The sequence below is a fragment of the Mchenga conophoros genome, linkage group LG18 (assembly GCF_057382185.1).
Source record: "Mchenga conophoros isolate Kocher_MC1m ecotype Shallow Benthic linkage group LG18, M_conophoros_male_GT1.1, whole genome shotgun sequence".
In the NCBI taxonomy this organism is placed as follows: Eukaryota; Metazoa; Chordata; class Actinopteri; order Cichliformes; family Cichlidae; genus Mchenga; species Mchenga conophoros.
Window position 1 is genome coordinate 31,000,884 of NC_140543.1, and position 72,089 is coordinate 31,072,972.

A 72,089-nucleotide genomic window follows, 5' to 3' on the forward strand; every position below is an offset into this window, starting at 1 on the left:
ACATGTTTGTCTGAGTCTTCTATCAAAGGTTACAGCGATTTATATGAAGTTGTACAAAAACGCTTTATTTCGCCAAGACAGTGTGTTTCTCACTGTTACATGCATTTGAATGGGAAACTCGCCTGAAACAAAGTATAGGTTTTCATTATGTGAATAATTTTAAAATCTTAGCTCAAACGGCTGCAGAACCTGTTTGCCCAGCACGGGGATATTGAGTTCTATAAGATAAAGCCATAAACATGTTTGTCTGAGTCTTCTATCAAAAGTTACAGCGATTTATATGAAGTTGTTCAAAAACGCTTTATTTCGCCAAGACAATGCGTTTCTCACTGTTACACGCATTTGAATGGGAAACTCGCCTGAAACAAAGTATAGGTTTTCATTATGTGAATAATTTTAAAATCTTAGCTCAAACGGCTGCAAAACCTGTTTGCCCAGCACGGGGATATTGAGTTCTATAAGATACAGCCATAAACATGTTTGTCTGAGTCTTCTATCAAAAGTTACAGCGATTTATATGAAGTTGTTCAAAAACGCTTTATTTCGCCAAGACAATGCGTTTCTCACTGTTACATGCATTTGAATGGGAAACTCGCCTGAAACAAAGTATAGGTTTTCATTATGTGAATAATTTTAAAATCTTAGCTCAAACGGCTGCAGAACCTGTTTGCCCAGCACGGGGATATTGAGTTCTATAAGATAAAGCCATAAACATGTTTGTCTGAGTCTTCTATCAAAAGTTACAGCGATTTATATGAAGTTGTTCAAAAACGCTTTATTTCGCCAAGACAATGTGTTTCTCACTGTTACATGCATTTGAATGGGAAACTCGCCTGAAACAAAGTATAGGTTTTCATTATGTGAATAATTTTAAAATCTTAGCTCAAACGGCTGCAAAACCTGTTCTGTTTGCCCAGCACGGGGATATTGAGTTCTATAAGATAAAGCCATAAACATGTTTGTCTGAGTCTTCTATCAAAAGTTACAGCGATTTATATGAAGTTGTTCAAAAACGCTTTATTTCGCCAAGACAATACGTTTCTCACTGTTACATGCATTTGAATGGGAAACTCGCCTGAAACAAAGTATAGGTTTTCATTATGTGAATAATTTTAAAATCTTAGCTCAAACGGCTGCAGAACCTGTTTGCCCAGCACGGGGATATTGAGTTCTATAAGATAAAGCCATAAACATGTTTGTCTGAGTCTTCTATCAAAAGTTACAGCGATTTATATGAAGTTGTTCAAAAACGCTTTATTTCGCCAAGACAGTGTGTTTCTCACTGTTACATGCATTTGAATGGGAAACTCGCCTGAAACAAAGTATAGGTTTTCATTATGTGAATAATTTTAAAATCTTAGCTCAAACGGCTGCAAAACCTGTTTTCCTAGCACGGGGATATTGAGTTCTATAAGATAAAGCCATAAACATGTTTGTCTGAGTCTTCTATCAAAGGTTACAGCGATTTATATGAAGTTGTACAAAAACGCTTTATTTCGCCAAGACAGTGTGTTTCTCACTGTTACATGCATTTGAATGGGAAACTCGCCTGAAACAAAGTATAGGTTTTCATTATGTGAATAATTTTAAAATCTTAGCTCAAACGGCTGCAAAACCTGTTTGCCCAGCACGGGGATATTGAGTTCTATAAGATAAAGCCATAAATATGTTTGTCTGAGTCTTCTATCAAAAGTTACAGCGATTTATATGAAGTTGTTCAAAAACGCTTTATTTTGCCAAGACAATGCGTTTCTCACTGTTACATGCATTTGAATGGGAAACTCGCCTGAAACAAAGTATAGGTTTTCATTATGTGAATAATTTTAAAATCTTAGCTCAAACGGCTGCAAAACCTGTTCTGTTTGCCCAGCACGGGGATATTGAGTTCTATAAGATAAAGCCATAAACATGTTTGTCTGAGTCTTCTATCAAAAGTTACAGCGATTTATATGAAGTTGTTCAAAAACGCTTTATTTCGCCAAGACAATGCGTTTCTCACTGTTACACGCATTTGAATGGGAAACTCGCCTGAAACAAAGTATAGGTTTTCATTATGTGAATAATTTTAAAATCTTAGCTCAAACGGCTGCAAAACCTGTTTTCCTAGCACGGGGATATTGAGTTCTATAAGATAAAGCCATAAACATGTTTGTCTGAGTCTTCTATCAAAGGTTACAGCGATTTATATGAAGTTGTACAAAAACGCTTTATTTCGCCAAGACAGTGTGTTTCTCACTGTTACATGCATTTGAATGGGAAACTCGCCTGAAACAAAGTATAGGTTTTCATTATGTGAATAATTTTAAAATCTTAGCTCAAACGGCTGCAAAACCTGTTCTGTTTGCCCAGCACGGGGATATTGAGTTCTATAAGATAAAGCCATAAACATGTTTGTCTGAGTCTTCTATCAAAAGTTACAGCGATTTATATGAAGTTGTTCAAAAACGCTTTATTTCGCCAAGACAATGCGTTTCTCACTGTTACACGCATTTGAATGGGAAACTCGCCTGAAACAAAGTATAGGTTTTCATTATGTGAATAATTTTAAAATCTTAGCTCAAACGGCTGCAAAACCTGTTTTCCTAGCACGGGGATATTGAGTTCTATAAGATAAAGCCATAAACATGTTTGTCTGAGTCTTCTATCAAAGGTTACAGCGATTTATATGAAGTTGTACAAAAACGCTTTATTTCGCCAAGACAGTGTGTTTCTCACTGTTACATGCATTTGAATGGGAAACTCGCCTGAAACAAAGTATAGGTTTTCATTATGTGAATAATTTTAAAATCTTAGCTCAAACGGCTGCAAAACCTGTTTGCCCAGCACGGGGATATTGAGTTCTATAAGATAAAGCCATAAATATGTTTGTCTGAGTCTTCTATCAAAAGTTACAGCGATTTATATGAAGTTGTTCAAAAACGCTTTATTTTGCCAAGACAATGCGTTTCTCACTGTTACATGCATTTGAATGGGAAACTCGCCTGAAACAAAGTATAGGTTTTCATTATGTGAATAATTTTAAAATCTTAGCTCAAACGGCTGCAAAACCTGTTCTGTTTGCCCAGCACGGGGATATTGAGTTCTATAAGATAAAGCCATAAACATGTTTGTCTGAGTCTTCTATCAAAAGTTACAGCGATTTATATGAAGTTGTTCAAAAACGCTTTATTTCGCCAAGACAATGCGTTTCTCACTGTTACACGCATTTGAATGGGAAACTCGCCTGAAACAAAGTATAGGTTTTCATTATGTGAATAATTTTAAAATCTTAGCTCAAACGGCTGCAAAACCTATTCTGTTCCCCCAGCACGGGGATATTGAGTTCTATAAGATAAAGCCATAAACATGTTTGTCTGAGTCTTCTATCAAAAGTTACAGCGATTTATATGAAGTTGTTCAAAAACGCTTTATTTCGCCAAGACAATGCGTTTCTCACTGTTACACGCATTTGAATGGGAAACTCGCCTGAAACAAAGTATAGGTTTTCATTATGTGAATAATTTTAAAATCTTAGCTCAAACGGCTGCAGAACCTGTTTGCCCAGCACGGGGATATTGAGTTCTATAAGATAAAGCCATAAACATGTTTGTCTGAGTCTTCTATCAAAAGTTACAGCGATTTATATGAAGTTGTTCAAAAACGCTTTATTTCGCCAAGACAATGCGTTTCTCACTGTTACATGCATTTGAATGGGAAACTCGCCTGAAACAAAGTATAGGTTTTCATTATGTGAATAATTTTAAAATCTTAGCTCAAACGGCTGCAGAACCTGTTTGCCCAGCACGGGGATATTGAGTTCTATAAGATAAAGCCATAAACATGTTTGTCTGAGTCTTCTATCAAAAGTTACAGCGATTTATATGAAGTTGTACAAAAACGCTTTATTTCGCCAAGACAGTGCGTTTCTCACTGTTACATGCATTTGAATGGGAAACTCGCCTGAGACACAAAGTATAGGTTTTCATTATGTGAATAATTTTAAAATCTTAGCTCAAACGGCTGCAAAACCTGTTCTGTTTGCCCAGCACGGGGATATTGAGTTCTATAAGATAAAGCCATAAACATGTTTGTCTGAGTCTTCTATCAAAAGTTACAGCGATTTATATGAAGTTGTTCAAAAACGCTTTATTTCGCCAAGACAATGCGTTTCTCACTGTTACATGCATTTGAATGGGAAACTCGCCTGAAACAAAGTATAGGTTTTCATTATGTGAATAATTTTAAAATCTTAGCTCAAACGGCTGCAGAACCTGTTTGCCCAGCACGGGGATATTGAGTTCTATAAGATAAAGCCATAAACATGTTTGTCTGAGTCTTCTATCAAAAGTTACAGCGATTTATATGAAGTTGTTCAAAAACGCTTTATTTCGCCAAGACAGTGTGTTTCTCACTGTTACATGCATTTGAATGGGAAACTCGCCTGAAACAAAGTATAGGTTTTCATTATGTGAATAATTTTAAAATCTTAGCTCAAACGGCTGCAAAACCTGTTTGCCCAGCACGGGGATATTGAGTTCTATAAGATAAAGCCATAAACATGTTTGTCTGAGTCTTCTATCAAAAGTTACAGCGATTTATATGAAGTTGTTCAAAAACGCTTTATTTCGCCAAGACAATGCGTTTCTCACTGTTACATGCATTTGAATGGGAAACTCGCCTGAAACAAAGTATAGGTTTTCATTATGTGAATAATTTTAAAATCTTAGCTCAAACGGCTGCAAAACCTGTTCTGTTTGCCCAGCACGGGGATATTGAGTTCTATAAGATAAAGCCATAAACATGTTTGTCTGAGTCTTCTATCAAAAGTTACAGCGATTTATATGAAGTTGTTCAAAAACGCTTTATTTCGCCAAGACAATGCGTTTCTCACTGTTACACGCATTTGAATGGGAAACTCGCCTGAAACAAAGTATAGGTTTTCATTATGTGAATAATTTTAAAATCTTAGCTCAAACGGCTGCAAAACCTGTTTTCCTAGCACGGGGATATTGAGTTCTATAAGATAAAGCCATAAACATGTTTGTCTGAGTCTTCTATCAAAGGTTACAGCGATTTATATGAAGTTGTACAAAAACGCTTTATTTCGCCAAGACAGTGTGTTTCTCACTGTTACATGCATTTGAATGGGAAACTCGCCTGAAACAAAGTATAGGTTTTCATTATGTGAATAATTTTAAAATCTTAGCTCAAACGGCTGCAGAACCTGTTTGCCCAGCACGGGGATATTGAGTTCTATAAGATAAAGCCATAAACATGTTTGTCTGAGTCTTCTATCAAAAGTTACAGCGATTTATATGAAGTTGTACAAAAACGCTTTATTTCGCCAAGACAGTGCGTTTCTCACTGTTACATGCATTTGAATGGGAAACTCGCCTGAGACACAAAGTATAGGTTTTCATTATGTGAATAATTTTAAAATCTTAGCTCAAACGGCTGCAAAACCTGTTCTGTTTGCCCAGCACGGGGATATTGAGTTCTATAAGATAAAGCCATAAACATGTTTGTCTGAGTCTTCTATCAAAAGTTACAGCGATTTATATGAAGTTGTTCAAAAACGCTTTATTTCGCCAAGACAATGCGTTTCTCACTGTTACATGCATTTGAATGGGAAACTCGCCTGAAACAAAGTATAGGTTTTCATTATGTGAATAATTTTAAAATCTTAGCTCAAACGGCTGCAGAACCTGTTTGCCCAGCACGGGGATATTGAGTTCTATAAGATAAAGCCATAAACATGTTTGTCTGAGTCTTCTATCAAAAGTTACAGCGATTTATATGAAGTTGTTCAAAAACGCTTTATTTCACCAAGACAATGTGTTTCTCACTGTTACATGCATTTGAATGGGAAACTCGCCTGAAACAAAGTATAGGTTTTCATTATGTGAATAATTTTAAAATCTTAGCTCAAACGGCTGCAAAACCTGTTCTGTTTGCCCAGCACGGGGATATTGAGTTCTATAAGATAAAGCCATAAACATGTTTGTCTGAGTCTTCTATCAAAAGTTACAGCGATTTATATGAAGTTGTTCAAAAACGCTTTATTTCGCCAAGACAATACGTTTCTCACTGTTACATGCATTTGAATGGGAAACTCGCCTGAAACAAAGTATAGGTTTTCATTATGTGAATAATTTTAAAATCTTAGCTCAAACGGCTGCAAAACCTGTTTGCCCAGCACGGGGATATTGAGTTCTATAAGATAAAGCCATAAACATGTTTGTCTGAGTCTTCTATCAAAAGTTACAGCGATTTATATGAAGTTGTTCAAAAACGCTTTATTTCGCCAAGACAATGCGTTTCTCACTGTTACACGCATTTGAATGGGAAACTCGCCTGAAACAAAGTATAGGTTTTCATTATGTGAATAATTTTAAAATCTTAGCTCAAACGGCTGCAGAACCTGTTCTGTTTGCCCAGCACGGGGATATTGAGTTCTATAAGATAAAGCCATAAACATGTTTGTCTGAGTCTTCTATCAAAAGTTACAGCGATTTATATGAAGTTGTTCAAAAACGCTTTATTTCGCCAAGACAATGCGTTTCTCACTGTTACACGCATTTGAATGGGAAACTCGCCTGAAACAAAGTATAGGTTTTCATTATGTGTATAACTTGAAAATCTTAGCTCAAACGGCTGCAGAACCTGTTTGCCCAGCACGGGGATATTGAGTTCTATAAGATAAAGCCATAAACATGTTTGTCTGAGTCTTCTATCAAAAGTTACAGCGATTTATATGAAGTTGTACAAAAACGCTTTATTTCGCCAAGACAGTGCGTTTCTCACTGTTACATGCATTTGAATGGGAAACTCGCCTGAGACACAAAGTATAGGTTTTCATTATGTGAATAATTTTAAAATCTTAGCTCAAACGGCTGCAAAACCTGTTCTGTTTGCCCAGCACGGGGATATTGAGTTCTATAAGATAAAGCCATAAACATGTTTGTCTGAGTCTTCTATCAAAAGTTACAGCGATTTATATGAAGTTGTTCAAAAACGCTTTATTTCGCCAAGACAATGCGTTTCTCACTGTTACATGCATTTGAATGGGAAACTCGCCTGAAACAAAGTATAGGTTTTCATTATGTGAATAATTTTAAAATCTTAGCTCAAACGGCTGCAGAACCTGTTTGCCCAGCACGGGGATATTGAGTTCTATAAGATAAAGCCATAAACATGTTTGTCTGAGTCTTCTATCAAAAGTTACAGCGATTTATATGAAGTTGTTCAAAAACGCTTTATTTCGCCAAGACAATGTGTTTCTCACTGTTACATGCATTTGAATGGGAAACTCGCCTGAAACAAAGTATAGGTTTTCATTATGTGAATAATTTTAAAATCTTAGCTCAAACGGCTGCAAAACCTGTTCTGTTTGCCCAGCACGGGGATATTGAGTTCTATAAGATAAAGCCATAAACATGTTTGTCTGAGTCTTCTATCAAAAGTTACAGCGATTTATATGAAGTTGTTCAAAAACGCTTTATTTCGCCAAGACAATACGTTTCTCACTGTTACATGCATTTGAATGGGAAACTCGCCTGAAACAAAGTATAGGTTTTCATTATGTGAATAATTTTAAAATCTTAGCTCAAACGGCTGCAGAACCTGTTTGCCCAGCACGGGGATATTGAGTTCTATAAGATAAAGCCATAAACATGTTTGTCTGAGTCTTCTATCAAAGGTTACAGCGATTTATATGAAGTTGTACAAAAACGCTTTATTTCGCCAAGACAGTGTGTTTCTCACTGTTACATGCATTTGAATGGGAAACTCGCCTGAAACAAAGTATAGGTTTTCATTATGTGAATAATTTTAAAATCTTAGCTCAAACGGCTGCAAAACCTGTTTGCCCAGCACGGGGATATTGAGTTCTATAAGATAAAGCCATAAATATGTTTGTCTGAGTCTTCTATCAAAAGTTACAGCGATTTATATGAAGTTGTTCAAAAACGCTTTATTTTGCCAAGACAATGCGTTTCTCACTGTTACATGCATTTGAATGGGAAACTCGCCTGAAACAAAGTATAGGTTTTCATTATGTGAATAATTTTAAAATCTTAGCTCAAACGGCTGCAAAACCTATTCTGTTCCCCCAGCACGGGGATATTGAGTTCTATAAGATAAAGCCATAAACATGTTTGTCTGAGTCTTCTATCAAAAGTTACAGCGATTTATATGAAGTTGTTCAAAAACGCTTTATTTTGCCAAGACAATGCGTTTCTCACTGTTACATGCATTTGAATGGGAAACTCGCCTGAAACAAAGTATAGGTTTTCATTATGTGAATAATTTTAAAATCTTAGCTCAAACGGCTGCAAAACCTGTTCTGTTTGCCCAGCACGGGGATATTGAGTTCTATAAGATAAAGCCATAAACATGTTTGTCTGAGTCTTCTATCAAAAGTTACAGCGATTTATATGAAGTTGTTCAAAAACGCTTTATTTCGCCAAGACAATGCGTTTCTCACTGTTACACGCATTTGAATGGGAAACTCGCCTGAAACAAAGTATAGGTTTTCATTATGTGAATAATTTTAAAATCTTAGCTCAAACGGCTGCAGAACCTGTTTGCCCAGCACCGGGATATTGAGTTCTATAAGATAAAGCCATAAACATGTTTGTCTGAGTCTTCCATCAAAAGTTACAGCGATTTATATGAAGTTGTTCAAAAACGCTTTATTTCGCCAAGACAGTGCGTTTCTCACTGTTACATGCATTTGAATGGGAAACTCGCCTGAGACACAAAGTATAGGTTTTCATTATGTGAATAATTTTAAAATCTTAGCTCAAACGGCTGCAAAACCTGTTCTGTTTGCCCAGCACGGGGATATTGAGTTCTATAAGATAAAGCCATAAACATGTTTGTCTGAGTCTTCTATCAAAAGTTACAGCGATTTATATGAAGTTGTTCAAAAACGCTTTATTTCGCCAAGACAATGCGTTTCTCACTGTTACATGCATTTGAATGGGAAACTCGCCTGAAACAAAGTATAGGTTTTCATTATGTGAATAATTTTAAAATCTTAGCTCAAACGGCTGCAGAACCTGTTTGCCCAGCACGGGGATATTGAGTTCTATAAGATAAAGCCATAAACATGTTTGTCTGAGTCTTCTATCAAAAGTTACAGCGATTTATATGAAGTTGTACAAAAACGCTTTATTTCGCCAAGACAGTGCGTTTCTCACTGTTACATGCATTTGAATGGGAAACTCGCCTGAGACACAAAGTATAGGTTTTCATTATGTGAATAATTTTAAAATCTTAGCTCAAACGGCTGCAAAACCTGTTCTGTTTGCCCAGCACGGGGATATTGAGTTCTATAAGATAAAGCCATAAACATGTTTGTCTGAGTCTTCTATCAAAAGTTACAGCGATTTATATGAAGTTGTTCAAAAACGCTTTATTTCGCCAAGACAATGCGTTTCTCACTGTTACATGCATTTGAATGGGAAACTCGCCTGAAACAAAGTATAGGTTTTCATTATGTGAATAATTTTAAAATCTTAGCTCAAACGGCTGCAGAACCTGTTTGCCCAGCACGGGGATATTGAGTTCTATAAGATAAAGCCATAAACATGTTTGTCTGAGTCTTCTATCAAAAGTTACAGCGATTTATATGAAGTTGTTCAAAAACGCTTTATTTCGCCAAGACAATGTGTTTCTCACTGTTACATGCATTTGAATGGGAAACTCGCCTGAAACAAAGTATAGGTTTTCATTATGTGAATAATTTTAAAATCTTAGCTCAAACGGCTGCAAAACCTGTTCTGTTTGCCCAGCACGGGGATATTGAGTTCTATAAGATAAAGCCATAAACATGTTTGTCTGAGTCTTCTATCAAAAGTTACAGCGATTTATATGAAGTTGTTCAAAAACGCTTTATTTTGCCAAGACAATGCGTTTCTCACTGTTACATGCATTTGAATGGGAAACTCGCCTGAAACAAAGTATAGGTTTTCATTATGTGAATAATTTTAAAATCTTAGCTCAAACGGCTGCAAAACCTGTTCTGTTTGCCCAGCACGGGGATATTGAGTTCTATAAGATAAAGCCATAAACATGTTTGTCTGAGTCTTCTATCAAAAGTTACAGCGATTTATATGAAGTTGTTCAAAAACGCTTTATTTCGCCAAGACAATGCGTTTCTCACTGTTACACGCATTTGAATGGGAAACTCGCCTGAAACAAAGTATAGGTTTTCATTATGTGAATAATTTTAAAATCTTAGCTCAAACGGCTGCAGAACCTGTTTGCCCAGCACGGGGATATTGAGTTCTATAAGATAAAGCCATAAACATGTTTGTCTGAGTCTTCTATCAAAAGTTACAGCGATTTATATGAAGTTGTTCAAAAACGCTTTATTTCGCCAAGACAATGCGTTTCTCACTGTTACACGCATTTGAATGGGAAACTCGCCTGAAACAAAGTATAGGTTTTCATTATGTGAATAATTTTAAAATCTTAGCTCAAACGGCTGCAGAACCTGTTCTGTTTGCCCAGCACGGGGATATTGAGTTCTATAAGATAAAGCCATAAACATGTTTGTCTGAGTCTTCTATCAAAAGTTACAGCGATTTATATGAAGTTGTTCAAAAACGCTTTATTTCGCCAAGACAGTGCGTTTCTCACTGTTACATGCATTTGAATGGGAAACTCGCCTGAGACACAAAGTATAGGTTTTCATTATGTGAATAATTTTAAAATCTTAGCTCAAACGGCTGCAAAACCTGTTCTGTTTGCCCAGCACGGGGATATTGAGTTCTATAAGATAAAGCCATAAACATGTTTGTCTGAGTCTTCTATCAAAAGTTACAGCGATTTATATGAAGTTGTTCAAAAACGCTTTATTTCGCCAAGACAATGCGTTTCTCACTGTTACATGCATTTGAATGGGAAACTCGCCTGAAACAAAGTATAGGTTTTCATTATGTGAATAATTTTAAAATCTTAGCTCAAACGGCTGCAGAACCTGTTTGCCCAGCACGGGGATATTGAGTTCTATAAGATAAAGCCATAAACATGTTTGTCTGAGTCTTCTATCAAAAGTTACAGCGATTTATATGAAGTTGTTCAAAAACGCTTTATTTCGCCAAGACAATGTGTTTCTCACTGTTACATGCATTTGAATGGGAAACTCGCCTGAAACAAAGTATAGGTTTTCATTATGTGAATAATTTTAAAATCTTAGCTCAAACGGCTGCAAAACCTGTTCTGTTTGCCCAGCACGGGGATATTGAGTTCTATAAGATAAAGCCATAAACATGTTTGTCTGAGTCTTCTATCAAAAGTTACAGCGATTTATATGAAGTTGTTCAAAAACGCTTTATTTCGCCAAGACAATACGTTTCTCACTGTTACATGCATTTGAATGGGAAACTCGCCTCAAACAAAGTATAGGTTTTCATTATGTGAATAATTTTAAAATCTTAGCTCAAACGGCTGCAGAACCTGTTTGCCCAGCACGGGGATATTGAGTTCTATAAGATAAAGCCATAAACATGTTTGTCTGAGTCTTCTATCAAAGGTTACAGCGATTTATATGAAGTTGTACAAAAACGCTTTATTTCGCCAAGACAGTGTGTTTCTCACTGTTACATGCATTTGAATGGGAAACTCGCCTGAAACAAAGTATAGGTTTTCATTATGTGAATAATTTTAAAATCTTAGCTCAAACGGCTGCAAAACCTGTTTGCCCAGCACGGGGATATTGAGTTCTATAAGATAAAGCCATAAATATGTTTGTCTGAGTCTTCTATCAAAAGTTACAGCGATTTATATGAAGTTGTTCAAAAACGCTTTATTTTGCCAAGACAATGCGTTTCTCACTGTTACATGCATTTGAATGGGAAACTCGCCTGAAACAAAGTATAGGTTTTCATTATGTGAATAATTTTAAAATCTTAGCTCAAACGGCTGCAAAACCTATTCTGTTCCCCCAGCACGGGGATATTGAGTTCTATAAGATAAAGCCATAAACATGTTTGTCTGAGTCTTCTATCAAAAGTTACAGCGATTTATATGAAGTTGTTCAAAAACGCTTTATTTCGCCAAGACAATGCGTTTCTCACTGTTACACGCATTTGAATGGGAAACTCGCCTGAAACAAAGTATAGGTTTTCATTATGTGAATAATTTTAAAATCTTAGCTCAAACGGCTGCAGAACCTGTTCTGTTTGCCCAGCACGGGGATATTGAGTTCTATAAGATAAAGCCATAAACATGTTTGTCTGAGTCTTCTATCAAAAGTTACAGCGATTTATATGAAGTTGTTCAAAAACGCTTTATTTCGCCAAGACAATGCGTTTCTCACTGTTACACGCATTTGAATGGGAAACTCGCCTGAAACAAAGTATAGGTTTTCATTATGTGAATAATTTTAAAATCTTAGCTCAAACGGCTGCAGAACCTGTTTGCCCAGCACGGGGATATTGAGTTCTATAAGATAAAGCCATAAACATGTTTGTCTGAGTCTTCTATCAAAAGTTACAGCGATTTATATGAAGTTGTACAAAAACGCTTTATTTCGCCAAGACAGTGCGTTTCTCACTGTTACATGCATTTGAATGGGAAACTCGCCTGAGACACAAAGTATAGGTTTTCATTATGTGAATAATTTTAAAATCTTAGCTCAAACGGCTGCAAAACCTGTTCTGTTTGCCCAGCACGGGGATATTGAGTTCTATAAGATAAAGCCATAAACATGTTTGTCTGAGTCTTCTATCAAAAGTTACAGCGATTTATATGAAGTTGTTCAAAAACGCTTTATTTCGCCAAGACAATGCGTTTCTCACTGTTACATGCATTTGAATGGGAAACTCGCCTGAAACAAAGTATAGGTTTTCATTATGTGAATAATTTTAAAATCTTAGCTCAAACGGCTGCAGAACCTGTTTGCCCAGCACGGGGATATTGAGTTCTATAAGATAAAGCCATAAACATGTTTGTCTGAGTCTTCTATCAAAAGTTACAGCGATTTATATGAAGTTGTTCAAAAACGCTTTATTTCGCCAAGACAATGCGTTTCTCACTGTTACATGCATTTGAATGGGGAACTCGCCTGAAACAAAGTATAGGTTTTCATTATGTGAATAATTTTAAAATCTTAGCTCAAACGGCTGCAAAACCTGTTTTCCTAGCACGGGGATATTGAGTTCTATAAGATAAAGCCATAAACATGTTTGTCTGAGTCTTCTATCAAAGGTTACAGCGATTTATATGAAGTTGTACAAAAACGCTTTATTTCGCCAAGACAGTGTGTTTCTCACTGTTACATGCATTTGAATGGGAAACTCGCCTGAAACAAAGTATAGGTTTTCATTATGTGAATAATTTTAAAATCTTAGCTCAAACGGCTGCAAAACCTGTTTGCCCAGCACGGGGATATTGAGTTCTATAAGATAAAGCCATAAACATGTTTGTCTGAGTCTTCTATCAAAAGTTACAGCGATTTATATGAAGTTGTTCAAAAACGCTTTATTTCGCCAAGACAATGCGTTTCTCACTGTTACATGCATTTGAATGGGAAACTCGCCTGAAACAAAGTATAGGTTTTCATTATGTGAATAATTTTAAAATCTTAGCTCAAACGGCTGCAAAACCTGTTCTGTTTGCCCAGCACGGGGATATTGAGTTCTATAAGATAAAGCCATAAACATGTTTGTCTGAGTCTTCTATCAAAAGTTACAGCGATTTATATGAAGTTGTTCAAAAACGCTTTATTTCGCCAAGACAATGCGTTTCTCACTGTTACACGCATTTGAATGGGAAACTCGCCTGAAACAAAGTATAGGTTTTCATTATGTGAATAATTTTAAAATCTTAGCTCAAACGGCTGCAAAACCTGTTTTCCTAGCACGGGGATATTGAGTTCTATAAGATAAAGCCATAAACATGTTTGTCTGAGTCTTCTATCAAAGGTTACAGCGATTTATATGAAGTTGTACAAAAACGCTTTATTTTGCCAAGACAGTGTGTTTCTCACTGTTACATGCATTTGAATGGGAAACTCGCCTGAAACAAAGTATAGGTTTTCATTATGTGAATAATTTTAAAATCTTAGCTCAAACGGCTGCAAAACCTGTTTGCCCAGCACGGGGATATTGAGTTCTATAAGATAAAGCCATAAATATGTTTGTCCGAGTCTTCTATCAAAAGTTACAGCGATTTATATGAAGTTGTTCAAAAACGCTTTATTTTGCCAAGACAATGCGTTTCTCACTGTTACATGCATTTGAATGGGAAACTCGCCTGAAACAAAGTATAGGTTTTCATTATGTGAATAATTTTAAAATCTTAGCTCAAACGGCTGCAAAACCTGTTCTGTTTGCCCAGCACGGGGATATTGAGTTCTATAAGATAAAGCCATAAACATGTTTGTCTGAGTCTTCTATCAAAAGTTACAGCGATTTATATGAAGTTGTTCAAAAACGCTTTATTTCGCCAAGACAATGCGTTTCTCACTGTTACACGCATTTGAATGGGAAACTCGCCTGAAACAAAGTATAGGTTTTCATTATGTGAATAATTTTAAAATCTTAGCTCAAACGGCTGCAGAACCTGTTTGCCCAGCACGGGGATATTGAGTTCTATAAGATAAAGCCATAAACATGTTTGTCTGAGTCTTCTATCAAAAGTTACAGCGATTTATATGAAGTTGTACAAAAACGCTTTATTTCGCCAAGACAATGCGTTTCTCACTGTTACATGCATTTGAATGGGGAACTCGACCGAAACAAAGTATAGGTTTTCATTATGTGAATAACTTGGAAATCTTAGTTCAAACAGCTGCAGAACCTGTTTGCCCAGCACGGGGATATTGAGTTCTATAAGATAAAGCCATAAACATGTTTGTCTGAGTCTTCTATCAAAAGTTACAGCGATTTATATGAAGTTGTACAAAAACGCTTTATTTCGCCAAGACTGTGTGTTTCTCACTGTTACATGCATTTGAATGGGAAACTCGCCTGAGACACAAAGTATAGGTTTTCATTATGTGAATAATTTTAAAATCTTAGCTCAAACGGCTGCAAAACCTGTTCTGTTTGCCCAGCACGGGGATATTGAGTTCTATAAGATAAAGCCATAAACATGTTTGTCTGAGTCTTCTATCAAAAGTTACAGCGATTTATATGAAGTTGTTCAAAAACGCTTTATTTCGCCAAGACAATGCGTTTCTCACTGTTACACGCATTTGAATGGGAAACTCGCCTCAAACAAAGTATAGGTTTTCATTATGTGAATAATTTTAAAATCTTAGCTCAAACGGCTGCAGAACCTGTTTGCCCAGCACGGGGATATTGAGTTCTATAAGATAAAGCCATAAACATGTTTGTCTGAGTCTTCTATCAAAAGTTACAGCGATTTATATGAAGTTGTTCAAAAACGCTTTATTTTGCCAAGACAATGCGTTTCTCACTGTTACATGCATTTGAATGGGAAACTCGCCTGAAACAAAGTATAGGTTTTCATTATGTGAATAATTTTAAAATCTTAGCTCAAACGGCTGCAAAACCTGTTCTGTTTGCCCAGCACGAGGATATTGAGTTCTATAAGATAAAGCCATAAACATGTTTGTCTGAGTCTTCTATCAAAAGTTACAGCGATTTATATGAAGTTGTTCAAAAACGCTTTATTTCGCCAAGACAATGCGTTTCTCACTGTTACATGCATTTGAATGGGAAACTCGCCTGAAACAAAGTATAGGTTTTCATTATGTGAATAATTTTAAAATCTTAGCTCAAACGGCTGCAGAACCTGTTTGCCCAGCATGGGGATATTGAGTTCTATAAGATAAAGCCATAAACATGTTTGTCTGAGTCTTCTATCAAAAGTTACAGCGATTTATATGAAGTTGTACAAAAACGCTTTATTTCGCCAAGACAATGCGTTTCTCACTGTTACATGCATTTGAATGGGGAACTCGACCGAAACAAAGTATAGGTTTTCATTATGTGAATAACTTGGAAATCTTAGTTCAAACAGCTGCAGAACCTGTTTGCCCAGCACGGGGATATTGAGTTCTATAAGATAAAGCCATAAACATGTTTGTCTGAGTCTTCTATCAAAAGTTACAGCGATTTATATGAAGTTGTACAAAAACGCTTTATTTCGCCAAGACAGTGCGTTTCTCACTGTTACATGCATTTGAATGGGAAACTCGCCTGAGACACAAAGTATAGGTTTTCATTATGTGAATAATTTTAAAATCTTAGCTCAAACGGCTGCAAAACCTGTTCTGTTTGCCCAGCACGGGGATATTGAGTTCTATAAGATAAAGCCATAAACATGTTTGTCTGAGTCTTCTATCAAAAGTTACAGCGATTTATATGAAGTTGTTCAAAAACGCTTTATTTCGCCAAGACAATGCGTTTCTCACTGTTACACGCATTTGAATGGGAAACTCGCCTGAAACAAAGTATAGGTTTTCATTATGTGAATAATTTTAAAATCTTAGCTCAAACGGCTGCAAAACCTGTTTTCCTAGCACGGGGATATTGAGTTCTATAAGATAAAGCCATAAACATGTTTGTCTGAGTCTTCTATCAAAGGTTACAGCGATTTATATGAAGTTGTTCAAAAACGCTTTTCAAGACAGTGGGTTTTAGAGTCTTCATCATTAAATCTCTGGTTGCTTCATTTTTCTATCCTATATCAGATATTTTAAAGGTTAGCTTAGGTAAAGTTCCATTCTCATGGTGAGGCAAAGTGCTTTATTTGTGTGTGCGCGCCTGTCATGAACGGCTATAAAAGGCCTATAATTAAAGAACAAAGCGGGGTTTGAGTTCGAGTTGCGGCAGACTGTCACTACTTGTAAATGGAACGCAGCCTTCCTACGGCGGACAGCTAATAACAGGAATCGGACGCGGTCCAGCCAAGTCCACAGCAACCACCATAGCAACCGCCTAGCATGACCTTAAAAACATATTCTGTCTTCATAACTATCAAAATCGTGAAATGATTTGCAAAGTGTGAAAGTGTTACAGCTGCAGAGAGCTATGGCGGTATCTATGGAAGCTGTTTACATAGCTAATAATATACGATGTAACCATGGAGACAGTCAGTCACTTGAGCTAGCGGTGCATGTTTACTACAGTGAATAAGGTGATTGAGTGCACAGCGTCCACACTCTGCAGGGGGTAAAGACATTACTTCAATATTATTTTATATTGATATATATTAGCCTTCTGTTGACCATCACCTCAGGTTCACCATTACAGTTTCAGATTACAGATGCACACTGTCTAAACACATTCAAAAACTCATGTCTCAGAAATAAGCACAGCTGTTCATGTTTGTCATTAGAGTTTTATTTGTAAGAAAATTATGAACTTCATATTGTGCATTAAATAAAAGAACATTTCACAACTCTGAGTCAACAGAAACAGGTAACAGAAATGTCTCTAATGTGTACAGTGTAGTGTAAGCATTAAAAGATCATAAAGGAAAAACTAACATTTATGTGAAACTAATTGTAATAAAAAATGAGCAGGTGCTTTATAGATTTAAAAGAAAGAATCTGAAAACAACACTTTTTTGGTCTAAGTGATCAAAGTAGAAAACAGAACTGATGTTCAAGAACAAACCGTAGCTGCACTAATATTACACATCTCGATCGTTGTACTGAACAGACATGTTGCTTTTAAAACCACATGCAGTGTGTGACCATGACTGTTCACTGAGACCATGAACGCCACTTCGCTGAAGCATTCTTCTTCTTCTTCTTGCCATTAAATTGGAAGCAGAAGCAGCACGAGCTGATTTGATCTACTGAAAGGAAAAAGCAGAACATCTGAGTTGAAACCAGTCAGCTGAAATCATTAAGACAGGAACAAATTCAATGCAGTGTCTCAAGTGGCTTAGCCTGTTACAACTGTTGATACAAGCTAAATACGGTTAACACACAGTGTCAGGGAGCTCCAGTGTGGGAACTAGTGGCTTTAGGTTTGTAGTCATTTAACTTTCATCCATTCATTTAATTCAGGAGGAAGAAATGCCAGGTTGGTGCAGGCTGGTTACATGCATTTGGTCCCATGCTGTCTTTAATTAAATGACTTGGTTCATTTTATGGCTGGGCTGTATGTGGGGTTATATCATGTTATTTGGGCAGGAGTACCTGTCCCCTGTTAGACTTAGAAAGTTTCTCCATAAGTAGAGTTTCTAACTCTTCTAGCACATCTGTGGCTGACAGCTTTTTGGTGGCTCTTTTTACCCCACACTGGTTGTGAGTGTGTAAATAGCCCCACTAGTTATTTTGGGTTGCAGTTAACTAGGGAGGAAGGGGTGGGTATGCCATGATTAGGTGAATAACAATTATATGTGATACATAAATTTCACAATGCATGCATATATCTCTATCAATTAAACCTGGCCTGAGGGCTGCCATTTTTTACATTCAGTTATTTCTCTTAGAAATGTTGGAACTAAATAATGAATGTGTTACAGTTAAAGGGAAACACTGGTCAGTGTAAATGGCTCATTGGGACACAGAAACCTTTAAATTAAACCTGATATCTAGTGTCAAACAATATCAAAGCTGTAAAAGATGTTTACATTCAGAATTTATAAAACTATGATTGTAAATAAATTCAAACAAGTGAGCTTTTCTCTTTGTGCTGAATATCAACACTGTGGTTTCTTAGACTGTAAGCTTTACTTTAGTGCAACCAGTTGCAGAAGCTGCCACTCCAAATGTCTTTTGATAACAAGAAAAAAATACCTTTTCAGTACACGGCCTGAAGTTCTTCTCCGACATCTTCTGCAATCGGCTTTGTCTGCTGGTTTGAAGACAATAAACCACAAAAAAGATGATTTAGTCACTTTGTCTGCGTCATGCAGCTCGAATGTGTCGTGTAACGATGTTGAATAGCCGTCGTTATCCCTCTGCTGCATCAGTAGGATTGTACTGTACAGCATCTCATTGATATGTGAGGAATGCTAATGTAACACGATAACAGACTTACATCATTAAAATATAAAGTGCAGGAGATATTTAGATATTTTTTATATTTATATTACATTTTATAGCTGACGGATTTTACTAAATAGATAGAATTTACTAAATAGCTGGATGAACATGAAAAATATGTCTATAATAACAAATGACTATGAGAGCCAGTAGAATTAATTCAGCTGGACACTCAAAAGACGTCCTTAAATGCTCTTTAAGTGGCAGAACAGATGAACAAACAGTTAATCGCTTACTTGAGATGAAATCTGCTCAGCTACTTTGAAAACAGCTTCTAACTGGTTCCTCCTTTAACAGGATGACTGCTCAGGGGTAAGGCCATCATGCAATCCAGCAACCTTTATGGTTCTGCTTTGATTCACCAGGAACTATTAGGGAAACCTTCCAGCGCCTCCTGTGAAAGACACAGGCATAAACACACAAACATTTATTAACATGTTCCACAGTGTTCCAGTTTGATTTTCTTATCCTGTGGACAACAACGTACATGGATGCAGGTTTATTGTTAACTTTTGTAAGGTTTATTTAATGAACATATCCAGCTGCAGCTCCACTGTGATCCTGAACTGGATAAGCACTTAAGAAAATGTGTCAATAAATGGACAAACATCAACTTACTATATTTATCCAAACAGACGGGACCAATAATGCTTCGCTGAGTTAGAGACTTTAACAGACTCTTCTATGTAAGAATGTCTCGTGCTGATATACCTGCAAACTTGACAACAAAGGTTTTTCAGACTACATGTAGCTGTCCTCTATGTCAGCTAACACATTTACATTTATGTCACACTTATTTCTGCTTTCCCATTTTATAATTATTACTTACATTTTGATTAGATACCTTGAGTTTGTAAATGATCAGATTACATAATTGGAATACAATGTATCCAATTCAGGGTTGCGGGAGGATGAAGCCTATCCCAGCTGATACAGGACAAAGACAGGCTGCCAGTTTATTGCAGGGCTAATACAATATGTGTAACAGAAAATCCACTTAAATGTTTGATATTTCTTATAATAATCATAATTATGACTATTATTTAAAGGTTTCTTCATAAATACATTTTGATTTTTTATAACCCCTAAAATATAAACCTGAGCTGTTTCAGATTCTGACCTCTGACCTCAGTGACCTGGCTGTGTCCTCACTGCAGCTCCCTCTTGGAAGTACGTCTGCTTCTTGTCTTCCCCCAGTGTTGACCGCCTGATATCAAGATATCACGTACTGTAACTGAGGAACAAAAAAGGACAAACACTTGCCTTCATTTAAAAGTACATTCATACAGAGATAATCTATGGAAACACACTAGTTCACAGTTTGGGAGGAACCAGTTCCTGTGAAACATTTCTGTATATGAACATCATGTGGAGAATGAATGAAATGAGTTCTTCAGGTGACTCAGCAGTCCCACACTGACAAATGAAATCTAGTTAAACTATTAAGCATATTTGCTCTTCTGAAATCTGTGTTAAACAACAACAAACATAAATTAGTAACAAAAACTACAGCTGAGTATAGGCTTTACAAACCACCAGCAGCCATAATGCTAAATTTTAATCTTCAAATGTTTCTGAGCTGTCTTCAACCTGCTTTTAGCACATTAAAGTCTCAATAAATAAAGTCAATGCAGACTCAATCCTAAATGTTCAGCACACAGAGACACAGAGGTACTGTTTAAAGTTTAGTGTTAACTTGAGTCACTGATCATTCACAGTATTACAGAGTCTGGCAGTCTTTGCATGATGTCCACGTCACTGTAAGTTTCTAGCTGACTCTCAGGTGTGCCAGCAGGAAAGAGTAATAATAACCTGCATCCTGAGGTTTGTCATGCAGGATTAAAGGAGCCAAGCTTTGTTCACACAGCTAGGATTGTATTTTACACTGACCGTGGGTCAGTATCAACTTCAAGAAGACAGCTGTAACTGTTGATAGAAGAATCACACACACATATTTATGGCTTTGCCTTATAGAATTCAGCATCTCAGTGCTCAGGAAATAGGTTTTGCAGCTGTTTGAGCTAAGATTTTCAAGTTATTCACAAATTAAAACCTATACTTTGTGTCGGGCAAGAACTAAATTCAAATGCATGTAACAGTGAGAAACGCACTGTCTTGGCAAAGTAAAGCGTTTCTCATCAACTTCATAGAGCTTGCTGTAACTTTTGATAGAAGACTCAGACAAACATATTCATGGCTTTATCTTATAGACTTCAATATCCCCCCAATGTGTGTGTGAGTCTTCTCTCAAAATTTACAGCTGTCTTTATGAAGTTTATGGAAAAACGCTTTATTTCACCACGTTAGTGCGTTTCTCGCTATTACATGCATTTGAATGGAGTTCTCGCCCGACACAAAGTATAGGTTTTCAATTTGTGAATAACTTGAAAATCTTAGCTCAAACAGCTGCAAAACCTATTTCCTCAGCACGGAGATGCTGAATTCTATAAGGCAAAGCCATAAATATGTGTGTGTGTGAGTCCTCTATCAAAAGTTACAGCTGTCTTCATGAAGTTGATACTGACCCAGGGTCAGTGTAAAATACAAGTTATTCACATAATGAAAACTTATACTTTGTTTCGTGCAAGAACTCCATTCAAATGCATGTAATAGTCAGAAATGCACTGTCTCGGCGAAATGAAGCCTTTTTGTCCAACTTCATGAAGTTAGCTGTAACTTTTGATAAAAGGCTCAAAGCAGAGGGATAACGACGGCTATTCAACATCGTTACACGACACATTCGAGCTGCATGACGCAGACAAAGTGACTAAATCATCTTTTTTGTGGTTTATTGTCTTCAAACCAGCAGACAAAGCCGATTGCAGAAGATGTCGGAGAAGAACTTCAGGCCGTGTACTGAAAAGGTATTTTTTTCTTGTTATCAAAAGACATTTGGAGTGGCAGCTTCTGCAACTGGTTGCACTAAAGTAAAGCTTACAGTCTAAGAAACCACAGTGTTGATATTCAGCACAAAGAGAAAAGCTCACTTGTTTGAATTTATTTACAATCATAGTTTTATAAATTCTGAATGTAAACATCTTTTACAGCTTTGATATTGTTTGACACTAGATATCAGGTTTAATTTAAAGGTTTCTGTGTCCCAATGAGCCATTTACACTGACCAGTGTTTCACTTTAACTGTAACACATTCATTATTTAGTTCCAACATTTCTAAGAGAAATAACTGAATGTAAAAAATGGCAGCCCTCAGGCCAGGTTTAATTGATAGAGATATATGCATGCATTGTGAAATTTATGTATCACATATAATTGTTATTCACCTAATCATGGCATACCCACCCCTTCCTCCCTAGTTAACTGCAACCCAAAATAACTAGTGGGGCTATTTACACACTCACAACCAGTGTGGGGTAAAAAGAGCCACCAAAAAGCTGTCAGCCACAGATGTGCTAGAAGAGTTAGAAACTCTACTTATGGAGAAACTTTCTAAGTCTAACAGGGGACAGGTACTCCTGCCCAAATAACATGATATAACCCCACATACAGCCCAGCCATAAAATGAACCAAGTCATTTAATTAAAGACAGCATGGGACCAAATGCATGTAACCAGCCTGCACCAACCTGGCATTTCTTCCTCCTGAATTAAATGAATGGATGAAAGTTAAATGACTACAAACCTAAAGCCACTAGTTCCCACACTGGAGCTCCCTGACACTGTGTGTTAACCGTATTTAGCTTGTATCAACAGTTGTAACAGGCTAAGCCACTTGAGACACTGCATTGAATTTGTTCCTGTCTTAATGATTTCAGCTGACTGGTTTCAACTCAGATGTTCTGCTTTTTCCTTTCAGTAGATCAAATCAGCTCGTGCTGCTTCTGCTTCCAATTTAATGGCAAGAAGAAGAAGAAGAATGCTTCAGCGAAGTGGCGTTCATGGTCTCAGTGAACAGTCATGGTCACACACTGCATGTGGTTTTAAAAGCAACATGTCTGTTCAGTACAACGATCGAGATGTGTAATATTAGTGCAGCTACGGTTTGTTCTTGAACATCAGTTCTGTTTTCTACTTTGATCACTTAGACCAAAAAAGTGTTGTTTTCAGATTCTTTCTTTTAAATCTATAAAGCACCTGCTCATTTTTTATTACAATTAGTTTCACATAAATGTTAGTTTTTCCTTTATGATCTTTTAATGCTTACACTACACTGTACACATTAGAGACATTTCTGTTACCTGATTCTGTTGACTCAGAGTTGTGAAATGTTCTTTTATTTAATGCACAATATGAAGTTCATAATTTTCTTACAAATAAAACTCTAATGACAAACATGAACAGCTGTGCTTATTTCTGAGACATGAGTTTTTGAATGTGTTTAGACAGTGTGCATCTGTAATCTGAAACTGTAATGGTGAACCTGAGGTGATGGTCAACAGAAGGCTAATATATATCAATATAAAATAATATTGAAGTAATGTCTTTACCCCCTGCAGAGTGTGGACGCTGTGCACTCAATCACCTTATTCACTGTAGTAAACATGCACCGCTAGCTCAAGTGACTGACTGTCTCCATGGTTACATCGTATATTATTAGCTATGTAAACAGCTTCCATAGATACCGCCATAGCTCTCTGCAGCTGTAACACTTTCACACTTTGCAAATCATTTCACGATTTTGATAGTTATGAAGACAGAATATGTTTTTAAGGTCATGCTAGGCGGTTGCTATGGTGGTTGCTGTGGACTTGGCTGGACCGCGTCCGATTCCTGTTATTAGCTGTCCGCCGTAGGAAGGCTGCGTTCCATTTACAAGTAGTGACAGTCTGCCGCAACTCGAACTCAAACCCCGCTTTGTTCTTTAATTATAGGCCTTTTATAGCCGTTCATGACAGGCGCACACACACACATAAAGCACTTTGCCTCACCATGAGAATGGAACTTTACCTAAGCTAACCTTTAAAATATCTGATATAGGATAGAAAAAATGAAGCAACCAGAGATTTAATGATGAAGACTCTGGGTTCTGTAGTGACCTGAATGACTCTTTGCATACAATTTATTGAAGAGGACTTTAGAATGCACTTTACATTTAGACTGTTGCTGTTTAATTTTTTACATTGTTGCGGTGTTATGTCATGAATAAAGTTCACCTGCTGGGGGTTTGATGGATCAGATCATCATAATCAATGGGTCCTGAGGTGGGCGGGACTGCCTCTGGTGATGTCACCATGAAGGAACAGCATCTGGCACGTGTTGCTGAAACATCCCAGTACACTGGTGTAGTTTCCTCTCCAGCTGTTTGACATTTGACACTTCAACATTAAGGGGAAGAAGAAGAAACAGTGTTAGGTCAGGTGACCACATGGTTTCTAAAGTAACTGACAGGAAGTAACCAGGCCGTTAGAAATGGATGGCATGTGTTTAGAGTTACTGGAGTTGGGTAACTCTACTTACCAAAAGCAGAAGCACACAGATGAAGGATCAGATGCTGAATGTTGCAGGAACATGCTCGTGCGGTGGTCATTCAGTGCTGCTCCGGCAGGTTAGACAGTCCAAGACTGATATACTGCCCATCTGAGAGTTTGAAAACACACATGCAAAGATTTATTTTGTATTACAGTCAAAGTTGGATGTTCATTTTTGTCCTTTAAAAATGTTTGTGTATTTGAAAGCGCTAACATTTAAGGATGACTTGGATCGTCTCCTTTAAAGGGGAGACAAGTGTATCCACTGATCCACGTCACTTTACCTGGATGATGACTCCTCTCCCCCTCACTCAGAAACGCTCCTAATATAACCAAGCAAATAAATAATATTGAAGATTTACTTACATCATTACAAAAACAGGAAAAACATCTCCCTTTGATTCTATTTCTCCATTCCTGCTGAACATCAGGCAACAAATATCTCAATAAATCACAGTAAAATGTAAAGCACATGTTTTCTCTGCTTTGTCTAACCTCTGCAGAGCCTCTGTCAAGAAAAACATATCTGTAAGCATAAAACAAATATACATTTCATAACACGTCACTGGACAAACCTCGGTCAGTTGATTTCCTCTGTGCAGTGCAGACGAACATCAGTCAGCAAGTCAAGGTGGTGAGATGGACTGGTGTCCTTTGTGACTCTGCTGGTTCTTCTGAGGAAATACCACCGTCTCTCCACACCGTCACCATCTGTGAGCACAAACTGCTGCTCTGCTCTGCCAGCATGTAGGAAATCACATATCACACACACAGGGGTGAAGAAACATTAGAACTCAACTTTGGATACTTTAGATCTAAACAGATCAAAGTAGCTCTTAGCTTCAACAATCAGTGAAAAGACAAACAATGATACCATACTGATTCTGTATGAATACAATATGGTATTTTCAATACAGGTGTCAAATTAATTTACTAAAACTAATACAGATATATGTGTTTTTTTTTTTTGATAAATTCGTTTGCTAAATTTAAATGTTGTATACCTATGTGGTGTGTGACTTTTGTTGCTATGATGCCAGGTCTCTCTTGGAAATGAGATTTTTAATCTCAATGAGATTTTTTACCTGGATAAATAAAGGATTAATAAAAAATTATAAGAATATATATTTTTTCATTTAACAATTGCAACTGAAAGAAATTAAATATTGAACAAAAATATATTGTCACATTTTGAGCATGCTCAGCATGCTGACAGACTTGAAGTTGCTACAGATTTTAAGAAGTGATAATTATTGGGAAAAACATCTCTTTTTCATCCGTTTAATCAAACATTTGATGCCTTAGATGTCTCAGTCCTATAGCATTCTGCAACTACAACTAAGCTGAAGCTTGGATTTGGCTGCAGGTGCCCTGTACATCCTTCTCAACATGTGGGTACCATTTAATCACACTTCTTCCTGAGCTTTGCTTCGTCACAAGACCAAAGGTGGCATCCCGTGTCACGGTCATATCATCATCCAGAAGAAACATTTGAAGAAACATCATGGAGAAGAAACATTTACGCGCCTCCCGGTTTTGTTTTCTGATCCTGCAAAAAGACTGAGGACAACAAAGCCCAGAGAACACGAGATACACAACATCCAACATTCAGACTCAACAGCCTCCATAAATGAAGAGCACCAGGTTGGTTCAGTTATAGTAGATGTCATGGAATTTTTTTAATAAAGTCTGCAACACAGAAAGAGCTGTGATCATGCTATTTATTACTGTGCACAGGAGAGCAAACACACATCAAACATCACAGTTCAGTCATGTCAGTTCTGCCACTTCACGTGTCTCGCTATGAAACCTAACGGATCAATGGTTATGCTGTTTTGTGCCCTTGACGTTATCAGCACCTGTAAAGGGAGTTGTTTTCTCAAACTGCTGAAGTAAGTTCATCTAGTTTTAGAAACTTTCATTGAACAGTCTATAACAGTGTCACAACTAAGCATATGCATAAGCACTTAAATGCTTTAAATGAGAATAACATAAAATTTCTATTACAGGAGCTAGAGCCTGTCCCAGTAGTCATAGGTAGAGCACACCTGGACAGGTCACCAGTCTGTCAGAGGACTAACACAGATGCAGCCTGACTCAATCCTAAATGTTCAGCACACAGAGACACAGAGGTACGGTTTAAAGTTTAGTGTTAACTTGAGTCACTGATCATTTGCAGTATTACAGAGTCTGGCAGTCTTTGCATGATGTCCACGTCACTGTAAGTTTCTAGCTGACTCTCAGGTGTGACAGGTGTGCCAGCAGGAAAGAGTAATAATAGCCTGCATCCTGAGGTTTTTCATGCAGGATTAAAGGAGCCAGGCTTTGTTCACACAGCTAGGATTGTATTTTACACTGACCCTGGGTCAGTATAAGTATCATACAGTTTAAACGAAGCACTGAAACTTGCACATATTTATTACAGATGCACTGAAGCTAATCGAGATATTTGCTGTCAGTCTGTGGCTGCGATTAAACACTTTACTGGAAACTTTATTAACTAGTAACTTCGTCAGTCATGACAGAAGCTAATATTTCTGTGCTAACATCGTTTAAACAGTAACAGCTTTACTCCAATATAAGCTAACGTTTACACCGTAACTTTAAGCTAGCACCATAAAGACGGTAAAACACGTAATAACATCTACAAATGCATCTTAAAGCTGTTATATTAGCACTCGGTGTATTACTAACATAACCACATTAACATTATTGACACTCGCTGGTCTGACTTTTAATAGTCATTCTATAAATGCTGTCCGTTTAAACGGTCTTACCTGTACACACTGCTGTATCCACCGGATTGCAGCCAGAGTGGATTCTGGAGTCATCCCACGCTCCTGTTAGTGATCCTCCATCTGGATGGATGATAACAACCTTCTGAACAATCTAGCAGGAGATGGTCCATATCTAGGGGATATGGACTGATAACAGCCGAAGCGGGTGAATAAAGTCACCCAGTCGCTAGCTGTGCGATTACCCAGCATACACCAGCACAATATTAGGCACAGCACCACCATAGACATTTTCAGTGGTTTTGAATGCAGGACATGGTTATCTTACCTTGTAAAATGCATGACAATAAAACAGCTAACCACCATAAAATGGTATTATGTGTGTGTGTGTGTGTGTGTGTGTGTGTGTGTGTGTGTGTGAGAGAGAGAGAGAGAGAGAGAGAGAGAGAGAGAGAGAAAGAGAGAGAGATCAAAGGCGTGCGCTTATGTTTTTTCTTGATCAAAAGTGTGCCTCCTCTCTCTTATTGGATGTATGGTATAGCATGTTTATTCAGGTGCACCTTTGAAGTCTATGAGAATACTTTGCAGCCTGGTCTGAGTGGTCATTTCTGCACAGACACAATGAAGCGTGCACTCAGTTTAGATGAGGCTGTTGCTGCAGTTTTGCACTCTCCACAAGCAGTGGAGATACTTCTGACAGCGAAGAAGAATTTTTGCCAGGCACCGAGGAGCTTTGCAGCTCATGTGCGGAGGAGGAGAAGGAGAAGGAGGAAGAAGAGCAGGAGGAAGAGACAAGACTGGAGGATGGCCAGTAGAGATCTAAAAATGGAGAAATCATGTGGCAACCCACACACGAAGAGGTCCTGCCATTTTTTCCTCCCCCCATTTTAACCCCAGGACCAACCCATTATGCAATTCGTATAGGATCAGCAGCCCTGTGAGCACTTTCCATCTTTTTTTTGCAGAGGACATTATGCAGTTAATCCTGCATTTCACCAACCTGCAGGGGCAACAGGTCAGTAAAAGACTGGAAGGACATAGATGAGGAGTTGCAGGCTTACATGGGGCTTGTGATGCTGGCTGGCCTGTACAGGTCTCAACATGAAACGACAACAAGCCTGTGAAATGGGGAGACAGGGCTCTTCTGTTTCATGCTACCATGTCAAAAAAAAAAAAAAGATTTGAGCAAAGAAAAAAGGTTGTCTTATTGAGCACCAGGCACCGTGAGCTACAAGTCCAGGACTCTGGGAAGAGAAAGCCCCACATCATCCTGGATTATAACAAATGCAAAGGGACTGTGGATCATTTGGACCAGGTAAGCACAATTATAAGTAATTTATTTGCCAAATTGTTTACCGTTTCTCATTGTTATAACTGATAAAGTCAGATAATGTGATTATAATAGTTTTGATATGAGATGATAGTTTTAGACTATGATAGTTTTGATAGTTACAGTAAGGAGGGGGGGGGGTCCAGTTTGACGCCCACAGGCAGGAAGAATCTCTTGCTTATGGCTGTATAAATCTGTTCATGTCACCTGATCATTTCTTTTTGTTTTGCAGGTTTGTGGCAACTACTCCTGCCGTAGAAGGACACGTAGGTGGCCCATGTGTCTGTTCTACCACATGATCGAGGTAAGCTGCTATAATGCTTTCATTCAAGACAGCTGTAACTTTTGTGTTTTTGTGTTTTTGTACAGCTTGAAGTTACCTGTAACTTTTGATAGAAGGCTCAGACACACATCAATATGGCTTTGCCTTATACAATTCAGCATCTCCGTGCTGGGGAAACAGGTTTTGCAGCTGTTTGAGCCAAGAGCTTCCAGTTATTGAAAAAATGAAAGCCTATACTTTGTTTCGTGCGAGAACTCCATTCAAATGCATGTAAAAGTCAGAAACGCACTGTCTCGGCGAAATAAAGGGTTTACAACTTCATGAAGACAGCTGTAACTTTTGATAGGAAACTCAGATATACGTATTTATGGCTTTATCTTATAGAATTCAATATCCCCATTGAGCAAACAGTTTTAAAGCTATGTGAGCTAAGATTTTTAAGTTATTCACAAAATAAAAAGCTATACTTTGTTTCGTGTGAGAACTCCATTTATGTTACGCCCCTAATCTAGGCGTGTAGGGACGCACATAAGGTTGGAGGAGAGAGATACAAATCCCCGCCCTGGTTCCCAAGCCAAACATCCAAACCAGTTGTGAGTAAAAAAAGGTGATTTTATTTAAGGACAAGAAGCATAGCTCCAGGGTGAGCCCAGGCCAAAATAATAAACAAAACCAACTAAGACCAACCAGAAAAGACTAACTAAACCCTAGGAAAGAAAAAGAACAAACAAATGACAGAGCTATCCCTCGCTCCCTGACCAAGAAAACAGGAGAAAACGATTCCAAAAGAAAAGGCAGCTCACCCCTTCCGCTTCAGCCCACGAGTGCCTAAGCTCTCAGCTAATGCACTAGGAGCGGCTTTTACAATTCACCCTCACACAAATACACAAGATAAGCACAGGCTGGGAAAACCATGGTCAGGACCGCGACGGCTGTCAGGCTACTCGCTCATCGCACACACTCTCTCCCTCTCTCCCCTCTGGAGCTGTCAGAGCGGCTTTTTGAACGTGGTCACCTGTTCCATGGTCCAATCAGCTGCTCACTACTCTTCATTAGGGGAGGGACCTGTAAAGTGTCTTAAACACAGTAAAGAGACACATGTCTCGCATGTAATAGTCAGAAACGCACTATCTTTGTAAAATAAAGCCTTTTTGTACAACTTCATGAAGTTAGCTGTAACTTTTGATAGAAGTTTCAGATTTACGTAGTTATGGCTTTATCTTATAATATTCAGTATCCCCATGTTGAGCAAACAGGTTTGAGCTAAGATTTTCGAGTTATTCACATAATGAAAACCTATATTTTGTTTCGTGCGAGAACTGCATTCAAATGCATGTAATAGTCAGAAACGCACTGTCTCGGCGAAATAAAGTGTTTTTGTACAGCTTCACGAAGACAGCTGTAACTTTTGATAGAAGGCTCAGATTTATGTATTTATGGTTTTATCTTATAGAATTCAATATCCCCGTGCTGGGCAAACAGGTTTTGCAGCTGTGTGAGCTAAGATTTCCAAGTTATACACATAAAGAAAACCTATACTTTGTTTCGGTCGAGTTCCCCATTCAAATGCATGTAACAGTGAGAAACGCACTGTCTTGGCGAAAGAAAGCGTTTTTGTACAACTTCATATAAATAGCTGTAACTTTTGATAGAAGACTCGGATACACATGTCCCAGTGCTGGGAAAACAGGTTTTGCAGCCGTTTGAGCTAAGATTTTAAAATTATTCACATAATGAAAACCTATACTTTGTCTCAGGCGAGTTTGCCATTCAAATGCATGTAACAGTGAGAAACGCACTGTCTTGGCGAAATAAAGCGTTTTTGAACAACTTCATATAAATCGCTGTAACTTTTGATAGAAGACTCAGACAAACATGTTTATGGCTTTATCTTATAGAACTCAATATCCCCGTGCTGGGCAAACAGAACAGGTTTTGCCGCTATTTGAGCTAAGATTTCCAAGTTATACACATAATGAAAACCTATACTTTGTTTCGGTCGAGTTCCCCATTCAAATGCATGTAACAGTGAGAAACGCACTGTCTTGGCGAAATAAAGCGTTTTTGTACAACTTCATATAAATAGCTGTAACTTTTGATAGAAGACTCAGACAAACATGTTTATGGCTTTATCTTATAGAACTCAAGGTCCCCGTGCTGGGAAAACAGGATTTGCAGCTGTTTGAGCTAAGATTTTCAAGTTATACACATAATGAAAACCTATACTTTGTTTCAGGCGAGTTCCCCATTCAAATGCATGTAACAGTGAGAAACGCACTGTCTTGGCGAAAGAAAGCGTTTTTGTACAACTTCATATAAATAGCTGTAACTTTTGATAGAAGACTCAGACAAACATGTTTATGGCTTTATCTTATAGAACTCAAGGTCCCCGTGCTGGGAAAACAGGATTTGCAGCTGTTTGAGCTAAGATTTTCAAGTTATACACATAATGAAAACCTATACTTTGTTTCGGGCGAGTTCCCCATTCAAATGCATGTAACAGTGAGAAACGCACTGTCTTGGCGAAAGAAAGCGTTTTTGTACAACTTCATATAAATAGCTGTAACTTTTGATAGAAGACTCAGACAAACATGTTTATGGCTTTATCTTATAGAACTCAAGGTCCCCGTGCTGGGAAAACAGGATTTGCAGCTGTTTGAGCTAAGATTTTCAAGTTATACATATAATGAAAACCTATACTTTGTTTCGGTCGAGTTCCCCATTCAAATGCATGTAACAGTGAGAAACGCACTGTCTTGGCGAAAGAAAGCGTTTTTGTACAACTTCATATAAATAGCTGTAACTTTTGATAGAAGACTCAGACAAACATGTTTATGGCTTTATCTTATAGAACTTAAGGTCCCCGTGCTGGGAAAACAGGTTTTGCAGCTGTTTGAGCTTAGATTTTCAAGTTATACATATAATGAAAACCTATACTTTGTTTCGGTCGAGTTCCCCATTCAAATGCATGTAACAGTGAGAAACGCACTGTCTTGGCGAAAGAAAGCGTTTTTGTACAACTTCATATAAATAGCTGTAACTTTTGATAGAAGACTCAGACAAACATGTTTATGGCTTTATCTTATAGAACTCAAGGTCCCCTTGCTGGGAAAACAGGATTTGCAGCTGTTTGAGCTAAGATTTTCAAGTTATACATATAATGAAAACCTATACTTTGTTTCGGTCGACTTCCCCATTCAAATGCATGTAACAGTGAGAAACGCACTGTCTTGGCGAAAGAAAGCGTTTTTGTACAACTTCATATAAATAGCTGTAACTTTTGATAGAAGACTCAGACAAACATGTTTATGGCTTTATCTTATAGAACTCAAGGTCCCCTTGCTGGGAAAACAGGTTTTGCAGCTGTTTGAGCTAAGATTTTCAAGTTATACACATAATGAAAACCTATACTTTGTTTCGGGCGAGTTCCCCATTCAAATGCATGTAACAGTGAGAAACGCACTGTCTTGGTAAAAGAAAGCGTTTTTGTACAACTTCATATAAATAGCTGTAACTTTTGATAGAAGACTCAGACAAACATGTTTATGGCTTTTATCTTATAGAACTCAAGGTCCCCTTGCTGGGAAAACAGGATTTGCAGCTGTTTGAGCTAAGATTTTCAAGTTATACACATAATGAAAACCTATACTTTGTTTCGGGCGAGTTCCCCATTCAAATGCATGTAACAGTGAGAAACGCACTGTCTTGGCGAAAGAAAGCGTTTTTGTACAACTTCATATAAATAGCTGTAACTTTTGATAGAAGACTCAGACAAACATGTTTATGGCTTTATCTTATAGAACTCAAGGTCCCCGTGCTGGGAAAACAGGTTTTGCAGCTGTTTGAGCTTAGATTTTAAAGTTATACATATAATGAAAACCTATACTTTGTTTCGGTCGAGTTCCCCATTCAAATGCATGTAACAGTGAGAAACGCACTGTCTTGGCGAAAGAAAGCGTTTTTGTACAACTTCATATAAATAGCTGTAACTTTTGATAGAAGACTCAGACAAACATGTTTATGGCTTTATCTTATAGAACTCAAGGTCCCCTTGCTGGGAAAACAGGATTTGCAGCTGTTTGAGCTTAGATTTTCAAGTTATACATATAATGAAAACCTATACTTTGTTTCGGTCGAGTTCCCCATTCAAATGCATGTAACAGTGAGAAACGCACTGTCTTGGCGAAAGAAAGCGTTTTTGTACAACTTCATATAAATAGCTGTAACTTTTGATAGAAGACTCAGACAAACATGTTTATGGCTTTATCTTATAGAACTCAAGGTCCCCGTGCTGGGAAAACAGGATTTGCAGCTGTTTGAGCTAAGATTTTCAAGTTATACATATAATGAAAACCTATGAATTGTTTCGGTCGAGTTCCCCATTCAAATGCATGTAACAGTGAGAAACGCACTGTCTTGGCGAAATAAAGCGTTTTTGTACAACTTCATATAAATAGCTGTAACTTTTGATAGAAGACTCAGACAAACATGTTTATGGCTTTATCTTATAGAACTCAAGGTCCACTTGCTGGGAAAACAGGATTTGCAGCTGTTTGAGCTAAGATTTTAAAGTTATACACATAATGAAAACCTATACTTTGTTTCGGTCGAGTTCCCCATTCAAATGCATGTAACAGTGAGAAACGCACTGTCTTGGCGAAATAAAGCGTTTTTGTACAACTTCATATAAATAGCTGTAACTTTTGATGGAAGACTCAGAAACACATGTTCATGGCTTTATCTTATAGAACTCAGGGTCCCTGTGCTGGGAAAACAGGATTTGCAGCTGTTTGAGCTAAGATTTCCAAGTTATACACATAATGAAAACCTATACTTTGTTTCAGGCGAGTTCCTCATTCAAATGCATGTAACAGTGAGAAACGCACTGTCTTGGCGAAAGAAAGCGTTTTTGTACAACTTCATATGAATAGCTGTAACTTTTGATGGAAGACTCAGAAACACATGTTCATGGCTTTATCTTATAGAACTCAGGGTCCCTGTGCTGGGAAAACAGGATTTGCAGCTGTTTGAGCTAAGATTTCCAAGTTACACACATAATGAAAACCTATACTTTGTTTCGGGCGAGTTCCCCATTCAAATGCATGTAACAGTGAGAAACGCACTGTCTTGGCGAAAGAAAGCGTTTTTGTACAACTTCATATAAATAGCTGTAACTTTTGATAGAAGACTCAGACAAACATGTTTATGGCTTTATCTTATAGAACTCAAGGTCCCCGTGCTGGGAAAACAGGATTTGCAGCTGTTTGAGCTAAGATTTTCAAGTTATACATATAATGAAAACCTATACTTTGTTTCGGTCGAGTTCCCCATTCAAATGCATGTAACAGTGAGAAACGCACTGTCTTGGCGAAAGAAAGCGTTTTTGTACAACTTCATATAAATAGCTGTAACTTTTGATAGAAGACTCAGACAAACATGTTTATGGCTTTATCTTATAGAACTCAAGGTCCCCTTGCTGGGAAAACAGGTTTTGCAGCTGTTTGAGCTAAGATTTTCAAGTTATACACATAATGAAAACCTATACTTTGTTTCGGGCGAGTTCCCCATTCAAATGCATGTAACAGTGAGAAACGCACTGTCTTGGTAAAAGAAAGCGTTTTTGTACAACTTCATATAAATAGCTGTAACTTTTGATAGAAGACTCAGACAAACATGTTTATGGCTTTTATCTTATAGAACTCAAGGTCCCCTTGCTGGGAAAACAGGATTTGCAGCTGTTTGAGCTAAGATTTTCAAGTTATACACATAATGAAAACCTATACTTTGTTTCGGGCGAGTTCCCCATTCAAATGCATGTAACAGTGAGAAACGCACTGTCTTGGCGAAAGAAAGCGTTTTTGTACAACTTCATATAAATAGCTGTAACTTTTGATAGAAGACTCAGACAAACATGTTTATGGCTTTATCTTATAGAACTCAAGGTCCCCGTGCTGGGAAAACAGGTTTTGCAGCTGTTTGAGCTTAGATTTTCAAGTTATACATATAATGAAAACCTATACTTTGTTTCGGTCGAGTTCCCCATTCAAATGCATGTAACAGTGAGAAACGCACTGTCTTGGCGAAAGAAAGCGTTTTTGTACAACTTCATATAAATAGCTGTAACTTTTGATAGAAGACTCAGACAAACATGTTTATGGCTTTATCTTATAGAACTCAAGGTCCCCTTGCTGGGAAAACAGGATTTGCAGCTGTTTGAGCTTAGATTTTCAAGTTATACATATAATGAAAACCTATACTTTGTTTCGGTCGAGTTCCCCATTCAAATGCATGTAACAGTGAGAAACGCACTGTCTTGGCGAAAGAAAGCGTTTTTGTACAACTTCATATAAATAGCTGTAACTTTTGATAGAAGACTCAGACAAACATGTTTATGGCTTTATCTTATAGAACTCAAGGTCCCCGTGCTGGGAAAACAGGTTTTGCAGCTGTTTGAGCTTAGATTTTCAAGTTATACATATAATGAAAACCTATACTTTGTTTCGGTCGAGTTCCCCATTCAAATGCATGTAACAGTGAGAAACGCACTGTCTTGGCGAAAGAAAGCGTTTTTGTACAACTTCATATAAATAGCTGTAACTTTTGATAGAAGACTCAGACAAACATGTTTATGGCTTTATCTTATAGAACTCAAGGTCCCCGTGCTGGGAAAACAGGTTTTGCAGCTGTTTGAGCTTAGATTTTCAAGTTATACATATAATGAAAACCTATACTTTGTTTCGGTCGAGTTCCCCATTCAAATGCATGTAACAGTGAGAAACGCACTGTCTTGGCGAAAGAAAGCGTTTTTGTACAACTTCATATAAATAGCTGTAACTTTTGATAGAAGACTCAGACAAACATGTTTATGGCTTTATCTTATAGAACTCAAGGTCCCCGTGCTGGGAAAACAGGATTTGCAGCTGTTTGAGCTAAGATTTTCAAGTTATACACATAATGAAAACCTATACTTTGTTTCGGGCGAGTTCCCCATTCAAATGCATGTAACAGTGAGAAACGCACTGTCTTGGCGAAAGAAAGCGTTTTTGTACAACTTCATATGAATAGCTGTAACTTTTGATAGAAGACTCGGATACACATGTTTATGGCTTTATCTTATAGAACTCAAGGTCCCCGTGCTGGGAAAACAGGATTTGCAGCTGTTTGAGCTAAGATTTTCAAGTTATACACATAATGAAAACCTATACTTTGTTTCGGTCGAGTTCCCCATTCAAATGCATGTAACAGTGAGAAATGCACTGTCTTGGCGAAATAAAGCGTTTTTGTACAACTTCATAGAAATAGCTGTAACTTTTGATAGAAGACTCAGACAAACATGTTTATGGCTTTATCTTATAGAACTCAAGGTCCCCGTGCTGGCAAAACAGGTTTTGCAGCTGTTTGAGCTAAGATTTTCAAGTTATACACATAATGAAAACCTATACTTTGTTTCGGTCGAGTTCCCCATTCAAATGCATGTAACAGTGAGAAACGCACTGTCTTGGCGAAAGAAAGCGTTTTTGTACAACTTCATATAAATAGCTGTAACTTTTGATAGAAGACTCGGATACACATGTTTATGGCTTTATCTTATAGAACTCAAGGTCCCCGTGCTAGGAAAACAGGTTTTGCAGCTGTTTGAGCTAAGATTTCCAAGTTACACACATAATGAAAACCTATACTTTGTTTCGGTCGAGTTCCCCATTCAAATGCATGTAACAGTGAGAAACGCACTGTCTTGGCGAAAGAAAGCGTTTTTGTACAACTTCATATAAATAGCTGTAACTTTTGATAGAAGACTCAGACAAACATGTTTATGGCTTTATCTTATAGAACTCAAGGTCTCCGTGCTGGGAAAACAGGATTTGCAGCTGTTTGAGCTAAGATTTTCAAGTTATACACATAATGAAAACCTATACTTTGTTTCGGGCGAGTTCCCCATTCAAATGCATGTAACAGTGAGAAACGCACTGTCTTGGCGAAAGAAAGCGTTTTTGTACAACTTCATATAAATAGCTGTAACTTTTGATAGAAGACTCAGACAAACATGTTTATGGCTTTATCTTATAGAACTCAAGGTCCCCGTGCTGGGAAAACAGGATTTGCAGCTGTTTGAGCTAAGATTTTCAAGTTATACACATAATGAAAACCTATACTTTGTTTCGGTCGAGTTCCCCATTCAAATGCATGTAACAGTGAGAAACGCACTGTCTTGGCGAAAGAAAGCGTTTTTGTACAACTTCATATAAATAGCTGTAACTTTTGATAGAAGACTCAGACAAACATGTTTATGGCTTTATCTTATAGAACTCAAGGTCCCCGTGCTGGGAAAACAGGATTTGCAGCTGTTTGAGCTAAGATTTTCAAGTTATACATATAATGAAAACCTATACTTTGTTTCGGTCGAGTTCCCCATTCAAATGCATGTAACAGTGAGAAACGCACTGTCTTGGCGAAAGAAAGCGTTTTTGTACAACTTCATATAAATAGCTGTAACTTTTGATAGAAGACTCAGACAAACATGTTTATGGCTTTATCTTATAGAACTCAAGGTCCCCTTGCTGGGAAAACAGGTTTTGCAGCTGTTTGAGCTAAGATTTTCAAGTTATACACATAATGAAAACCTATACTTTGTTTCAGGCGAGTTCCCCATTCAAATGCATGTAACAGTGAGAAACGCACTGTCTTGGTAAAAGAAAGCGTTTTTGTACAACTTCATATAAATAGCTGTAACTTTTGATAGAAGACTCAGACAAACATGTTTATGGCTTTTATCTTATAGAACTCAAGGTCCCCTTGCTGGGAAAACAGGATTTGCAGCTGTTTGAGCTAAGATTTTCAAGTTATACACATAATGAAAACCTATACTTTGTTTCGGGCGAGTTCCCCATTCAAATGCATGTAACAGTGAGAAACGCACTGTCTTGGCGAAAGAAAGCGTTTTTGTACAACTTCATATAAATAGCTGTAACTTTTGATAGAAGACTCAGACAAACATGTTTATGGCTTTATCTTATAGAACTCAAGGTCCCCTTGCTGGGAAAACAGGATTTGCAGCTGTTTGAGCTTAGATTTTCAAGTTATACATATAATGAAAACCTATACTTTGTTTCGGTCGAGTTCCCCATTCAAATGCATGTAACAGTGAGAAACGCACTGTCTTGGCGAAAGAAAGCGTTTTTGTACAACTTCATATAAATAGCTGTAACTTTTGATAGAAGACTCAGACAAACATGTTTATGGCTTTATCTTATAGAACTCAAGGTCCCCGTGCTGGGAAAACAGGTTTTGCAGCTGTTTGAGCTTAGATTTTCAAGTTATACATATAATGAAAACCTATACTTTGTTTCGGTCGAGTTCCCCATTCAAATGCATGTAACAGTGAGAAACGCACTGTCTTGGCGAAAGAAAGCGTTTTTGTACAACTTCATATAAATAGCTGTAACTTTTGATAGAAGACTCAGACAAACATGTTTATGGCTTTATCTTATAGAACTCAAGGTCCCCGTGCTGGGAAAACAGGATTTGCAGCTGTTTGAGCTAAGATTTCCAAGTTATACACATAATGAAAACCTATACTTTGTTTCAGGCGAGTTCCTCATTCAAATGCATGTAACAGTGAGAAACGCACTGTCTTGGCGAAAGAAAGCGTTTTTGTACAACTTCATATAAATAGCTGTAACTTTTGATGGAAGACTCAGAAACACATGTTCATGGCTTTATCTTATAGAACTCAGGGTCCCTGTGCTGGGAAAACAGGATTTGCAGCTGTTTGAGCTAAGATTTCCAAGTTACACACATAATGAAAACCTATACTTTGTTTCGGGCGAGTTCCCCATTCAAATGCATGTAACAGTGAGAAACGCACTGTCTTGGCGAAAGAAAGCGTTTTTGTACAACTTCATATAAATAGCTGTAACTTTTGATAGAAGACTCAGACAAACATGTTTATGGCTTTATCTTATAGAACTCAAGGTCCCCTTGCTGGGAAAACAGGATTTGCAGCTGTTTGAGCTAAGATTTTCAAGTTATACACATAATGAAAACCTATACTTTGTTTCGGTCGAGTTCCCCATTCAAATGCATGTAACAGTGAGAAACGCACTGTCTTGGCGAAAGAAAGCGTTTTTGTACAACTTCATATGAATAGCTGTAACTTTTGATATAAGACTCGGATACACATGTTTATGGCTTTATCTTATAGAACTCAAGGTCCCCGTGCTAGGAAAACAGGTTTTGCAGCTGTTTGAGCTAAGATTTCCAAGTTACACACATAATGAAAACCTATACTTTGTTTCGGTCGAGTTCCCCATTCAAATGCATGTAACAGTGAGAAACGCACTGTCTTGGCGAAAGAAAGCGTTTTTGTACAACTTCATATAAATAGCTGTAACTTTTGATAGAAGACTCAGACAAACATGTTTATGGCTTTATCTTATAGAACTCAAGGTCTCCGTGCTGGGAAAACAGGATTTGCAGCTGTTTGAGCTAAGATTTTCAAGTTATACACATAATGAAAACCTATACTTTGTTTCGGTCGAGTTCCCCATTCAAATGCATGTAACAGTGAGAAACGCACTGTCTTGGCGAAAGAAAGCGTTTTTGTACAACTTCATATAAATAGCTGTAACTTTTGATAGAAGACTCAGACAAACATGTTTATGGCTTTATCTTATAGAACTCAAGGTCCCCGTGCTGGGAAAACAGGATTTGCAGCTGTTTGAGCTAAGATTTTCAAGTTATACACATAATGAAAACCTATACTTTGTTTCGGTCGAGTTCCCCATTCAAATGCATGTAACAGTGAGAAACGCACTGTCTTGGCGAAAGAAAGCGTTTTTGTACAACTTCATATGAATAGCTGTAACTTTTGATAGAAGACTCGGATACACATGTTTATGGCTTTATCTTATAGAACTCAAGGTCCCCGTGCTGGGAAAACAGGATTTGCAGCTGTTTGAGCTAAGATTTTCAAGTTATACACATAATGAAAACCTATACTTTGTTTCGGTCGAGTTCCCCATTCAAATGCATGTAACAGTGAGAAACGCACTGTCTTGGCGAAATAAAGCGTTTTTGTACAACTTCATAGAAATAGCTGTAACTTTTGATAGAAGACTCAGACAAACATGTTTATGGCTTTATCTTATAGAACTCAAGGTCCCCGTGCTGGGAAAACAGGATTTGCAGCTGTTTGAGCTAAGATTTTCAAGTTATACACATAATGAAAACCTATACTTTGTTTCGGTCGAGTTCCCCATTCAAATGCATGTAACAGTGAGAAACGCACTGTCTTGGCGAAAGAAAGCGTTTTTGTACAACTTCATATAAATAGCTGTAACTTTTGATAGAAGACTCAGACAAACATGTTTATGGCTTTATCTTATAGAACTCAAGGTCTCCGTGCTGGGAAAACAGGATTTGCAGCTGTTTGAGCTAAGATTTTCAAGTTATACACATAATGAAAACCTATACTTTGTTTCGGTCGAGTTCCCCATTCAAATGCATGTAACAGTGAGAAACGCACTGTCTTGGCGAAAGAAAGCGTTTTTGTACAACTTCATATAAATAGCTGTAACTTTTGATAGAAGACTCAGACAAACATGTTTATGGCTTTATCTTATAGAACTCAAGGTCCCCGTGCTGGGAAAACAGGATTTGCAGCTGTTTGAGCTAAGATTTTCAAGTTATACACATAATGAAAACCTATACTTTGTTTCGGTCGAGTTCCCCATTCAAATGCATGTAACAGTGAGAAACGCACTGTCTTGGCGAAAGAAAGCGTTTTTGTACAACTTCATATGAATAGCTGTAACTTTTGATAGAAGACTCGGATACACATGTTTATGGCTTTATCTTATAGAACTCAAGGTCCCCGTGCTGGGAAAACAGGATTTGCAGCTGTTTGAGCTAAGATTTTCAAGTTATACACATAATGAAAACCTATACTTTGTTTCGGTCGAGTTCCCCATTCAAATGCATGTAACAGTGAGAAACGCACTGTCTTGGCGAAATAAAGCGTTTTTGTACAACTTCATAGAAATAGCTGTAACTTTTGATAGAAGACTCAGACAAACATGTTTATGGCTTTATCTTATAGAACTCAAGGTCCCCGTGCTGGCAAAACAGGTTTTGCAGCTGTTTGAGCTAAGATTTTCAAGTTATACACATAATGAAAACCTATACTTTGTTTCGGTCGAGTTCCCCATTCAAATGCATGTAACAGTGAGAAACGCACTGTCTTGGCGAAAGAAAGCGTTTTTGTACAACTTCATATAAATAGCTGTAACTTTTGATAGAAGACTCGGATACACATGTTTATGGCTTTATCTTATAGAACTCAAGGTCCCCGTGCTAGGAAAACAGGTTTTGCAGCTGTTTGAGCTTAGATTTTCAAGTTATACATATAATGAAAACCTATACTTTGTTTCGGTCGAGTTCCCCATTCAAATGCATGTAACAGTGAGAAACGCACTGTCTTGGCGAAAGAAAGCGTTTTTGTACAACTTCATATAAATAGCTGTAACTTTTGATAGAAGACTCAGACAAACATGTTTATGGCTTTATCTTATAGAACTCAAGGTCCCCGTGCTGGGAAAACAGGATTTGCAGCTGTTTGAGCTAAGATTTTCAAGTTATACACATAATGAAAACCTATACTTTGTTTCGGGCGAGTTCCCCATTCAAATGCATGTAACAGTGAGAAACGCACTGTCTTGGCGAAAGAAAGCGTTTTTGTACAACTTCATATGAATAGCTGTAACTTTTGATAGAAGACTCGGATACACATGTTTATGGCTTTATCTTATAGAACTCAAGGTCCCCGTGCTGGGAAAACAGGATTTGCAGCTGTTTGAGCTAAGATTTTCAAGTTATACACATAATGAAAACCTATACTTTGTTTCGGTCGAGTTCCCCATTCAAATGCATGTAACAGTGAGAAATGCACTGTCTTGGCGAAATAAAGCGTTTTTGTACAACTTCATAGAAATAGCTGTAACTTTTGATAGAAGACTCAGACAAACATGTTTATGGCTTTATCTTATAGAACTCAAGGTCCCCGTGCTGGCAAAACAGGTTTTGCAGCTGTTTGAGCTAAGATTTTCAAGTTATACACATAATGAAAACCTATACTTTGTTTCGGTCGAGTTCCCCATTCAAATGCATGTAACAGTGAGAAACGCACTGTCTTGGCGAAAGAAAGCGTTTTTGTACAACTTCATATAAATAGCTGTAACTTTTGATAGAAGACTCGGATACACATGTTTATGGCTTTATCTTATAGAACTCAAGGTCCCCGTGCTAGGAAAACAGGTTTTGCAGCTGTTTGAGCTAAGATTTCCAAGTTACACACATAATGAAAACCTATACTTTGTTTCGGTCGAGTTCCCCATTCAAATGCATGTAACAGTGAGAAACGCACTGTCTTGGCGAAAGAAAGCGTTTTTGTACAACTTCATATAAATAGCTGTAACTTTTGATAGAAGACTCAGACAAACATGTTTATGGCTTTATCTTATAGAACTCAAGGTCTCCGTGCTGGGAAAACAGGATTTGCAGCTGTTTGAGCTAAGATTTTCAAGTTATACACATAATGAAAACCTATACTTTGTTTCGGGCGAGTTCCCCATTCAAATGCATGTAACAGTGAGAAACGCACTGTCTTGGCGAAAGAAAGCGTTTTTGTACAACTTCATATAAATAGCTGTAACTTTTGATAGAAGACTCAGACAAACATGTTTATGGCTTTATCTTATAGAACTCAAGGTCCCCGTGCTGGGAAAACAGGATTTGCAGCTGTTTGAGCTAAGATTTTCAAGTTATACACATAATGAAAACCTATACTTTGTTTCGGTCGAGTTCCCCATTCAAATGCATGTAACAGTGAGAAACGCACTGTCTTGGCGAAAGAAAGCGTTTTTGTACAACTTCATATAAATAGCTGTAACTTTTGATAGAAGACTCAGACAAACATGTTTATGGCTTTATCTTATAGAACTCAAGGTCCCCGTGCTGGGAAAACAGGATTTGCAGCTGTTTGAGCTAAGATTTTCAAGTTATACATATAATGAAAACCTATACTTTGTTTCGGTCGAGTTCCCCATTCAAATGCATGTAACAGTGAGAAACGCACTGTCTTGGCGAAAGAAAGCGTTTTTGTACAACTTCATATAAATAGCTGTAACTTTTGATAGAAGACTCAGACAAACATGTTTATGGCTTTATCTTATAGAACTCAAGGTCCCCTTGCTGGGAAAACAGGTTTTGCAGCTGTTTGAGCTAAGATTTTCAAGTTATACACATAATGAAAACCTATACTTTGTTTCAGGCGAGTTCCCCATTCAAATGCATGTAACAGTGAGAAACGCACTGTCTTGGTAAAAGAAAGCGTTTTTGTACAACTTCATATAAATAGCTGTAACTTTTGATAGAAGACTCAGACAAACATGTTTATGGCTTTTATCTTATAGAACTCAAGGTCCCCTTGCTGGGAAAACAGGATTTGCAGCTGTTTGAGCTAAGATTTTCAAGTTATACACATAATGAAAACCTATACTTTGTTTCGGGCGAGTTCCCCATTCAAATGCATGTAACAGTGAGAAACGCACTGTCTTGGCGAAAGAAAGCGTTTTTGTACAACTTCATATAAATAGCTGTAACTTTTGATAGAAGACTCAGACAAACATGTTTATGGCTTTATCTTATAGAACTCAAGGTCCCCTTGCTGGGAAAACAGGATTTGCAGCTGTTTGAGCTTAGATTTTCAAGTTATACATATAATGAAAACCTATACTTTGTTTCGGTCGAGTTCCCCATTCAAATGCATGTAACAGTGAGAAACGCACTGTCTTGGCGAAAGAAAGCGTTTTTGTACAACTTCATATAAATAGCTGTAACTTTTGATAGAAGACTCAGACAAACATGTTTATGGCTTTATCTTATAGAACTCAAGGTCCCCGTGCTGGGAAAACAGGTTTTGCAGCTGTTTGAGCTTAGATTTTCAAGTTATACATATAATGAAAACCTATACTTTGTTTCGGTCGAGTTCCCCATTCAAATGCATGTAACAGTGAGAAACGCACTGTCTTGGCGAAAGAAAGCGTTTTTGTACAACTTCATATAAATAGCTGTAACTTTTGATAGAAGACTCAGACAAACATGTTTATGGCTTTATCTTATAGAACTCAAGGTCCCCGTGCTGGGAAAACAGGATTTGCAGCTGTTTGAGCTAAGATTTCCAAGTTATACACATAATGAAAACCTATACTTTGTTTCAGGCGAGTTCCTCATTCAAATGCATGTAACAGTGAGAAACGCACTGTCTTGGCGAAAGAAAGCGTTTTTGTACAACTTCATATAAATAGCTGTAACTTTTGATGGAAGACTCAGAAACACATGTTCATGGCTTTATCTTATAGAACTCAGGGTCCCTGTGCTGGGAAAACAGGATTTGCAGCTGTTTGAGCTAAGATTTCCAAGTTACACACATAATGAAAACCTATACTTTGTTTCGGGCGAGTTCCCCATTCAAATGCATGTAACAGTGAGAAACGCACTGTCTTGGCGAAAGAAAGCGTTTTTGTACAACTTCATATAAATAGCTGTAACTTTTGATAGAAGACTCAGACAAACATGTTTATGGCTTTATCTTATAGAACTCAAGGTCCCCTTGCTGGGAAAACAGGATTTGCAGCTGTTTGAGCTAAGATTTTCAAGTTATACACATAATGAAAACCTATACTTTGTTTCGGTCGAGTTCCCCATTCAAATGCATGTAACAGTGAGAAACGCACTGTCTTGGCGAAAGAAAGCGTTTTTGTACAACTTCATATGAATAGCTGTAACTTTTGATATAAGACTCGGATACACATGTTTATGGCTTTATCTTATAGAACTCAAGGTCCCCGTGCTAGGAAAACAGGTTTTGCAGCTGTTTGAGCTAAGATTTCCAAGTTACACACATAATGAAAACCTATACTTTGTTTCGGTCGAGTTCCCCATTCAAATGCATGTAACAGTGAGAAACGCACTGTCTTGGCGAAAGAAAGCGTTTTTGTACAACTTCATATAAATAGCTGTAACTTTTGATAGAAGACTCAGACAAACATGTTTATGGCTTTATCTTATAGAACTCAAGGTCTCCGTGCTGGGAAAACAGGATTTGCAGCTGTTTGAGCTAAGATTTTCAAGTTATACACATAATGAAAACCTATACTTTGTTTCGGTCGAGTTCCCCATTCAAATGCATGTAACAGTGAGAAACGCACTGTCTTGGCGAAAGAAAGCGTTTTTGTACAACTTCATATAAATAGCTGTAACTTTTGATAGAAGACTCAGACAAACATGTTTATGGCTTTATCTTATAGAACTCAAGGTCCCCGTGCTGGGAAAACAGGATTTGCAGCTGTTTGAGCTAAGATTTTCAAGTTATACACATAATGAAAACCTATACTTTGTTTCGGTCGAGTTCCCCATTCAAATGCATGTAACAGTGAGAAACGCACTGTCTTGGCGAAAGAAAGCGTTTTTGTACAACTTCATATGAATAGCTGTAACTTTTGATAGAAGACTCGGATACACATGTTTATGGCTTTATCTTATAGAACTCAAGGTCCCCGTGCTGGGAAAACAGGATTTGCAGCTGTTTGAGCTAAGATTTTCAAGTTATACACATAATGAAAACCTATACTTTGTTTCGGTCGAGTTCCCCATTCAAATGCATGTAACAGTGAGAAACGCACTGTCTTGGCGAAATAAAGCGTTTTTGTACAACTTCATAGAAATAGCTGTAACTTTTGATAGAAGACTCAGACAAACATGTTTATGGCTTTATCTTATAGAACTCAAGGTCCCCGTGCTGGGAAAACAGGATTTGCAGCTGTTTGAGCTAAGATTTTCAAGTTATACACATAATGAAAACCTATACTTTGTTTCGGTCGAGTTCCCCATTCAAATGCATGTAACAGTGAGAAACGCACTGTCTTGGCGAAAGAAAGCGTTTTTGTACAACTTCATATAAATAGCTGTAACTTTTGATAGAAGACTCAGACAAACATGTTTATGGCTTTATCTTATAGAACTCAAGGTCTCCGTGCTGGGAAAACAGGATTTGCAGCTGTTTGAGCTAAGATTTTCAAGTTATACACATAATGAAAACCTATACTTTGTTTCGGTCGAGTTCCCCATTCAAATGCATGTAACAGTGAGAAACGCACTGTCTTGGCGAAAGAAAGCGTTTTTGTACAACTTCATATAAATAGCTGTAACTTTTGATAGAAGACTCAGACAAACATGTTTATGGCTTTATCTTATAGAACTCAAGGTCCCCGTGCTGGGAAAACAGGATTTGCAGCTGTTTGAGCTAAGATTTTCAAGTTATACACATAATGAAAACCTATACTTTGTTTCGGTCGAGTTCCCCATTCAAATGCATGTAACAGTGAGAAACGCACTGTCTTGGCGAAAGAAAGCGTTTTTGTACAACTTCATATGAATAGCTGTAACTTTTGATAGAAGACTCGGATACACATGTTTATGGCTTTATCTTATAGAACTCAAGGTCCCCGTGCTGGGAAAACAGGATTTGCAGCTGTTTGAGCTAAGATTTTCAAGTTATACACATAATGAAAACCTATACTTTGTTTCGGTCGAGTTCCCCATTCAAATGCATGTAACAGTGAGAAACGCACTGTCTTGGCGAAATAAAGCGTTTTTGTACAACTTCATAGAAATAGCTGTAACTTTTGATAGAAGACTCAGACAAACATGTTTATGGCTTTATCTTATAGAACTCAAGGTCCCCGTGCTGGCAAAACAGGTTTTGCAGCTGTTTGAGCTAAGATTTTCAAGTTATACACATAATGAAAACCTATACTTTGTTTCGGTCGAGTTCCCCATTCAAATGCATGTAACAGTGAGAAACGCACTGTCTTGGCGAAAGAAAGCGTTTTTGTACAACTTCATATAAATAGCTGTAACTTTTGATAGAAGACTCGGATACACATGTTTATGGCTTTATCTTATAGAACTCAAGGTCCCCGTGCTAGGAAAACAGGTTTTGCAGCTGTTTGAGCTAAGATTTCCAAGTTACACACATAATGAAAACCTATACTTTGTTTCGGTCGAGTTCCCCATTCAAATGCATGTAACAGTGAGAAACGCACTGTCTTGGCGAAAGAAAGCGTTTTTGTACAACTTCATATAAATAGCTGTAACTTTTGATAGAAGACTCAGACAAACATGTTTATGGCTTTATCTTATAGAACTCAAGGTCTCCGTGCTGGGAAAACAGGATTTGCAGCTGTTTGAGCTAAGATTTTCAAGTTATACACATAATGAAAACCTATACTTTGTTTCGGGCGAGTTCCCCATTCAAATGCATGTAACAGTGAGAAACGCACTGTCTTGGCGAAAGAAAGCGTTTTTGTACAACTTCATATAAATAGCTGTAACTTTTGATAGAAGACTCAGACAAACATGTTTATGGCTTTATCTTATAGAACTCAAGGTCCCCGTGCTGGGAAAACAGGATTTGCAGCTGTTTGAGCTAAGATTTCCAAGTTATACACATAATGAAAACCTATACTTTGTTTCAGGCGAGTTCCTCATTCAAATGCATGTAACAGTGAGAAACGCACTGTCTTGGCGAAAGAAAGCGTTTTTGTACAACTTCATATAAATAGCTGTAACTTTTGATGGAAGACTCAGAAACACATGTTCATGGCTTTATCTTATAGAACTCAGGGTCCCTGTGCTGGGAAAACAGGATTTGCAGCTGTTTGAGCTAAGATTTCCAAGTTACACACATAATGAAAACCTATACTTTGTTTCGGGCGAGTTCCCCATTCAAATGCATGTAACAGTGAGAAACGCACTGTCTTGGCGAAAGAAAGCGTTTTTGTACAACTTCATATAAATAGCTGTAACTTTTGATAGAAGACTCAGACAAACATGTTTATGGCTTTATCTTATAGAACTCAAGGTCCCCTTGCTGGGAAAACAGGATTTGCAGCTGTTTGAGCTAAGATTTTCAAGTTATACACATAATGAAAACCTATACTTTGTTTCGGTCGAGTTCCCCATTCAAATGCATGTAACAGTGAGAAACGCACTGTCTTGGCGAAAGAAAGCGTTTTTGTACAACTTCATATGAATAGCTGTAACTTTTGATATAAGACTCGGATACACATGTTTATGGCTTTATCTTATAGAACTCAAGGTCCCCGTGCTAGGAAAACAGGTTTTGCAGCTGTTTGAGCTAAGATTTCCAAGTTACACACATAATGAAAACCTATACTTTGTTTCGGTCGAGTTCCCCATTCAAATGCATGTAACAGTGAGAAACGCACTGTCTTGGCGAAAGAAAGCGTTTTTGTACAACTTCATATAAATAGCTGTAACTTTTGATAGAAGACTCAGACAAACATGTTTATGGCTTTATCTTATAGAACTCAAGGTCTCCGTGCTGGGAAAACAGGATTTGCAGCTGTTTGAGCTAAGATTTTCAAGTTATACACATAATGAAAACCTATACTTTGTTTCGGTCGAGTTCCCCATTCAAATGCATGTAACAGTGAGAAACGCACTGTCTTGGCGAAAGAAAGCGTTTTTGTACAACTTCATATAAATAGCTGTAACTTTTGATAGAAGACTCAGACAAACATGTTTATGGCTTTATCTTATAGAACTCAAGGTCCCCGTGCTGGGAAAACAGGATTTGCAGCTGTTTGAGCTAAGATTTTCAAGTTATACACATAATGAAAACCTATACTTTGTTTCGGTCGAGTTCCCCATTCAAATGCATGTAACAGTGAGAAACGCACTGTCTTGGCGAAAGAAAGCGTTTTTGTACAACTTCATATGAATAGCTGTAACTTTTGATAGAAGACTCGGATACACATGTTTATGGCTTTATCTTATAGAACTCAAGGTCCCCGTGCTGGGAAAACAGGATTTGCAGCTGTTTGAGCTAAGATTTTCAAGTTATACACATAATGAAAACCTATACTTTGTTTCGGTCGAGTTCCCCATTCAAATGCATGTAACAGTGAGAAACGCACTGTCTTGGCGAAATAAAGCGTTTTTGTACAACTTCATAGAAATAGCTGTAACTTTTGATAGAAGACTCAGACAAACATGTTTATGGCTTTATCTTATAGAACTCAAGGTCCCCGTGCTGGGAAAACAGGATTTGCAGCTGTTTGAGCTAAGATTTTCAAGTTATACACATAATGAAAACCTATACTTTGTTTCGGTCGAGTTCCCCATTCAAATGCATGTAACAGTGAGAAACGCACTGTCTTGGCGAAAGAAAGCGTTTTTGTACAACTTCATATAAATAGCTGTAACTTTTGATAGAAGACTCAGACAAACATGTTTATGGCTTTATCTTATAGAACTCAAGGTCTCCGTGCTGGGAAAACAGGATTTGCAGCTGTTTGAGCTAAGATTTTCAAGTTATACACATAATGAAAACCTATACTTTGTTTCGGTCGAGTTCCCCATTCAAATGCATGTAACAGTGAGAAACGCACTGTCTTGGCGAAAGAAAGCGTTTTTGTACAACTTCATATAAATAGCTGTAACTTTTGATAGAAGACTCAGACAAACATGTTTATGGCTTTATCTTATAGAACTCAAGGTCCCCGTGCTGGGAAAACAGGATTTGCAGCTGTTTGAGCTAAGATTTTCAAGTTATACACATAATGAAAACCTATACTTTGTTTCGGTCGAGTTCCCCATTCAAATGCATGTAACAGTGAGAAACGCACTGTCTTGGCGAAAGAAAGCGTTTTTGTACAACTTCATATGAATAGCTGTAACTTTTGATAGAAGACTCGGATACACATGTTTATGGCTTTATCTTATAGAACTCAAGGTCCCCGTGCTGGGAAAACAGGATTTGCAGCTGTTTGAGCTAAGATTTTCAAGTTATACACATAATGAAAACCTATACTTTGTTTCGGTCGAGTTCCCCATTCAAATGCATGTAACAGTGAGAAACGCACTGTCTTGGCGAAATAAAGCGTTTTTGTACAACTTCATAGAAATAGCTGTAACTTTTGATAGAAGACTCAGACAAACATGTTTATGGCTTTATCTTATAGAACTCAAGGTCCCCGTGCTGGCAAAACAGGTTTTGCAGCTGTTTGAGCTAAGATTTTCAAGTTATACACATAATGAAAACCTATACTTTGTTTCGGTCGAGTTCCCCATTCAAATGCATGTAACAGTGAGAAACGCACTGTCTTGGCGAAAGAAAGCGTTTTTGTACAACTTCATATAAATAGCTGTAACTTTTGATAGAAGACTCGGATACACATGTTTATGGCTTTATCTTATAGAACTCAAGGTCCCCGTGCTAGGAAAACAGGTTTTGCAGCTGTTTGAGCTAAGATTTCCAAGTTACACACATAATGAAAACCTATACTTTGTTTCGGTCGAGTTCCCCATTCAAATGCATGTAACAGTGAGAAACGCACTGTCTTGGCGAAAGAAAGCGTTTTTGTACAACTTCATATAAATAGCTGTAACTTTTGATAGAAGACTCAGACAAACATGTTTATGGCTTTATCTTATAGAACTCAAGGTCTCCGTGCTGGGAAAACAGGATTTGCAGCTGTTTGAGCTAAGATTTTCAAGTTATACACATAATGAAAACCTATACTTTGTTTCGGGCGAGTTCCCCATTCAAATGCATGTAACAGTGAGAAACGCACTGTCTTGGCGAAAGAAAGCGTTTTTGTACAACTTCATATAAATAGCTGTAACTTTTGATAGAAGACTCAGACAAACATGTTTATGGCTTTATCTTATAGAACTCAAGGTCCCCGTGCTGGGAAAACAGGATTTGCAGCTGTTTGAGCTAAGATTTTCAAGTTATACACATAATGAAAACCTATACTTTGTTTCGGTCGAGTTCCCCATTCAAATGCATGTAACAGTGAGAAACGCACTGTCTTGGCGAAAGAAAGCGTTTTTGTACAACTTCATATAAATAGCTGTAACTTTTGATAGAAGACTCAGACAAACATGTTTATGGGTTTATCTTATAGAACTAAAGGTCCCCGTGCTGGCAAAACAGGATTTGCAGCTGTTTGAGCTAAGATTTTCAAGTTATACACATAATGAAAACCTATACTTTGTTTCGGGCGAGTTCCCCATTCAAATGCATGTAACAGTGAGAAACGCACTGTCTTGGCGAAAGAAAGCGTTTTTGTACAACTTCATATAAATAGCTGTAACTTTTGATAGAAGACTCAGACAAACATGTTTATGGCTTTATCTTATAGAACTCAAGGTCCCCGTGCTGGGAAAACAGGATTTGCAGCTGTTTGAGCTAAGATTTTCAAGTTATACACATAATGAAAACCTATACTTTGTTTCGGTCGAGTTCCCCATTCAAATGCATGTAACAGTGAGAAACGCACTGTCTTGGCGAAAGAAAGCGTTTTTGTACAACTTCATATAAATAGCTGTAACTTTTGATAGAAGACTCAGACAAACATGTTTATGGCTTTATCTTATAGAACTCAAGGTCCCCGTGCTGGCAAAAGAGGATTTGCAGCTGTTTGAGCTAAGATTTTCAAGTTATACACATAATGAAAACCTATACTTTGTTTCGGTCAGTTCCCCATTCAAATGCATGTAACAGTGAGAAACGCACTGTCTTGGCGAAAGAAAGCGTTTTTGTACAACTTCATATGAATAGCTGTAACTTTTGATAGAAGACTCGGATACACATGTTTATGGCTTTATCTTATAGAACTCAAGGTCCCCGTGCTGGCAAAACAGGATTTGCAGCTGTTTGAGCTAAGATTTTCAAGTTATACACATAATGAAAACCTATACTTTGTTTCGGGCGAGTTCCCCATTCAAATGCATGTAACAGTGAGAAACGCACTGTCTTGGCGAAAGAAAGCGTTTTTGTACAACTTCATATAAATAGCTGTAACTTTTGATAGAAGACTCAGACAAACATGTTTATGGCTTTATCTTATAGAACTCAAGGTCTCCGTGCTGGGAAAACAGGATTTGCAGCTGTTTGAGCTAAGATTTTCAAGTTATACACATAATGAAAACCTATACTTTGTTTCGGTCGAGTTCCCCATTCAAATGCATGTAACAGTGAGAAACGCACTGTCTTGGCGAAAGAAAGCGTTTTTGTACAACTTCATATAAATAGCTGTAACTTTTGATAGAAGACTCAGACAAACATGTTTATGGCTTTATCTTATAGAACTCAAGGTCCCCGTGCTGGCAAAACAGGATTTGAAACTGTTTGAGCTAAGATTTTCAAGTTATACACATAATGAAAACCTATACTTTGTTTCGGGCGAGTTCCCCATTCAAATGCATGTAACAGTGAGAAACGCACTGTCTTGGCGAAAGAAAGCGTTTTTGTACAACTTCATATAAATAGCTGTAACTTTTGATAGAAGACTCAGACAAACATGTTTATGGCTTTATCTTATAGAACTCAAGGTTCCCGTGCTGGCAAAACAGGTTTTGCAGCTGTTTGAGCTAAGATTTTCAAGTTATACACATAATGAAAACCTATACTTTGTTTCGGTCGAGTTCCCCATTCAAATGCATGTAACAGTGAGAAACGCACTGTCTTGGCGAAAGAAAGCGTTTTTGTACAACTTCATATAAATAGCTGTAACTTTTGATAGAAGACTCAGACAAACATGTTTATGGCTTTATCTTATAGAACTCAAGGTCCCCTTGCTGGTAAACCAGGATTTGCAGCTGTTTGAGCTAAGATTTTCAAGTTATACACCTAATGAAAACCTATACTTTGTTTCGGTCGAGTTCCCCATTCAAATGCATGTAACAGTGAGAAACGCACTGTCTTGGCGAAAGAAAGCGTTTTTGTACAACTTCATATAAATAGCTGTAACTTTTGATAGAAGACTCAGACAAACATGTTTATGGCTTTATCTTATAGAACTCAAGGTCCCCGTGCTGGCAAAACAGGATTTGCAGCTGTTTGAGCTAAGATTTTCAAGTTATACACATAATGAAAACCTATACTTTGTTTCGGTCGAGTTCCCCATTCAAATGCATGTAACAGTGAAAAACGCACTGTCTTGGCGAAAGAAAGCGTTTTTGTACAACTTCATATGAATAGCTGTAACTTTTGATAGAAGACTCGGATACACATGTTTATGGCTTTATCTTATAGAACTTAAGGTCCCCGTGCTGGCAAAACAGGTTTTGCAGCTGTTTGAGCTAAGATTTTCAAGTTATACACATAATGAAAACCTATACTTTGTTTCGGTCGAGTTCCCCATTCAAATGCATGTAACAGTGAGAAACGCACTGTCTTGGCGAAAGAAAGCGTTTTTGTACAACTTCATATAAATAGCTGTAACTTTTGATAGAAGACTCAGACAAACATGTTTATGGCTTTATCTTATAGAACTCAAGGTCCCCGTGCTGGCAAAACAGGATTTGAAACTGTTTGAGCTAAGATTTTCAAGTTATACACATAATGAAAACCTATACTTTGTTTCGGGCGAGTTCCCCATTCAAATGCATGTAACAGTGAGAAACGCACTGTCTTGGCGAAAGAAAGCGTTTTTGTACAACTTCATATAAATAGCTGTAACTTTTGATAGAAGACTCAGACAAACATGTTTATGGCTTTATCTTATAGAACTCAAGGTCCCCGTGCTGGCAAAACAGGATTTGCAGCTGTTTGAGCTAAGATTTTCAAGTTATACACATAATGAAAACCTATACTTTGTTTCGGTCGAGTTCCCCATTCAAATGCATGTAACAGTGAAAAACGCACTGTCTTGGCGAAAGAAAGCGTTTTTGTACAACTTCATATGAATAGCTGTAACTTTTGATAGAAGACTCGGATACACATGTTTATGGCTTTATCTTATAGAACTTAAGGTCCCCGTGCTGGCAAAACAGGTTTTGCAGCTGTTTGAGCTAAGATTTTCAAGTTATACACATAATGAAAACCTATACTTTGTTTCGGTCGAGTTCCCCATTCAAATGCATGTAACAGTGAGAAACGCACTGTCTTGGCGAAAGAAAGTGTTTTTGTACAACTTCATATAAATAGCTGTAACTTTTGATAGAAGACTCAGACAAACATGTTTATGGCTTTATCTTATAGAACTCAAGGTCTCCGTGCTGGGAAAACAGGATTTGCAGCTGTTTGAGCTAAGATTTTCAAGTTATACACATAATGAAAACCTATACTTTGTTTCGGTCGAGTTCCCCATTCAAATGCATGTAACAGTGAGAAACGCACTGTCTTGGCGAAAGAAAGCGTTTTTGTACAACTTCATATAAATAGCTGTAACTTTTGATAGAAGACTCAGACAAACATGTTTATGGCTTTATCTTATAGAACTCAAGGTCCCCGTGCTGGCAAAACAGGATTTGAAACTGTTTGAGCTAAGATTTTCAAGTTATACACATAATGAAAACCTATACTTTGTTTCGGTCGAGTTCCCCATTCAAATGCATGTAACAGTGAGAAACGCACTGTCTTGGCGAAAGAAAGTGTTTTTGTACAACTTCATATGAATAGCTGTAACTTTTGATAGAAGACTCGGATACACATGTTTATGGCTTCATCTTATAGAACTCAAGGTCCCCGTGCTGGGAAAACAGGATTTGCAGCTGTTTGAGCTAAGATTTTCAAGTTATACACATAATGAAAACCTATACTTTGTTTCGGGCGAGTTCCCCATTCAAATGCATGTAACAGTGAGAAACGCACTGTCTTGGCGAAAGAAAGCGTTTTTGTACAACTTCATATAAATAGCTGTAACTTTTGATAGAAGACTCAGACAAACATGTTTATGGCTTTATCTTATAGAACTCAAGGTTCCCGTGCTGGCAAAACAGGTTTTGCAGCTGTTTGAGCTAAGATTTTCAAGTTATACACATAATGAAAACCTATACTTTGTTTCGGTCGAGTTCCCCATTCAAATGCATGTAACAGTGAGAAACGCACTGTCTTGGCGAAAGAAAGCGTTTTTGTACAACTTCATATAAATAGCTGTAACTTTTGATAGAAGACTCAGACAAACATGTTTATGGCTTTATCTTATAGAACTCAAGGTCTCCGTGCTGGGAAAACAGGATTTGCAGCTGTTTGAGCTAAGATTTTCAAGTTATACACATAATGAAAACCTATACTTTGTTTCGGTCGAGTTCCCCATTCAAATGCATGTAACAGTGAGAAACGCACTGTCTTGGCGAAAGAAAGCGTTTTTGTACAACTTCATATAAATAGCTGTAACTTTTGATAGAAGACTCGGATACACATGTTTATGGCTTTATCTTATAGAACTTAAGGTCCCCGTGCTGGGAAAACAGGATTTGCAGCTGTTTGAGCTAAGATTTTCAAGTTATACACATAATGAAAACCTATACTTTGTTTCGGTCGAGTTCCCCATTCAAATGCATGTAACAGTGAGAAACGCACTGTCTTGGCGAAAGAAAGCGTTTTTGTACAACTTCATATAAATAGCTGTAACTTTTGATAGAAGACTCAGACAAACATGTTTATGGCTTTATCTTATAGAACTCAAGGTCCCCTTGCTGGTAAACCAGGATTTACAGCTGTTTGAGCTAAGATTTTCAAGTTATACACATAATGAAAACCTATACTTTGTTTCGGTCAGTTCCCCATTCAAATGCATGTAACAGTGAGAAACGCACTGTCTTGGCGAAAGAAAGCGTTTTTGTACAACTTCATATAAATAGCTGTAACTTTTGATAGAAGACTCAGACAAACATGTTTATGGCTTTATCTTATAGAACTCAAGGTTCCCGTGCTGGCAAAACAGGTTTTGCAGCTGTTTGAGCTAAGATTTTCAAGTTATACACATAATGAAAACCTATACTTTGTTTCGGTCAGTTCCCCATTCAAATGCATGTAACAGTGAAAAACGCACTGTCTTGGCGAAAGAAAGCGTTTTTGTACAACTTCATATGAATAGCTGTAACTTTTGATAGAAGACTCGGATACACATGTTTATGGCTTTATCTTATAGAACTCAAGGTCCCCGTGCTGGCAAAACAGGATTTGCAGCTGTTTGAGCTAAGATTTTCAAGTTATACACATAATGAAAACCTATACTTTGTTTCGGTCGAGTTCCCCATTCAAATGCATGTAACAGTGAGAAACGCACTGTCTTGGCGAAAGAAAGCGTTTTTGTACAACTTCATATAAATAGCTGTAACTTTTGATAGAAGACTCAGACAAACATGTTTATGGCTTTATCTTATAGAACTCAAGGTCCCCTTGCTGGTAAACCAGGATTTGCAGCTGTTTGAGCTAAGATTTTCAAGTTATACACATAATGAAAACCTATAATTTGTTTCGGTCGAGTTCCCCATTCAAATGCATGTAACAGTGAGAAACGCACTGTCTTGGCGAAAGAAAGCGTTTTTGTACAACTTCATATAAATAGCTGTAACTTTTGATAGAAGACTCAGACAAACATGTTTATGGCTTTATCTTATAGAACTCAAGGTCCCCGTGCTGGGAAAACAGGATTTGCAGCTGTTTGAGCTAAGATTTCCAAGTTATACACATAATGAAAACCTATACTTTGTTTCGGTCGAGTTTCTCATTCAAATGCATGTAACAGTGAGAAACGCACTGTCTTGGCGAAATAAAGCGTTTTTGTACAACTTCATATAAATAGCTGTAACTTTTGATAGAAGACTCGGATACACATGTTTATGGCTTTATCTTATAGAACTCAAGGTCCCCGTGCTGGCAAAACAGGATTTGAAACTGTTTGAGCTAAGATTTTCAAGTTATACACATAATGAAAACCTATACTTTGTTTCGGTCGAGTTCCCCATTCAAATGCATGTAACAGTGAGAAACGCACTGTCTTGGCGAAAGAAAGCGTTTTTGTACAACTTCATATAAATAGCTGTAACTTTTGATAGAAGACTCAGACAAACATGTTTATGGCTTTATCTTATAGAACTCAAGGTCCCCGTGCTGGCAAAAGAGGATTTGCAGCTGTTTGAGCTAAGATTTTCAAGTTATACACATAATGAAAACCTATACTTTGTTTCGGTCAGTTCCCCATTCAAATGCATGTAACAGTGAGAAACGCACTGTCTTGGCGAAAGAAAGCGTTTTTGTACAACTTCATATGAATAGCTGTAACTTTTGATAGAAGACTCGGATACACATGTTTATGGCTTTATCTTATAGAACTCAAGGTCCCCGTGCTGGGAAAACAGGATTTGCAGCTGTTTGAGCTAAGATTTTCAAGTTATACACATAATGAAAACCTATACTTTGTTTCGGGCGAGTTCCCCATTCAAATGCATGTAACAGTGAGAAACGCACTGTCTTGGCGAAAGAAAGCGTTTTTGTACAACTTCATATAAATAGCTGTAACTTTTGATAGAAGACTCAGACAAACATGTTTATGGCTTTATCTTATAGAACTCAAGGTTCCCGTGCTGGCAAAACAGGTTTTGCAGCTGTTTGAGCTAAGATTTTCAAGTTATACACATAATGAAAACCTATACTTTGTTTCGGTCGAGTTCCCCATTCAAATGCATGTAACAGTGAGAAACGCACTGTCTTGGCGAAAGAAAGCGTTTTTGTACAACTTCATATAAATAGCTGTAACTTTTGATAGAAGACTCAGACAAACATGTTTATGGCTTTATCTTATAGAACTCAAGGTCTCCGTGCTGGGAAAACAGGATTTGCAGCTGTTTGAGCTAAGATTTTCAAGTTATACACATAATGAAAACCTATACTTTGTTTCGGTCGAGTTCCCCATTCAAATGCATGTAACAGTGAGAAACGCACTGTCTTGGCGAAAGAAAGCGTTTTTGTACAACTTCATATAAATAGCTGTAACTTTTGATAGAAGACTCGGATACACATGTTTATGGCTTTATCTTATAGAACTTAAGGTCCCCGTGCTGGGAAAACAGGATTTGCAGCTGTTTGAGCTAAGATTTTCAAGTTATACACATAATGAAAACCTATACTTTGTTTCGGGCGAGTTCCCCATTCAAATGCATGTAACAGTGAGAAACGCACTGTCTTGGCGAAAGAAAGCGTTTTTGTACAACTTCATATAAATAGCTGTAACTTTTGATAGAAGACTCAGACAAACATGTTTATGGCTTTATCTTATAGAACTCAAGGTCTCCGTGCTGGGAAAACAGGATTTGCAGCTGTTTGAGCTAAGATTTTCAAGTTATACACATAATGAAAACCTATACTTTGTTTCGGTCGAGTTCCCCATTCAAATGCATGTAACAGTGAGAAACGCACTGTCTTGGCGAAAGAAAGCGTTTTTGTACAACTTCATATAAATAGCTGTAACTTTTGATAGAAGACTCAGACAAACATGTTTATGGCTTTATCTTATAGAACTCAAGGTCCCCGTGCTGGCAAAACAGGATTTGAAACTGTTTGAGCTAAGATTTTCAAGTTATACACATAATGAAAACCTATACTTTGTTTCGGGCGAGTTCCCCATTCAAATGCATGTAACAGTGAGAAACGCACTGTCTTGGCGAAAGAAAGCGTTTTTGTACAACTTCATATAAATAGCTGTAACTTTTGATAGAAGACTCAGACAAACATGTTTATGGCTTTATCTTATAGAACTCAAGGTTCCCGTGCTGGCAAAACAGGTTTTGCAGCTGTTTGAGCTAAGATTTTCAAGTTATACACATAATGAAAACCTATACTTTGTTTCGGTCGAGTTCCCCATTCAAATGCATGTAACAGTGAGAAACGCACTGTCTTGGCGAAAGAAAGCGTTTTTGTACAACTTCATATAAATAGCTGTAACTTTTGATAGAAGACTCAGACAAACATGTTTATGGCTTTATCTTATAGAACTCAAGGTCCCCTTGCTGGTAAACCAGGATTTGCAGCTGTTTGAGCTAAGATTTTCAAGTTATACACCTAATGAAAACCTATACTTTGTTTCGGTCGAGTTCCCCATTCAAATGCATGTAACAGTGAGAAACGCACTGTCTTGGCGAAAGAAAGCGTTTTTGTACAACTTCATATAAATAGCTGTAACTTTTGATAGAAGACTCAGACAAACATGTTTATGGCTTTATCTTATAGAACTCAAGGTCCCCGTGCTGGCAAAACAGGATTTGCAGCTGTTTGAGCTAAGATTTTCAAGTTATACACATAATGAAAACCTATACTTTGTTTCGGTCGAGTTCCCCATTCAAATGCATGTAACAGTGAAAAACGCACTGTCTTGGCGAAAGAAAGCGTTTTTGTACAACTTCATATGAATAGCTGTAACTTTTGATAGAAGACTCGGATACACATGTTTATGGCTTTATCTTATAGAACTTAAGGTCCCCGTGCTGGCAAAACAGGTTTTGCAGCTGTTTGAGCTAAGATTTTCAAGTTATACACATAATGAAAACCTATACTTTGTTTCGGTCGAGTTCCCCATTCAAATGCATGTAACAGTGAGAAACGCACTGTCTTGGCGAAAGAAAGCGTTTTTGTACAACTTCATATAAATAGCTGTAACTTTTGATAGAAGACTCAGACAAACATGTTTATGGCTTTATCTTATAGAACTCAAGGTCCCCGTGCTGGCAAAACAGGATTTGAAACTGTTTGAGCTAAGATTTTCAAGTTATACACATAATGAAAACCTATACTTTGTTTCGGGCGAGTTCCCCATTCAAATGCATGTAACAGTGAGAAACGCACTGTCTTGGCGAAAGAAAGCGTTTTTGTACAACTTCATATAAATAGCTGTAACTTTTGATAGAAGACTCAGACAAACATGTTTATGGCTTTATCTTATAGAACTCAAGGTCCCCGTGCTGGCAAAACAGGATTTGCAGCTGTTTGAGCTAAGATTTTCAAGTTATACACATAATGAAAACCTATACTTTGTTTCGGTCGAGTTCCCCATTCAAATGCATGTAACAGTGAAAAACGCACTGTCTTGGCGAAAGAAAGCGTTTTTGTACAACTTCATATGAATAGCTGTAACTTTTGATAGAAGACTCGGATACACATGTTTATGGCTTTATCTTATAGAACTTAAGGTCCCCGTGCTGGCAAAACAGGTTTTGCAGCTGTTTGAGCTAAGATTTTCAAGTTATACACATAATGAAAACCTATACTTTGTTTCGGTCGAGTTCCCCATTCAAATGCATGTAACAGTGAGAAACGCACTGTCTTGGCGAAAGAAAGTGTTTTTGTACAACTTCATATAAATAGCTGTAACTTTTGATAGAAGACTCAGACAAACATGTTTATGGCTTTATCTTATAGAACTCAAGGTCTCCGTGCTGGGAAAACAGGATTTGCAGCTGTTTGAGCTAAGATTTTCAAGTTATACACATAATGAAAACCTATACTTTGTTTCGGTCGAGTTCCCCATTCAAATGCATGTAACAGTGAGAAACGCACTGTCTTGGCGAAAGAAAGCGTTTTTGTACAACTTCATATAAATAGCTGTAACTTTTGATAGAAGACTCAGACAAACATGTTTATGGCTTTATCTTATAGAACTCAAGGTCCCCGTGCTGGCAAAACAGGATTTGAAACTGTTTGAGCTAAGATTTTCAAGTTATACACATAATGAAAACCTATACTTTGTTTCGGTCGAGTTCCCCATTCAAATGCATGTAACAGTGAGAAACGCACTGTCTTGGCGAAAGAAAGCGTTTTTGTACAACTTCATATAAATAGCTGTAACTTTTGATAGAAGACTCAGACAAACATGTTTATGGCTTTATCTTATAGAACTCAAGGTCCCCGTGCTGGCAAAAGAGGATTTGCAGCTGTTTGAGCTAAGATTTTCAAGTTATACACATAATGAAAACCTATACTTTGTTTCGGTCAGTTCCCCATTCAAATGCATGTAACAGTGAGAAACGCACTGTCTTGGCGAAAGAAAGCGTTTTTGTACAACTTCATATGAATAGCTGTAACTTTTGATAGAAGACTCGGATACACATGTTTATGGCTTTATCTTATAGAACTCAAGGTCCCCGTGCTGGGAAAACAGGATTTGCAGCTGTTTGAGCTAAGATTTTCAAGTTATACACATAATGAAAACCTATACTTTGTTTCGGGCGAGTTCCCCATTCAAATGCATGTAACAGTGAGAAACGCACTGTCTTGGCGAAAGAAAGCGTTTTTGTACAACTTCATATAAATAGCTGTAACTTTTGATAGAAGACTCAGACAAACATGTTTATGGCTTTATCTTATAGAACTCAAGGTTCCCGTGCTGGCAAAACAGGTTTTGCAGCTGTTTGAGCTAAGATTTTCAAGTTATACACATAATGAAAACCTATACTTTGTTTCGGTCGAGTTCCCCATTCAAATGCATGTAACAGTGAGAAACGCACTGTCTTGGCGAAAGAAAGCGTTTTTGTACAACTTCATATAAATAGCTGTAACTTTTGATAGAAGACTCAGACAAACATGTTTATGGCTTTATCTTATAGAACTCAAGGTCTCCGTGCTGGGAAAACAGGATTTGCAGCTGTTTGAGCTAAGATTTTCAAGTTATACACATAATGAAAACCTATACTTTGTTTCGGTCGAGTTCCCCATTCAAATGCATGTAACAGTGAGAAACGCACTGTCTTGGCGAAAGAAAGCGTTTTTGTACAACTTCATATAAATAGCTGTAACTTTTGATAGAAGACTCGGATACACATGTTTATGGCTTTATCTTATAGAACTTAAGGTCCCCGTGCTGGGAAAACAGGATTTGCAGCTGTTTGAGCTAAGATTTTCAAGTTATACACATAATGAAAACCTATACTTTGTTTCGGTCGAGTTCCCCATTCAAATGCATGTAACAGTGAGAAACGCACTGTCTTGGCGAAAGAAAGCGTTTTTGTACAACTTCATATAAATAGCTGTAACTTTTGATAGAAGACTCAGACAAACATGTTTATGGCTTTATCTTATAGAACTCAAGGTCCCCTTGCTGGTAAACCAGGATTTACAGCTGTTTGAGCTAAGATTTTCAAGTTATACACATAATGAAAACCTATACTTTGTTTCGGTCAGTTCCCCATTCAAATGCATGTAACAGTGAGAAACGCACTGTCTTGGCGAAAGAAAGCGTTTTTGTACAACTTCATATAAATAGCTGTAACTTTTGATAGAAGACTCAGACAAACATGTTTATGGCTTTATCTTATAGAACTCAAGGTTCCCGTGCTGGCAAAACAGGTTTTGCAGCTGTTTGAGCTAAGATTTTCAAGTTATACACATAATGAAAACCTATACTTTGTTTCGGTCAGTTCCCCATTCAAATGCATGTAACAGTGAAAAACGCACTGTCTTGGCGAAAGAAAGCGTTTTTGTACAACTTCATATGAATAGCTGTAACTTTTGATAGAAGACTCGGATACACATGTTTATGGCTTTATCTTATAGAACTCAAGGTCCCCGTGCTGGCAAAACAGGATTTGCAGCTGTTTGAGCTAAGATTTTCAAGTTATACACATAATGAAAACCTATACTTTGTTTCGGTCGAGTTCCCCATTCAAATGCATGTAACAGTGAGAAACGCACTGTCTTGGCGAAAGAAAGCGTTTTTGTACAACTTCATATAAATAGCTGTAACTTTTGATAGAAGACTCAGACAAACATGTTTATGGCTTTATCTTATAGAACTCAAGGTCCCCTTGCTGGTAAACCAGGATTTGCAGCTGTTTGAGCTAAGATTTTCAAGTTATACACATAATGAAAACCTATAATTTGTTTCGGTCGAGTTCCCCATTCAAATGCATGTAACAGTGAGAAACGCACTGTCTTGGCGAAAGAAAGCGTTTTTGTACAACTTCATATAAATAGCTGTAACTTTTGATAGAAGACTCAGACAAACATGTTTATGGCTTTATCTTATAGAACTCAAGGTCCCCGTGCTGGGAAAACAGGATTTGCAGCTGTTTGAGCTAAGATTTCCAAGTTATACACATAATGAAAACCTATACTTTGTTTCGGTCGAGTTTCTCATTCAAATGCATGTAACAGTGAGAAACGCACTGTCTTGGCGAAATAAAGCGTTTTTGTACAACTTCATATAAATAGCTGTAACTTTTGATAGAAGACTCGGATACACATGTTTATGGCTTTATCTTATAGAACTCAAGGTCCCCGTGCTGGCAAAACAGGATTTGAAACTGTTTGAGCTAAGATTTTCAAGTTATACACATAATGAAAACCTATACTTTGTTTCGGTCGAGTTCCCCATTCAAATGCATGTAACAGTGAGAAACGCACTGTCTTGGCGAAAGAAAGCGTTTTTGTACAACTTCATATAAATAGCTGTAACTTTTGATAGAAGACTCAGACAAACATGTTTATGGCTTTATCTTATAGAACTCAAGGTCCCCGTGCTGGCAAAAGAGGATTTGCAGCTGTTTGAGCTAAGATTTTCAAGTTATACACATAATGAAAACCTATACTTTGTTTCGGTCAGTTCCCCATTCAAATGCATGTAACAGTGAGAAACGCACTGTCTTGGCGAAAGAAAGCGTTTTTGTACAACTTCATATGAATAGCTGTAACTTTTGATAGAAGACTCGGATACACATGTTTATGGCTTTATCTTATAGAACTCAAGGTCCCCGTGCTGGGAAAACAGGATTTGCAGCTGTTTGAGCTAAGATTTTCAAGTTATACACATAATGAAAACCTATACTTTGTTTCGGGCGAGTTCCCCATTCAAATGCATGTAACAGTGAGAAACGCACTGTCTTGGCGAAAGAAAGCGTTTTTGTACAACTTCATATAAATAGCTGTAACTTTTGATAGAAGACTCAGACAAACATGTTTATGGCTTTATCTTATAGAACTCAAGGTTCCCGTGCTGGCAAAACAGGTTTTGCAGCTGTTTGAGCTAAGATTTTCAAGTTATACACATAATGAAAACCTATACTTTGTTTCGGTCGAGTTCCCCATTCAAATGCATGTAACAGTGAGAAACGCACTGTCTTGGCGAAAGAAAGCGTTTTTGTACAACTTCATATAAATAGCTGTAACTTTTGATAGAAGACTCAGACAAACATGTTTATGGCTTTATCTTATAGAACTCAAGGTCTCCGTGCTGGGAAAACAGGATTTGCAGCTGTTTGAGCTAAGATTTTCAAGTTATACACATAATGAAAACCTATACTTTGTTTCGGTCGAGTTCCCCATTCAAATGCATGTAACAGTGAGAAACGCACTGTCTTGGCGAAAGAAAGCGTTTTTGTACAACTTCATATAAATAGCTGTAACTTTTGATAGAAGACTCGGATACACATGTTTATGGCTTTATCTTATAGAACTTAAGGTCCCCGTGCTGGGAAAACAGGATTTGCAGCTGTTTGAGCTAAGATTTTCAAGTTATACACATAATGAAAACCTATACTTTGTTTCGGGCGAGTTCCCCATTCAAATGCATGTAACAGTGAGAAACGCACTGTCTTGGCGAAAGAAAGCGTTTTTGTACAACTTCATATAAATAGCTGTAACTTTTGATAGAAGACTCAGACAAACATGTTTATGGCTTTATCTTATAGAACTCAAGGTCCCCTTGCTGGTAAACCAGGATTTGCAGCTGTTTGAGCTAAGATTTTCAAGTTATACACATAATGAAAACCTATACTTTGTTTCGGTCAGTTCCCCATTCAAATGCATGTAACAGTGAGAAACGCACTGTCTTGGCGAAAGAAAGCGTTTTTGTACAACTTCATATAAATAGCTGTAACTTTTGATAGAAGACTCAGACAAACATGTTTATGGCTTTATCTTATAGAACTCAAGGTTCCCGTGCTGGCAAAACAGGTTTTGCAGCTGTTTGAGCTAAGATTTTCAAGTTATACACATAATGAAAACCTATACTTTGTTTCGGTCAGTTCCCCATTCAAATGCATGTAACAGTGAGAAACGCACTGTCTTGGCGAAAGAAAGCGTTTTTGTACAACTTCATATAAATAGCTGTAACTTTTGATAGAAGACTCAGACAAACATGTTTATGGCTTTATCTTATAGAACTCAAGGTCCCCGTGCTGGCAAAACAGGATTTGCAGCTGTTTGAGCTAAGATTTTCAAGTTATACACATAATGAAAACCTATACTTTGTTTCGGTCGAGTTCCCCATTCAAATGCATGTAACAGTGAGAAACGCACTGTCTTGGCGAAAGAAAGCGTTTTTGTACAACTTCATATAAATAGCTGTAACTTTTGATAGAAGACTCAGACAAACATGTTTATGGCTTTATCTTATAGAACTCAAGGTCCCCGTGCTGGCAAAACAGGATTTGCAGCTGTTTGAGCTAAGATTTCCAAGTTATACACATAATGAAAACCTATACTTTGTTTCGGTCGAGTTTCTCATTCAAATGCATGTAAAAGTGAGAAACGCACTGTCTTGGCGAAATAAAGCGTTTTTGTACAACTTCATATAAATAGCTGTAACTTTTGATAGAAGACTCGGATACACATGTTTATGGCTTTATCTTATAGAACTTAAGGTCCCCGTGCTGGGAAAACAGGATTTGCAGCTGTTTGAGCTAAGATTTCCAAGTTATACACATAATGAAAACCTATACTTTGTTTCGGTCGAGTTTCTCATTCAAATGCATGTAACAGTGAGAAACGCACTGTCTTGGCGAAATAAAGCGTTTTTGTACAACTTCATATAAATAGCTGTAACTTTTGATAGAAGACTCGGATACACATGTTTATGGCTTTATCTTATAGAACTTAAGGTCCCCGTGCTGGGAAAACAGGATTTGCAGCTGTTTGAGCTAAGATTTCCAAGTTATACACATAATGAAAACCTATACTTTGTTTCGGTCGAGTTCCCCATTCAAATGCATGTAACAGTGAGAAACGCACTGTCTTGGCGAAATAAAGCGTTTTTGTACAACTTCATATAAATAGCTGTAACTTTTGATAGAAGACTCAGACAAACATGTTTATGGCTTTATCTTATAGAACTCAAGGTCCCCGTGCTGGCAAAACAGGATTTGCAGCTGTTTGAGCTAAGATTTTCAAGTTATACACATAATGAAAACCTATACTTTGTTTCGGTCGAGTTCCCCATTCAAATGCATGTAACAGTGAGAAACGCACTGTCTTGGCGAAAGAAAGCGTTTTTGTACAACTTCATATAAATAGCTGTAACTTTTGATAGAAGACTCAGACAAACATGTTTATGGCTTTATCTTATAGAACTCAAGGTCCCCTTGCTGGTAAACCAGGATTTGCAGCTGTTTGAGCTAAGATTTTCAAGTTATACACATAATGAAAACCTATACTTTGTTTCGGTCAGTTCCCCATTCAAATGCATGTAACAGTGAGAAACGCACTGTCTTGGCGAAAGAAAGCGTTTTTGTACAACTTCATATGAATAGCTGTAACTTTTGATAGAAGACTCGGATACACATGTTTATGGCTTTATCTTATAGAACTCAAGGTCCCCGTGCTGGCAAAACAGGATTTGCAGCTGTTTGAGCTAAGATTTTCAAGTTATACACATAATGAAAACCTATACTTTGTTTCGGGCGAGTTCCCCATTTAAATGCATGTAACAGTGAGAAACGCACTGTCTTGGCGAAAGAAAGCGTTTTTGTACAACTTCATATAAATAGCTGTAACTTTTGATAGAAGACTCAGACAAACATGTTTATGGCTTTATCTTATAGAACTCAAGGTCTCCGTGCTGGGAAAACAGGATTTGCAGCTGTTTGAGCTAAGATTTTCAAGTTATACACATAATGAAAACCTATACTTTGTTTCGGTCGAGTTCCCCATTCAAATGCATGTAACAGTGAGAAACGCACTGTCTTGGCGAAAGAAAGCGTTTTTGTACAACTTCATATAAATAGCTGTAACTTTTGATAGAAGACTCAGACAAACATGTTTATGGCTTTATCTTATAGAACTCAAGGTCCCCGTGCTGGCAAAACAGGATTTGAAACTGTTTGAGCTAAGATTTTCAAGTTATACACATAATGAAAACCTATACTTTGTTTCGGGCGAGTTCCCCATTCAAATGCATGTAACAGTGAGAAACGCACTGTCTTGGCGAAAGAAAGCGTTTTTGTACAACTTCATATAAATAGCTGTAACTTTTGATAGAAGACTCAGACAAACATGTTTATGGCTTTATCTTATAGAACTCAAGGTTCCCGTGCTGGCAAAATAGGTTTTGCAGCTGTTTGAGCTAAGATTTTCAAGTTATACACATAATGAAAACCTATACTTTGTTTCGGTCGAGTTCCCCATTCAAATGCATGTAACAGTGAGAAACGCACTGTCTTGGCGAAAGAAAGCGTTTTTGTACAACTTCATATAAATAGCTGTAACTTTTGATAGAAGACTCAGACAAACATGTTTATGGCTTTATCTTATAGAACTCAAGGTCTCCGTGCTGGGAAAACAGGATTTGCAGCTGTTTGAGCTAAGATTTTCAAGTTATACACATAATGAAAACCTATACTTTGTTTCGGTCGAGTTCCCCATTCAAATGCATGTAACAGTGAGAAACGCACTGTCTTGGCGAAAGAAAGCGTTTTTGTACAACTTCATATAAATAGCTGTAACTTTTGATAGAAGACTCAGACAAACATGTTTATGGCTTTATCTTATAGAACTCAAGGTCCCCGTGCTGGCAAAACAGGATTTGAAACTGTTTGAGCTAAGATTTTCAAGTTATACACATAATGAAAACCTATACTTTGTTTCGGTCGAGTTCCCCATTCAAATGCATGTAACAGTGAGAAACGCACTGTCTTGGCGAAAGAAAGCGTTTTTGTACAACTTCATATAAATAGCTGTAACTTTTGATAGAAGACTCAGACAAACATGTTTATGGCTTTATCTTATAGAACTCAAGGTCCCCGTGCTGGCAAAAGAGGATTTGCAGCTGTTTGAGCTAAGATTTTCAAGTTATACACATAATGAAAACCTATACTTTGTTTCGGTCAGTTCCCCATTCAAATGCATGTAACAGTGAGAAACGCACTGTCTTGGCGAAATAAAGCGTTTTTGTACAACTTCATATGAATAGCTGTAACTTTTGATAGAAGACTCGGATACACATGTTTATGGCTTTATCTTATAGAACTCAAGGTCCCCGTGCTGGCAAAACAGGATTTGCAGCTGTTTGAGCTAAGATTTTCAAGTTATACACATAATGAAAACCTATACTTTGTTTCGGGCGAGTTCCCCATTCAAATGCATGTAACAGTGAGAAACGCACTGTCTTGGCGAAAGAAAGCGTTTTTGTACAACTTCATATAAATAGCTGTAACTTTTGATAGAAGACTCAGACAAACATGTTTATGGCTTTATCTTATAGAACTCAAGGTCTCCGTGCTGGGAAAACAGGATTTGCAGCTGTTTGAGCTAAGATTTTCAAGTTATACACATAATGAAAACCTATACTTTGTTTCGGTCGAGTTTCTCATTCAAATGCATGTAACAGTGAGAAACGCACTGTCTTGGCGAAATAAAGCGTTTTTGTACAACTTCATATAAATAGCTGTAACTTTTGATAGAAGACTCGGATACACATGTTTATGGCTTTATCTTATAGAACTTAAGGTCCCCGTGCTGGGAAAACAGGATTTGCAGCTGTTTGAGCTAAGATTTTCAAGTTATACACATAATGAAAACCTATACTTTGTTTCGGTCGAGTTCCCCATTCAAATGCATGTAACAGTGAGAAACGCACTGTCTTGGCGAAATAAAGCGTTTTTGTACAACTTCATATAAATAGCTGTAACTTTTGATAGAAGACTCAGACAAACATGTTTATGGCTTTATCTTATAGAACTCAAGGTCTCCGTGCTGGGAAAACAGGATTTGCAGCTGTTTGAGCTAAGATTTTCAAGTTATACACATAATGAAAACCTATACTTTGTTTCGGTCGAGTTCCCCATTCAAATGCATGTAACAGTGAGAAACGCACTGTCTTGGCGAAAGAAAGCGTTTTTGTACAACTTCATATAAATAGCTGTAACTTTTGATAGAAGACTCAGACAAACATGTTTATGGCTTTATCTTATAGAACTCAAGGTCCCCGTGCTGGCAAAACAGGATTTGAAACTGTTTGAGCTAAGATTTTCAAGTTATACACATAATGAAAACCTATACTTTGTTTCGGTCGAGTTCCCCATTCAAATGCATGTAACAGTGAGAAACGCACTGTCTTGGCGAAAGAAAGCGTTTTTGTACAACTTCATATAAATAGCTGTAACTTTTGATAGAAGACTCAGACAAACATGTTTATGGCTTTATCTTATAGAACTCAAGGTCCCCTTGCTGGTAAACCAGGATTTGCAGCTGTTTGAGCTAAGATTTTCAAGTTATACACATAATGAAAACCTATACTTTGTTTCGGTCAGTTCCCCATTCAAATGCATGTAACAGTGAGAAACGCACTGTCTTGGCGAAAGAAAGCGTTTTTGTACAACTTCATATAAATAGCTGTAACTTTTGATAGAAGACTCAGACAAACATGTTTATGGCTTTATCTTATAGAACTCAAGGTCTCCGTGCTGGGAAAACAGGATTTGCAGCTGTTTGAGCTAAGATTTTCAAGTTATACACATAATGAAAACCTATACTTTGTTTCGGTCGAGTTCCCCATTCAAATGCATGTAACAGTGAGAAACGCACTGTCTTGGCGAAAGAAAGCGTTTTTGTACAACTTCATATAAATAGCTGTAACTTTTGATAGAAGACTCAGACAAACATGTTTATGGCTTTATCTTATAGAACTCAAGGTCCCCGTGCTGGCAAAACAGGATTTGCAGCTGTTTGAGCTAAGATTTCCAAGTTATACACATAATGAAAACCTATACTTTGTTTCGGTCGAGTTTCTCATTCAAATGCATGTAACAGTGAGAAACGCACTGTCTTGGCGAAATAAAGCGTTTTTGTACAACTTCATATAAATAGCTGTAACTTTTGATAGAAGACTCGGATACACATGTTTATGGCTTTATCTTATAGAACTTAAGGTCCCCGTGCTGGGAAAACAGGATTTGCAGCTGTTTGAGCTAAGATTTTCAAGTTATACACATAATGAAAACCTATACTTTGTTTCGGTCGAGTTTCTCATTCAAATGCATGTAACAGTGAGAAACGCACTGTCTTGGCGAAATAAAGCGTTTTTGTACAACTTCATATAAATAGCTGTAACTTTTGATAGAAGACTCGGATACACATGTTTATGGCTTTATCTTATAGAACTTAAGGTCCCCGTGCTGGGAAAACAGGATTTGCAGCTGTTTGAGCTAAGATTTCCAAGTTATACACATAATGAAAACCTATACTTTGTTTCGGTCGAGTTCCCCATTCAAATGCATGTAACAGTGAGAAACGCACTGTCTTGGCGAAATAAAGCGTTTTTGTACAACTTCATATAAATAGCTGTAACTTTTGATAGAAGACTCAGACAAACATGTTTATGGCTTTATCTTATAGAACTCAAGGTCTCCGTGCTGGGAAAACAGGATTTGCAGCTGTTTGAGCTAAGATTTTCAAGTTATACACATAATGAAAACCTATACTTTGTTTCGGTCGAGTTTCTCATTCAAATGCATGTAACAGTGAGAAACGCACTGTCTTGGCGAAATAAAGCGTTTTTGTACAACTTCATATAAATAGCTGTAACTTTTGATAGAAGACTCGGATACACATGTTTATGGCTTTATCTTATAGAACTTAAGGTCCCCGTGCTGGGAAAACAGGATTTGCAGCTGTTTGAGCTAAGATTTCCAAGTTATACACATAATGAAAACCTATACTTTGTTTCGGTCGAGTTTCTCATTCAAATGCATGTAACAGTGAGAAACGCACTGTCTTGGCGAAATAAAGCGTTTTTGTACAACTTCATATAAATAGCTGTAACTTTTGATAGAAGACTCGGATACACATGTTTATGGCTTTATCTTATAGAACTTAAGGTCCCCGTGCTGGGAAAACAGGATTTGCAGCTGTTTGAGCTAAGATTTCCAAGTTATACACATAATGAAAACCTATACTTTGTTTCGGTCGAGTTCCCCATTCAAATGCATGTAACAGTGAGAAACGCACTGTCTTGGCGAAATAAAGCGTTTTTGTACAACTTCATATAAATAGCTGTAACTTTTGATAGAAGACTCAGACAAACATGTTTATGGCTTTATCTTATAGAACTCAAGGTCCCCGTGCTGGCAAAAGAGGATTTGCAGCTGTTTGAGCTAAGATTTTCAAGTTATACACATAATGAAAACCTATACTTTGTTTCGGTCGAGTTCCCCATTCAAATGCATGTAACAGTGAGAAACGCACTGTCTTGGCGAAAGAAAGCGTTTTTGTACAACTTCATATAAATAGCTGTAACTTTTGATAGAAGACTCAGACAAACATGTTTATGGCTTTATCTTATAGAACTCAAGGTCCCCTTGCTGGTAAACCAGGATTTGCAGCTGTTTGAGCTAAGATTTTCAAGTTATACACATAATGAAAACCTATACTTTGTTTCGGGCGAGTTCCCCATTCAAATGCATGTAACAGTGAGAAACGCACTGTCTTGGCGAAAGAAAGCGTTTTTGTACAACTTCATATAAATCGCTGTAACTTTTGATAGAAGACTCAGACAAACATGTTTATGGCTTTATCTTATAGAACTCAAGGTTCCCGTGCTGGCAAAACAGGTTTTGCAGCTGTTTGAGCTAAGATTTTCAAGTTATACACATAATGAAAACCTATACTTTGTTTCGGTCAGTTCCCCATTCAAATGCATGTAACAGTGAGAAACGCACTGTCTTGGCGAAAGAAAGCGTTTTTGTACAACTTCATATAAATAGCTGTAACTTTTGATAGAAGACTCAGACAAACATGTTTATGGCTTTATCTTATAGAACTCAAGGTCCCCGTGCTGGGAAAACAGGATTTGCAGCTGTTTGAGCTAAGATTTTCAAGTTATACACATAATGAAAACCTATACTTTGTTTCGGTCGAGTTCCCCATTCAAATGCATGTAACAGTGAGAAACGCACTGTCTTGGCGAAAGAAAGCGTTTTTGTACAACTTCATATAAATAGCTGTAACTTTTGATAGAAGACTCAGACAAACATGTTTATGGCTTTATCTTATAGGTCTCCGTGCTGGGAAAACAGGATTTGCAGCTGTTTGAGCTAAGATTTTCAAGTTATACACATAATGAAAACCTATACTTTGTTTCGGTCGAGTTCCCCATTCAAATGCATGTAACAGTGAGAAACGCACTGTCTTGGCGAAAGAAAGCGTTTTTGTACAACTTCATATAAATAGCTGTAACTTTTGATAGAAGACTCAGACAAACATGTTTATGGCTTTATCT

The 72,089-nt window shown here is 37.5% G+C and overlaps 1 long non-coding RNA gene across 11 annotated transcripts; it reads right to left on the reverse strand.

The window, feature by feature from the left end:
- Positions 1-17,293: 17,293 nt before the first annotated feature.
- Positions 17,294-27,505, reverse strand: LOC146554185 (uncharacterized). Of its 11 annotated transcripts, XR_014889573.1 has the most exons (11): positions 27,450-27,464; positions 27,164-27,244; positions 25,786-25,946; positions 24,962-25,123; positions 24,671-24,709; positions 24,376-24,495; positions 24,072-24,233; positions 20,082-20,195; positions 19,198-19,355; positions 18,713-18,770; positions 17,294-17,763 (listed from the first exon to the last, which is right to left on the reverse strand). It is a non-coding gene; the product is annotated as an uncharacterized LOC146554185 (long non-coding RNA). The 11 variants fall into 11 exon arrangements; XR_014889572.1 differs by having other exon boundaries at positions 27,164-27,504; XR_014889570.1 differs by having other exon boundaries at positions 25,786-27,244; positions 27,450-27,501.
- Between the last annotated feature and the right edge of the window lie 44,584 nt (positions 27,506-72,089).